Source organism: Canis lupus, chromosome 17 (genome assembly GCF_048164855.1).
Source record: "Canis lupus baileyi chromosome 17, mCanLup2.hap1, whole genome shotgun sequence".
Lineage (NCBI taxonomy): Eukaryota > Metazoa > Chordata > Mammalia > Carnivora > Canidae > Canis > Canis lupus.
In genome coordinates this window covers 16,109,014-16,181,102 of record NC_132854.1, presented here as the reverse complement: position 1 = coordinate 16,181,102, position 72,089 = coordinate 16,109,014, and the positions used below count along the sequence as shown (strand labels likewise).

The following is a 72,089-nucleotide window of genomic DNA, read 5'->3' as shown; positions in this document are numbered from 1 at the left end:
CAAAGTTCTGCCTGCTGTTGTGCAGGAGCAGAAAGGAATGAGGGAGGCTACCTTCTGGAAATAATGATGGCGGGGCAGGGGGGTGGGGGAGTGGTCCATTGCAGGCAAAGTATGTGAAAAATTGTCAACCATCATCTCATTTCCATAGATGCTTTTACTCTGCCAAGATTTTAAAAATTGTGTTTCCTGCATGTACCCTGGGGTCTGGGGAAAATGCGTACATAGCTCTGGGAGGAGATACTTAAAGCCATATGTACATGTATATAAATATATATGGTTTAGAATAATTGATCATATGGAGATCTGGGTTTTCTCCCTCAATTCCCTATACTCCACAGAAACAAACAAGGCAAGATATTGAGTAGCAAAGTTCTCATTCAATCTTAAAGTCTCGGTGACATCAAGATAAACCACAGTGGCTTTGAGCTCGCTGTTTGTGAGATCATCTAACCTCCTGACTGAATTATAGCTTTATAATCCTACCCCCTCTATTTATTACCCTATGTACAGCACTCCATTATCTAGAGGGCTGTCAGAAAAAAACAAAAACAAAAACAAAAACATAAAAAACCTTCCCAGCTGCTGAATTACCCTAATCACAATTCTTTTCTTACCTTGCCTACTCTGGGCTGTGGAGTAGAGGAAGGAGCAGGAGGCTGGGGGGAAAGGAGAGATCTGATGTCTCATTGACAAGTAGAAGAAGGTGCTTGACATTTCTTCCCTGCTCTCAATTCACTCTCCACTTCACCCAAGCCTCTATTAACCCGCTGTGGAATATGGCAATTTCCTAAGCCAGGGTCTTTAAGTAAATACCATTTCTCTCCATAAGGCTCCTTTTAGCTGCTGTGTTCCTTGTGCTTGTTTAGCTCATGATATTTCATGCCAGATACGTTAGAGACAGTGCTCAAGTGCAAACGGCCAAGCAGCTAGATTGTGAAACGCGGTGCTCTCATCCATCAGGGGAAGAGTACGCTGCGGGGATGTTGTGTTTTGTATCTGTTTTACATTTATTATGTGTTTCTTGCTGAGCCTGCCTTTCCCACCAATATTGACGACTGAGCTAATGACTCTCTATTAACACCAACTCATGTGGGTGATTATGCATCTTTGGAAAGTACTTAATAAACACTATTAAAAGATTCTGCTTTACAGTGATGGCAATCCTGCCAGATGTGCTATTGTGTTGTTAGACAAAGGCAGTCTTGAAAAGGGTTCAAGGTAACGTTTAAAAAGTCATCTTTTATTAGGCTGCCTAGCAAGATGCCCCATAAGCGCTGAAAACACATAAGAGGTTTGAGTTCAGATAAAGAATGTGTTACCAGATGGCAACAGTAATTACCCTGTCCCCAAACTCATATTGTATTTACCCTGCCTTTTGCCTACAAAGTTGCCAAACAACATCCAGTTTTTCCACTGGAATACACCATGTCATATTCCCTGCTGGCACATATATTAATGAGTGGGTGCTTTTATTAACAGTGTAAGACAAGAATATTTCAATCTTGTTGTTACACCTGCTGCCTGATATAGATCATAAAGGACAGGGATAAAATTTAATTTGCAATAACTCTTTGGAGCCAGAGTAATGCTTGCCCAGGAGTTCCTTGTCAGAGCATCTTGGCTTTTCATTAAGTACTCAGCCACTAAATTCTTTTCAACTCTGGCAGAAGCAGCCAGGGAACACTTTGGGAGCTCTATAAAAGGCATTCTCCTAATCTTCAAACCATTGGAAAGACTCTTTAGCATCTGTTAAAATATTTTTCCCTTCTAATCTGCCTGAAACTAATAGGGAGAAAATTCTGAGATGTTTCTTAATTAAGCAATAAGAAATGGTGGAGGGTGGTCTGTGCTGAGTTAATCACAGTTGTAAAGCATGAAAAAAGGAAAAGAGTTAAATACTCCTAAATCCTTAGGCATCTCATTTCCTCCTGAATGTACCTTATTGCTGTTATTAAGAAATCTTTTTGTATTTCAGGATAGGAAGATCCAAATGTGGAAAAGCCCAAGTGCAAGGGAGGGTCACGGCAGTGAGTGATGCAGAAAGAAACCTGCCAAATCCTTAGCTTTAGCCCAGAGAGGGGAGGAAAGGGGACAGGGGCTGGGCAGTGCTTCACTCTGCTATCTTTTAGCCTCTTGGATTCTGGGAGTGACCTGCAGAACTTCCTCCTCCACCAAGAAGGAAATATAATTGTGAGAACTGCAAGATGCCAGGCAACAGGGTCCGTGCTGACTTATGCTAAGGAGCCAGAGCCAGCCTCACCTGAACGAATTCGTTGTGTGATTCTGAGGTGGCCTTCATCAGCATGCAGCTGGTGAAGAAGGCGGCGTGACAGCAGAAATCACTCTCCCCAAAACCAAGTCCGCAAACCTCTCTTTAAATTCAGCAAAAAAGGGGAGCACCTAAACACTTAAACCTACTTCCTAGTCTCTATTTTCAAACTAGGATTCTGAATCTCCACAAACTCCTTACCAGAAAATCCAGAGCTTATCAGAGAAGAGTCGGTAACTCAAACTTGCTTTCTCTTCAGGCCATTAAACCAGAAGTCCTTCCTCCTACTTGTTGGACCCAGAGATCAACCCTGGGAAATAACTCTGGAACAGTCTTTTGCATTCTTGCATGCGCTTCTCCTCTCTGTGAAAAATCTCCCAAGGCCTAGTTAGACCTAATTCTATGGAGTGAGTGGCTCGTTGACAGTGACAAGGACAAGTGAGCACGGCCACCTTCATCTGCTCTGCCGTCCTATTTGGGAAAACTTCATCATCACAAGAACTGCATAGAACAGGTGCACCACACCTCCCTCACACTGCATGTTGTTCATCTTTTCACTTTTACTTGAGATTTTATTGTGTGAAGACAGCAAAATCTGTCAGCTTGAAATTCTATATTACATACTAGAATTAAGCACCTAACTGCTGTTTTCGCACTTTCTCCTCTGCGCAGTTGACCCTCACAATTTGCAGGTTGCATATTTGCAAATATGCCTGCTTGCTAAAATGTATTGTAATCCCCAAATTCACACTGAAGTGCTTCCATGGTTGTTTACAGACAGGTATATGCACAAAGCAGTGAGAACACTGAGTTGCTGATACACGCATCCCAGATGAGGTCGAACAAGGTGATGCTCTGCTTTTTCACATCAGCTCTCCTACTAAAAAACAAGTGTCCTTTTCACAGTCTATTTAGTGTTGTGTTTTTCACATTTTTGTGCTCTTTGTTGGTGATTTTGCTGTTTAATGGCTCTGATGCATTAGTGCTAATGTGCATGTAGTGTTCCTACACTCAAGGAGTCTTTGATGTGTCTTACAGAGAAAATACATCTGTTAGGTAAGCTTCATTCAGTCATGTTGTAGTGTTCTTGAATGAGAGTTCAACGTTAATGAATCAACAATTTATATTGAATAAGATGGGAATCCCTGGGTGGCTCAGTGGTTTAGTGCCTGCCTTTGGCCCAAGGCGTGATCCTGGAGTCCCGGGATCGAGTCCCACATCGGGCTCCCTGCACGGAGCCTGCTTCTCCCTCTGCCTGTGTCTCTGCCTCTCTCTCCCTCTCTGTGTGTCTCATGAATGAATAAATAAAAAATCTTTTAAAAAATATTTGAATAAGATGTCTCTACACAGAAACACATATAAAACAAAATTGCATATTGATCAGTTGATGGAAATGTTGTGGCCAGGGGGCCTGTAGGAATCTAACCTTGTATTCCCCAGAGGCAATAATTCAATTCTTGCTAATTCAGGGCTTGATGCAACTTTGTAGAACATAACTACCATGAATAACAGAATCAACTGTATCATCAAAATTGCTTACTTCAGTTCGGGACTAAATGGTCTCCCTGGTGAATTTTATTAAAATTTAAAGAAAAAAGAACATCAATCCTTCTCAAACTCTTCCAAAAAAATCAAAGAGGATGGAAGGCTCCCAAACTCATTTTATGAAGTATCATTATCCTGATACCAAAACTAGAAAAATACACTACTAGAAAGGAAAACTATAGGCCAAAATTCCTGATGAATACAGATGCAAAAATTCTCAACCAAATACTAGCACACCAAACTCAGCAGCACATTAAAAGGCTCATTCACCATGACCAAATGAAATGAATCTATCCCTGGGATGCAACATATGCAAATCAACCAATATGATATATCACATTAATAGAATGAAAGAAAGGAATCATAGGATAATCTCAAAAGATGCAAAAAAAAAAAAAAATTTCACAAAATCCAAACATCCATTCATCCATTCATAATAAAAACTCTTCACAAATTTGGTATAAAAGGAATGCATCTCAACAAAAGAACACTCACTAACAATAACAGTTAATAACAATGGTGACAAGTCCACAGCTAACATCGTACTCAATGATAAAAGGATGAAACTTTCCTCTAAGATCAGGAATAAAACAAGGGTGCCCACTCTCACTGCTCCTATTCAACTAAGTACTGGAAGTCTTAGCTGGAGCAATCAGGCAAGAAAAAGAAGTAAAAGGTATTAGAATTGGAAAGGAAGAAGTAAAACTGTCTTTAAAATAATGACATGATTTTAGATATAGAAACTTCTTTTTTTTCCAAAAAAAGCTATGTACTTTAATATTTATTTGTAATATTACAATTCTTAAACATTATCTTTAAAATTCTGTATCTTTTACCAAATATGTTGGGGGTGAATTTATCTTATGGGCCCCAGTTTGTGACCTCTCCAATGCTTAGATCAAATTGGCTATTATCATTGGAATTGTCCAAGCAAGAATGGCAGGCCATGTATCAGGCACACCATACAGAATAAAATTGAATTAAATAATGTCCACTTGATTTTTCACATCAGAGCCCTTATGCCTGAAATTTGATTTAAAAAAAAAATGTAGTTCTTGTGGATTAATTGTGCTTCTTGTAGGATACCCAGTTTCTAGTTTTCCTTCTTGCCTCTTACTCTTTTTGATTATTTAACATCACTGTATAAACCACATGTAAACTGTGCCATTCATATGTGGCCATTTATATGTGACTCTTTTAAAATAAGTGTCTAGGAATGAGGCACAACCGTAGGCTACATTGTTATGATCTACATAGCTACGATGACCCAAAGTTGTGTTCATTGAATTATTCAACAGAAAAAAATAACATATGCATCATGGATTTATGCTAACTGTAACTTAAAGGTTGGGATAGTATATTTGAGATCATAATCCATTCCTCTAGTTTACATTTGAGGGGTTGAGACCTAGAGAAGTTAAATGACTTGTCAGGTTTGTGCCTGATACATAGTACATGGTGTTGGGGAGTTAGAGAAGACATGACCTTATGCTCAGTAAGTTTACAATCTCAAAGAAAAAGACAGGACACCATACAAACATATCTATCAGAAGCAATTGAAGGTATAGAGAATCCAAAATCAAGTAGTTATGCTTCATTACAATTATTCCTCACAGCTTAGAAATTCACTAAAAACAAAAAGGGAAAAAAATATGATAGTATGAAACTTGAATACTGGACAATCTCCATGTTGTGTGGCTTCCCCATCTTTGGCTCGTGATCTTCCATCTCCTATCAGTACTTTATGCTGGAAACTTTCATTATCAAATAACTGCCTCCACCTTCTGCTGCTTCTCAATTTTCTCCAGGCACCCTAGCAAGGAGTCAATTTTCATTTTGATCGGGGTTAATTCTTTCTTGATTGTCTGGAGCTCATCTGATTTCAACTTAGAGCCTGATGAAGATGACCCACTGACGGTAGATCTCGATCCCCCTTTCATGGAAAAGTCTCCTTTTCCCCTGCAAGTCGTTGTGACAGCCACTCTGGGACACTTCAGTAGAATCACTGCATGGGGGGGGGGGGGCACACGCCCGTGGTAATCAAATAACCAATTGTAGAAATCTTTTCTGTAGTAATCATAGTCAAAGACATAACCACCAACAGACAGGAAAGTCTCCTTTGACTCGAGTCTATAAAGTGCAGAAAGGGGTCTTTTGTTTCCTGGTTTGGGTCTGTATGGTTTGGGTTCTCCTGCCATGTTGATATCAAGCGGTTGGCCAGCAATGATCCTGGCATTTTCTCCAGCCACTGCAGCTCTTGCGTGTCATTCACTCATGTACTGTACAAATGCATAGCCTTTGTGAACTGAGCATCCAACTATTTTCCATACTTTGAGAAAATGGTTTCAATGTCAACTTTCTTGAAAATGGCTGTATTTAGATTGCCGATGAAAACACAGGAGTTGATGGACTTGGGGTCATTCTTATTGGTGACATCGCTGGTCTGTGTTTTGCCAGTCATGGTTGGCTCACCTTGTTTTAATCATGGCCCACGGAGCTGACCTGGGCGCAGCCTGGGGACCAGCCGTGTTTGGCACACATCCAAAAACGATCCCCAGATATAGAAACTTCTAATGACTCACCCAAGAAACTGCTAGATCTAATCAATGGATTCAGCAAAGTTGCAGGATACAAAATTAACATGCAAAAATCAGTAGCATTTTTACACACTAACAATGAAGTTTATGAGAAAGAAATCAATCTCATTTACAGTGATACAAAAACCAATAAAATACGTAGAAATAAATTTAACCTAGGAGGTGAAAGATCCAGACACTGAAAACTACAAGACATTGATGAAAGAAATCAAAGAAAACAAAACAAATGGAAAAGTATCCCGTGTTTATGAGTTAGAAGAATTAATATTATTAAAATGCCAATGCTACTGAAAGCTATCTGTGGATTCAATGCAATCCCTATCAAGATTCCAATGGCATTTTTTACAGAAGTAGAAAAAAACACTCCTAATATGTATATAGAACTTAAAAAGACCCCAAGTAGCCAAAGAAATCCTGAAAAAGAAGAACAAAGCAGAAGGCATCACAATTCCTGATTTCAAGCTTTTCTATAAAGCTATAGTCATCAAAACAGTATGTTACTGACATAAAAAACAGGCAAATAGATCAACGGAACACTACTGAGAGCCCAGAAATAAATCCAAGCATATATGGTCAACTGATATTTTTAAAGGCAGACAAGAATACAAAATGGAGAAAAGATAGTCTCTTCTTCAATAAACAGTGGTCGGATAATTGAATATCTACATGTAAAAGAATGAAACTGTACCCATAACTTGCACCACTCACAAAAATTAACTCAAAATGGATTAAAGACTTAATGTGAAATGTGAAACCATGAAACACTTAGAAGAGAACATGGGGGAAAAACTCCTTGACATGGGTCTTGACAATGATTTTTTTGGATATGTAAACTAAAACACAAGCAACAAGATAAAAAATGAACAAGTGAGACTATGTCAAACTAAAAAGATTTTCTGCACAGCAAAAGAAACCATTGACAAAATAAAAAGACAACCTAACCCCACAAAATGGAGAAAAATACTTGCAAACCATGTATCCGATAAGGGATCAATATCTAAAATATAAAGAACTCAATAGCAAAACAAAACAAAACCACAACCCCCCCAAAAAAAACAAAAAATTCAATTTAAAATTGGCAAAAGACCTGTTTCTTTAAAGAGGAGACACAAAAAGCCAATAGGTACATGAAAAGATGCTCAACGTAGCTAGTCATTAGGCAAATGTAAATTAAAAGCACAATGAGACATCACCTCCTACTTGCCAGAATGACTATCATCAAAAAGACAAAAGGTTACAGATGCTGGTGTGGATGTGGAAAGAAGGGAGCCCTTGCACGCTGTGGGTGTGACTATAAATTAGTGCGGCCACTATGAAAAACAGTACAAAGCAGCCTCAAAAAGTGAAAAATAGGGCAGCCCGGGTGGCTCAGCGGTTTAGTGCCGCCTTCGGCCCAGGGCCTGATCCTGGAGACCAGGGATGGAGTCCCACGTTGGGCTTCTCCCTCTGCTTCTCCCTCTGCCTGTGTCTCTGCCTCTCTCTCTGTGCCTCTCATTACTAAATAAATAAAATCTTAAAAAAAAAAAAAAGAGAGAGAGAGAGACAGAAAGAAAAAAGTGAAAAATAAAACCACCCCATCATCCAGCAATTCCACTTCTGGGAATATATGCAAAGGCAAAAGACGCAGTAACTCCAAGAGGTATCTGCATCCACATGTTCTTAGCAGCATTCCCTACAATAGCCAAGACATAGAAACAACCCAAGTGTCCATTGGTGGATAAATGCATAAAGAAGTTGTGGTATATCTATATCATGGGATATAATTCAGCCACACACACGAAAAACAGGGAAATCCTACTGTCTGTGACAGCATGGATGGCTCTCAAAGGCATGATGCTAAGTGAAATAAATCAGACGGAGAAAGACATACTGTATGATCTCACTTATATGTGGAATCTAAAAGAACCAAAAAACTAAAGGCAAAAAATCAAACTCATAGAAACAGATCTCAGACTTGTGGTTAACAGAGAGGAAGGGTAGGAGGGAAAATTGGAAAAGGCAGTCAGAGGTTGAAACCTCCAGTTGTAAGATAAATAAGTTCTAGGGATGGAAGGTACAACTTGACTCTAGCTAACACGGTGGCATGGTACATAGCAACGTTGTGAAGAGAGGAAAGCCTGAGAGTTCTCATCACAAGGAGAAAAAAACAACCATTTCCTTTATTTTCCTTTTAATTGTGTCTAGATGACCAGGTGGACAATAGCTATACCTATTGTGTAGTCACTTCACAATACGTGTAAATCAAACCAAAAAAGAATTCCTCGCTTTGCATTTTTCCCCTCTCAGCTGGTTTGAACCAAAGCTGATAACATTGCCATGGTTCTGAGGTCAGGTCGCATCCATTTTCTAGAAGGGTTTTCTTCTGGCCTCCTCTCTAACATCTGAGATTATATAGGTTTTTAAAAAGTCTTTTGATCTGGCCCACAACTGGACTTCTCTTAGGCAACTCTCCCTCCTTCCGTGTGGCATTCTGATGTCCCCACCAGAGACCACTTGTGTGCGGAGGGGCCCTGCCTGGGGCTTTTGACAAGCTTTGGTCAGTCCCACAGCCCTGAGGCCTGGGAAAGTCGGCGACTTGGCCTGCCTGTAACCGCTCTGAGGCCTAGGAGAGACAGAAGGGAGCTATCATAAGCAGTATTTGAATATTCTTCTAGGGTCTTGCTGGCCTGCAGACTCCACTGATGCCCTGCATGCCTTTGAGGAATACAGGGACTCGTCTCTGACCTCAGCCGGCACCCCCAGGGGCACAGCTGCCGAATGTGCCGCCCCCACCCCACCCCCAGCAGAAACCCACCATGCCTCCTGCACCAAGAAGGTACGGGTGGAGCTGCTAAACTATAAACCGCTTCCCTCCCTTCCATGATCTCTCTCCCAACGTGTTGTGGTGGTTTTTTTTTTTTTCTTTTTTAATTTGCTGTTTAATGCTGTTTGAAGTTTTAAAAGAGTTAAAATACAGCATGAGTTTTATTGGTCATTTTTATGCTGTATGTTGACAGTTTTAAATGAAAATACAAGCGCACTTCACTCTCGTGCGGAAACCACTGAAATTGCACCATCTGTACTTCTTAGCTGGTGCATATGTATTTTGTTCTCACCAGGACAGTGAAAACACTGCACCAAATGAACTAGACTGTTTTCATTTCACTTCTTGATACTCACATCTTCTATCAACACTCTCTACCTGCTGCTTATCGCAGAGGAAGGAAGGCCAAGAGGAAAAGGAGCTATGGGTTGCTCTGGTTTTCTCTTTCCTTCGGTGTTGTACTGTGAGGGTGAGTCCTTGCCTAAAAGAGAAGTAACACAGCAAGAAACACTGTGATGAGGTCTGCTGGCCACTCGTGTTACTTAGAACACCATCACCCACTTTCTGCATCCCAAGCAAGTTCTCATCCCAATGAAGGCATGGCCCTTGGGGGTCATCAGTGCTCCTACTTCCTAGTCTGGGTGCAACATGCCTGCTGGTACCCATTTTATATCTTGCTGAACTCCCTCACACACTGTGGGTGCCCTGGAAGTTTGGGTTCATGGGGCATCTGCAAGGCTATATGTGAAAGCAGGGGCAGCAGGCACACAGAGCATGCATATTGCTGTCACACAACAGTGTTAGAGTGAGCAGGGGACCCTTCCAACCACAAGACCCCTGGGATGGTGCAGTCACACACCCAAGACACTGGACCTGGCACCCAGCCTGGGCTGGGCCATAGGCCTGGAGCCACGTGTGGCTTCTGGAGTCATGTATGGAAAGCATTCACTACCCAGACAGGGGTGTCTTGAAAATAAAGATCCATTTCCCAGAGAATAACGAACCCTTGAAATAGTGTATGTGGTCATTCAGCCTGGATGGGTGTGGGTTTTCAAAAAGGAAGCTCTGGGGGATCCCTGGGTGGCTCAGCGGTTTAACGCCTGCCTTCGACCCAGGGTATGATCCTAGAGTCCTGGAATCTAGTCCCACATCAGGCTCTCTGCATGAAGCCTGCTTCTCCCTCTGCCTGTGTCTCTGCCCCCACCCTCTCTCTCTCTCTCTCTCTCTCTCTCACACACACACACATACACAAATAAATAAAATCTTAAAAAAAAAAAAAAAGAAGAAGAAGAAGGAAGCTCTGGGCCTTAGAGTTCATTGAGCATATTGCAGGAAGTCACTTTAAAAGGTGCTGAGATGATCCTTTATATATATATATATATATATATATATATATATATATATATATATATATATATTTTAATCTAAGAGAAAATCCGAGGTCTGAGTCAGAGTGAGGAGCTCAGGGAGCTCAGTGCTGGAAATACTTTAGAAATAGATGAACCGGAGCAAGTTTTTCAAGATCCGTGGTGCCTACGGACAGTGGTTTAAAGAAAAGGGGGTGTCCAGTCTGGACAGTGGAAAACAGCTCAGACCTTCAGACTAAGGTGACGGCGGGCTGGTACACAGTCAAGAAAAGGAAGAAAGGAGGAAGAGATCCTGTTCTGGAAGCAGCCATGCAAGTCCCTTTGGAAAGCAGAGAAGATAGACTATCTGTGAGGTGCTGTGGTTTGAACTCTGAAGGTGGGAATCAGAGTTCAAACTTCAGAAATCCAGAGGAAGCGATTGCCAGAAGCAGTGAAATGCAGGGAGTGAAGGAGAGGAGTGGGAAGCGGGGAGCATGTTGGCAGGGGCCTCTGAGGCCTGCATGCCAGGGAGAGAGGAGGCAGGGGCCACAAATGGCTACTGATTGATGGTTGGCTTTGCAGATTTGGATTGTCACTCGACTCTATTCGAAACTGACTGGCATGCACTGTTGTGTATCATGGTGTGCAGACTGCGATGGCTGAGCCCGGGGTGCCCAGGTCCTGGTTTCATGCTGCCACGTCTTCTCTTTCCTGTGGGCATGGGATACCGGTGACATGTTTCTAACCACTAGAAAACCACAGAAGTGACAGGAAGTCCATGGCCATGTACGTGAGATTACATTTCGCTAGCCTGAAATGTCCATCGTGCTGAAAGTGTCTCTCCCTCGGTGGCTTTAGGAAGCAGGCAGCCTGCTGGTGAGGCCCAGGGAGCAAGGAACCAAGCCAGCCTTTCCCCAGTCCAGTGGCAACATAAGCTTTATGACCTGTAAAAGTCAAGGCAAGCCTTCTAAAGTTCCATACCCGTGTACTGGTTATCCATTGCTGTGTAACAAATGAACACAAACATGAATGCTTAAAACAACATACCTCATCATCGCAGAGCTTCTGTGGGTATAGCTCACACCTCGATGGCAGTCTTGTGAGCACCAGAGCAGGAGTCCCAGCAATGCTGTGCCTCTCTCCAGGCTCACAGGAACTAGGAGATAAGTGTGTGCCTCTCTGGTGGTTTAATCCTTCCAGTCATCCTAACCTCAGGGCCAAACCATGTTGCACCTTTACTTCAATGGTTTGGTGGTCACCTCCTACAGAGGAGTTCCCAAACCAGTAGTTACAGCTCTGAACTTCCTCCCAAGTGCCAACTTGCATCTTTAATTTCCTAAAGTCGCTAATCCAAATAGTTGAACTGTTATTATCTATCATTCGAGTATCTAACCAATGTTTGCTAAGTGACTTCTCTGTGTCAGGCACTATCCTGGGCACTGGAAAGGAACAGACATCCCTGCCTTTGTGACACTTACTTTCTACTAAGTGGAAAGAGACAGACAGTGAATGTATGTTAGATAACGTTAAGAGCTAATGAGAATAAATAAATGAGAGAGGTGGATAAAAAGTGCCAATGTGGGAAGCTGAAATTTTATATGAGGTGGACAGGGAAGGCCTCACCAAGAAGGCGACCTTGGCATGAAAATATGCAAGTAAGAGGGCAAGCCATGCATGTGTCAAGGAAGAAAGTAGTCCCAAGAGAAGGAACAGAAAGTACAAAGGCCCATAGGCAGAATGTGCTATTTGAGGAAGAGCTAGGAAACCAGTGTGGCTTACATAGAATGACCAAGACAGGGAGAGTGATAGGAGTAGAATTCAAAGAGGGAAAGAAAGGGACAGATCTTATGGGTCTCATAAGTCATCATAAGGTTTTGACTCGCAGTGAGATGGGTGTGATTGGAGGATTTTGAATGGGGGTTTGCTGCTATAATAGACAGGATGGAAATAGACTGGAGCAGGATGAGGGCAGAAGTAAGACTTGCTTACTCACTTCTAGAACAGCATCAGACACACATATGTATTGGTCAAAAAATAAATGCTTAACACTTGAATGTTGTCAATCTATTGAGCATTTACAATTTTCTAAATTAATGCTAAGTCTTAAAAATACTTTCTAAATTTGGTGTGGTAATTAGAAATGGCCTTCCCTGCCATTATTTTATAAAGATAATTAACTTACATTTTCTTCTATTACTCTCAGTCTCATTTCTTAAATTTGAATTTTCATCTAGCTATAATCTATTTCGGTAAAAGGAATAACATTAGGAAGCCAGCTTTAAAATTTTCCAAATAGCTAGTCATTTATCCAAGCTCAATTTGTTGTATAACCCAACTTTGTCCTACTGAAAATCTGGTGAGATTTAGTTCTGATTCTGACATAATATGAACTATTGATAAAAACCATTCCTTCTGCCTACTTTGTCATGACACCTATACCGTCAACACAGGTATCTAGGTACCATGTAAGGCGGTGGACTGATGATCACTACCTAAGTTACCTACAAACACAGTGACTAACAGTTACATCTCTTATGTTTCATCGCCAAAAACTGCTCCCTGTGATTAAAAAATCAGAAAGAAACAGATAAAGACAGAAACAGAAAAAAATCACAAAATTTCCTCCAGTCTATGTGGTAACAGACTTGAATGTTTAGTATGACTCTGCCTCAGCACAGGATGAAAAGCAAAGAAATTAAGCTACTAGGAAAACCTTCTTCTTTCCCTCCATCTTCCAATCCTGTGAAATATTTCCATTTTAATTGAAAATGAGAGATGGGGAAAATTATGTAAAGAACTCACCAGGGAAGAAAGCCTATTATAGTAGTAGTCATCAAAGAAATTTTGTTAGAAAGTCAATAACCATCATGAACAAAGCGGGGATGGCTGTGGCAATCCTGGGAGACCCCAACATTTGGGTTGAGTTATGTAACCCGATATTCCACTAGAGATTCAATCTGTCTTTCCGCGTTGGGTTGATTTCATGTTCTCTGCTTCAAAGAAAGGGATGCCTGAATATGAGCTGGGTGTCTTAGGGAAGGTGAGTCATTGAATGTGGGCCTCTATAGCAGTGGATGTGGGACTCCATGGAAGCCTCCAAGATTAGCTTCTTTTGGAAATAAGAGCAGGTGGCACCATTGTCCCAGGAAAGAAGTGTGATCAGCCATCTGGACCTCCAGGTCCCGAGGGGAAACACTGTCCTTCCTCTGCAGGGACAGAGACAGGGAGATCAGAAACAACACTAATCTGATGTCAAACCCCATGGTCCTGGGGCAGCCGGTACCCAGGGTGAGGAGAGTATGTGTCATTGAGTGAGCTGCATCCAACTGCAGCTCAAGCAAAGAAAAAGAAACAGGACCCTTCAAAGGGCAGCCAAAGATAAGGGAGTACAGAACTTCTCAGTAAAGAGTGGGCCAGGATGTGGTTGAAGGGTATAAGTTCCCAGTTATAAGATAAATAGGTGGTGGGGATATAAGGTACGGCATGATCGCTGTAGTTAACGCTGCTGTATGCTGTATTTCAAAGTTGCTAAGATAGCAAATACTAAAAGTTTTCATTACAAGGGAAAAAACATTTTTTCTTTTTTTAGATATCTACATGAGAGAATGGATGTTAAGAAAACTTGCAACCATTTCATAATATATGTAAGTCGAGCCATTGCACTATACACCTTAAACTTAACATGGTGCTCTCTGTCAGTAATATCTCCATAAACTGAGAGGGGGAAAAAAGAGCCAGAAAGAAGGGAAAAAGGATGTCAAGAGTCACAACAGAAACTGTCCAACCCACATGCCTAAAATAACCATTTGGCTCTTGACACAAAAAGTTTGCAAACTGCTGAGGTTTGCAAAACCTCAAATACAACAAATGCAGCTTTATTACTGCAAAGTTGAAAAATATGTGTAAATCTGTGGTTTTATATAATTGAAAGTAAATGAAATATTAAAGACAACTAAATTCAATTATTATTTCAAATGATTGGTCTTGTGTCGTAGCCAGCAAGATTTGGATGAGTAATAAGATAAAGACGTAATAAAACTATAGATTTATTTTATAAATATTCCTTCATATGTTCCATAAAATTAAGCTTTGTCTTAATGTTAGCAAATTCAATATGTTTTCTCTCTAAATTTTACATAATTTATGCTATGCTAATAGCAAAGATTGGAGGATTAGAAATACAATATAAATGTACTTAAAGCATTCAATATTTTAATAAATTTTCATGAAACTGCAAAGTAAATGTAAATTTTAAATTACTTTTCATATTGTGGTTCAAAAACGTTTTGCTCTAGAATACTCAAAATGTATTAGGTTTTTACAAATAAGCAAGCTATTAATTAATTTCCAATTGAAATCAAAACTATAAAAAAGTCGAATTTGTATTTACTTTAAAAAAATTTTTTGAAACATTACAAAAAAGTGAACCAAGGTGATTGGCTGAACTGTTTATAGCCAGTTTTCAAAATCCACACAAGGAATCATGAGAAGCAATATAAAGAATGATTAATAATTAATTAAAAGCCAGTGCTTTTTCCCTCAGGGATGGAGTCAGACTAAAGATTATGCAACCCCTGGGAGTGTTGAGCAGGTCAGGAAGGGGAGAGCCCTGAGATGGAAATCCTAAATTTCTTACTATTGGGTCCAATATCATATAACTGGAAAAAAAAAAAGAAATATAATTCTTTCTGGACCTTGAGGTTGTGACTTCAGTTATGCCTACTACTTTTGAAAGAGCCTTTTTAATTAGGGTTAGGAATATAATTACTATTTGTTAATTGAATTGTAACAGTGATGAGTGATAAAAGAGCCAAGTTACATTTGCTTAGTTTCTTTAAGCTTGTTCAGTAAGTATATAATTTGGAGAGAGGGGGAATGAAATTCATTTTGCTCAGATTTAGCACTTTAAATACACAGACATTACTTTTACATGCTTAATAGCCTAATGAAACAGAATAGTCCAGGGTTAGGATTGCAAATTAAAATTAGCCTTAGCTAGGGGCATATGGGTGGTTCAGTTGGTAAAGTCATGGTCATGACTTTGGGGTCATGAGATTGGACTCTACACTCAGCCAAGGAGTCTGCTTGAGATTCTCTTTCTCCTTCCCCTTCTGTCCCTACCACTTCACACTCCCTCTCTCTCGATTCTCTCAAATAATTAAATCTTTATAAATAGATTAGATAGATGATAGATGATAGATAGATAAATAGATAGATGATAGATAGATAGATGATAGATAGATAGATAGATAGATAGATAGATAGATAGATAGATAAAACTAACCTTGGCCAAATACCGTTTACCGGACAGCAGCCAAATCTAATTCTAATGATGGTAAATATCCAAAGACGTTGAGGTTGAATGACCAGCAGCAAAAATATATTCTAAGGGAGTGAAACTATATTCTAAACATTTCGAGTACACTTCACCATTTCCACATAATCTCTGATGATGCACTTTTAGGGTTTTTATTACTCTTTCTATTCTTTCCTTTTGCAACTACACCCACAGTTAACCAGGTAACATCCTGGGAGTGTTAAGTCTATCCCCACTTAATCACCATCTTCCATCCAGGGGTATTACATTTGTGAAACTTACCACTAGGGTTACTTTCTTATGTTAGTTTGTTTCCCACTCACCTTTCTAAAATAGTAAGGATTAAAATGAAATTAAATATTCAAATAAGTATGCAAACTGTGCAGGAAGAAAACCCTAAGAACTCTGGAAACTGAGCCGGCCTCTGGCAGGCAGCCCTGCTGTGGGGTGTAGCACACAATCTTCATTGGTGCAATGATATATGCAAATCCCATGTGCAATGTGTAAGGCAGTCTAAAGGTATCAATGCATGATTTGGGGAAGAATATGTTGTCCAGCACTCAACTATGTGAAAGACAACAGACACAATATGAAAAGACCAAAAATGACCTCTGGAAGTTTGAAATTATAAATTGAAATCTTTGGGGTGATTGGATAGCTTAGTGGTAGAGCATCTACCTTTAGCTCAGGTCGTGATCCTGAGGTCCTGGGATCGAGTTCCCCAGCGGGCTCCCTACGGGGAGTTTGCTTCTCCCTCTGCCTGTGTCTCTGCCTCTCTCTGTGTCTCTCATGAATAAATAAATAATCTTTTTAAAAAGCAATAAAAAAATAAATTGAAACCTCCAAATATTTAGGTGTGTGCTAAGGGGCAGGTGGCTTAGCAGGGGGCATCTCTTCATTTTTCCTGCCAGTAAATGGCTCACACTCCAGACAGAGATGGAGAGTTAGTCAACCCTTCCTTCCCAACTGTTCAGTTTCCTGTTTATCTCCCACCTCCAAGCCAAACCAAAGGAGCAAACTAAGGAAAGCGCAGTGTCTGAGGATCCCAGTATATCTGTGGTGAATCCAACTTGAGCCTGCCAGTAAAGTTCAATTCTTAGGAAGGATAGGAAACTAGGAGCATTTGCTCTGGCTTCACTGGAAAAAAAAAAAAAAAGGAAAGAAGAAAGAAAGAAAGAAAGAAAGAAAGAAAGAAAGAAAGAAAGAAAGAAAGAAAGAAAGAAAGAAAGAAAGAAGAAAGAAAGAAAGAAGGAAAGAAAGAAAGAAAGAAAAAGAAAGAAAGAAAGAAAGAAAGAAAGAAAGAAGAAAGAAAGAAAGAAAGAAAGAAAGAAAGAAAGAAAGAAAGAAAGAAAGAAAAAGAAAGAAAGGAAGGAAGGAAGAAAGGAAGAAAGGAAGAAAAAATGAAATTGGTAATGAAGCAGAAGTACCATGTCAGTTGCTTAAAGTTCACTCACATTTAACATTTCACACACCATTTACACTCCTGTTCTCTCTCCACCAAGTGAAAAAGGCAGTGGTGCCCTTTGGGGCTTCGCAGGCTGGTTGGCCTCCTTGAAGTGTCTCTCTCCCTGTCACTTTCTCCCTTCCCCTTTTTCCTGACTCGGTAGTGAGAGATCTTCATGCCAGTTGAGACCATCTGTGGCTCAGTGACACTCCGCCCCCAGCGGAGCACCAAGAAATCACACAGGCCCTTCGGGCGTGAAAGAGCAATGATCCTCCAGCAGAATCATGCTTAGTTTTGCAGATAACTCTACAGACCCCATAGAGCCTGCTTTTGCGTTTCGGAGCTCTGATGGCTTGGCTTGATCAATGAGATTTCACCTGCAGCACTAATTTCACACATTGGGCGTTCCAAAGAGATCTGACAGGTAACTTCAACATTTACTGAGCGGCTTTTCTGTTCCAGGCTGCTATAGGCTGAATTATATCCCGGTCCCACTTTATATGTTGAAATCCCAACCTGCATGCAGTATCTCCGAGTATTGCCATATGTGGAGATAGGGCTTTAAAGGGGGTGATTAAGTTTCAATGAAGCAATTAGGCAGCCCAAATCCAATCTGGCTGGAGTCCTTAGAAAAGAAGACATTTGAACACACACAGGGAGACACCAGTGGGGGCATGTGCATCGAAGAGAGACCATGTGAAGAGGCAGCAGGAGGGTGGCTGTCTGCAACCAAGGAATCATCAGAGGAAACCAACTCTGCGGGCACCTTGATCTTGTATTTCCAGCCTCCAGCACTGTGAGGGAATAAATTTCTCTTGTTTAGACCACCCAGTTTCATACATAGGCAGTGTTCTGAAGAACTTACGTATATGAACTCAATTCATTCCTACAACGACCTGTGTGTGGACAGAGTGGGAGGAGCATCTTGCAGACCAGGAAACTAAAGCCCAGAACAGTGAAAAAAGAAAAAGCCCTTCTTATGCACCAGTGTTTTTCTTGCAATTTTTAAGGAACAAAGAAAATATGTTTCAATAAAGGCATAGATTATGGTGTCTGAAAATAAAGAAACCAGCTCCTCTGCTTTCTCACTTTATTTTTAAATTCCTTGAAGATGAGGGTGGCTCAGTCGGTTAAGTATCTGACTCTGAGTTTCAGCTCAGGTTATGATCTCACAGTTGTGGATCAAGCCCAGAGTCGGGCTCCGTATTCATTGCAGATTCTGCTTTAGAGTCTCTCTCTTTCTCCCTCCCACACACACACACGCTCTCTCTCTCAAAAAGAAATAAAATATTTTTTAATTCCCTGAAGATGATTTATCTTCATATCGTAAGAGAAATCCCAGCTCAAACGTCTTAAAAGAAAGAAAAAAATTGCCCCCTTCACTATCAAAGTTTCCCTCAAGGAGACAAAATGGTTGCTGTGATTCCAGACTTCATGTCTCCATACCATAACACTCAAGGGTAAGACCTCATCTTTTGGCTTTACCTCCCAGAAACCTCAGAAAGATTTCTTTCCGAGGTTAAGTCCTTCCATTTTGAATTCATGACTGAAACCCTACAGCCAAGGGGATGGAATGGAGTAATTGATTTAAGACAATAAGGTTCCCATCCAAAACACAGAGCTTGGGCAGCCCAGGTGGCTCAGCGGTCTAGCGCCACCTTCAGCCCAGGGGGGGATCCTGGAAACCCAGGATGGAGTCCCACATCAGGTTCCCTGCATGGGACCTGCTTCTCTGCCTGTCTCTCTCTCTCTCTCTCTGTGTGTCTCTCATGAATAAATAAAATCTTTAAAAAGCAAAAACAAACAAAAAACACACAGAGCTGAGGGTCTCAGGATGGAGATGGGAGAGACTCCTGAATACCTTGTTAAATAAAGGTATCCAGGGGCACCTGGGTGGCTCAGTGGTATCTGCCTTGAGCTCAGGTCATGATCCCGGGTTCCTGGGATCGAGGCCCACATGGGGCTCTCCGCAGGGAGCCTGCTTCTCCCTCTGCCTATGTCTCTGCCTCTTTCTCTGTGTCTCTCATGAATAAATAAATAAAATCTTTAAATAAATAAAAATAAAGATTTCCAAGGCCAGTGGAGAGGGAGAGAATGTTTAACGGGCACAGAGTTTCTGTTTGGGATGACCAAAGAGGTCTGGAAATAGATGGTGGTGACAGTGCACAACACTGTGAATGTACTTAATGCTGAACTATACACTTAAAAATGGTTGAAATGGCAAACTACGTTACGTATATTTTGCCACAAAAAAATTAATTTAAAAAATAAAATTAAAAAGACTCTTAACACATTTCACTTGCATGCCAGCTGAAGCCAGTTGGTATTTCATCCGCAAAGTGCCCCTTTGCCATTGAAAATAGCCCTTGGGGACCCTCCCTAACCACTGAACCAGCGCCAAGGCCAACGGGCATAAAAAGAAACCTGCCAAATGTCAACACAGAAAATTATGCTCAGATTGTATTGAACACTGGCCTGTGACAGGGCTCAGGAAATACCATGCTATTCATGAGAGCAGAGAACCCTTATCTTAGACTGCCAGATATTTCATACAGGGAGATAATTAAGGTCAAGTCTCTTACTGGTGGCTTGAATGGGGAAAAATAGTGGGCTTTTTTAACAGATATCTTCTAGTGGCTTTTTTTTTTTAGTGTAGAGAGGAAAGGAACAAGCTCCAGTGGGGTAAGTGACAGCTATAAATGGGAAACGGGCTGCAGCATCTGTCTTGTCCTGCGTCTATCTATAGTGAGGTACATATGCAGAAGTCTCAGCCAAACCTTCCGGAGAGCAGAGTTCTTGCCTTCTGACAGCTACAACAGAGGTGAGCAGATTGCTCTGTGATAAAAGCCCGCATGCCACTGCATCCTGTCGCCAGCAAGTGGAAAACCAGGTCCGAGGCAGCCATCTAGCTGCAAGGTGAGTTCACAGTAACCTGCCGCTCGGAGTAGCTGCTGTTCAAAACCAAGGAATTTACATCCACTGCGCCCTCTGTCAATTTCCGAATGATTTTATCAAGCCTGCTCTTGTGCCGCTAAGCTGGAAAATGTGGACTGTGACATCCTGAAGCAGAAAAGGAACAAATTTGCATGTTACTGGGCTGGAAGAGCCCTTTGATTGTCGGAGACACACGATGATGCTGTCAAGCGCGGGCAGACAGGGCACCCGGGACGCAGCAGATCTCCACTCCCGGCGGCTGACAGCAAACGATTTAGAGTCAGCACAAGATCAAAGAGTGGGGACTATCTCAAGTAAAAGTGTTAAAAACACAAAGAAGCCAACATCTTGATAAGAGGACATCGAGAGGAGAGAAATGCACGGAGAGAAAGAAAACGACCTTGAATGCATAATACGTTACAAGCCTCGGAATTGTAAAATGCCTGAAATGAAAAGAAAATGTGCAGCTGGGATGAGAGCTGCAGAGCTGAAAAGGTTGGAAGTTGTATGCTTGTCACAATGGAAGAAGAGACTATTGGGGGAACAATAGGCTACTGCAGGATTATGACTGAGATTACATGTCTGTGTTCAAGGTTGATCACTTGCCTGCAGAAGTAGGTCTGTGACTTCGAGCCCCAACACATATGCATTTTAGCCGAGTGTGCCTCCTTGGTATCAAACACAAGACTTTTGAAATACAAGTATTCTTCTAAGAAGAAAAGGCCGATCCCTGGCAACAGTCGAGTCAAAGCTTGCTATTTAAAGAAGCACATAAAAATATTGGAAGTGAGACTTTGGGTAGAAATATTAATAATAAATTTGCTGCTTTGGGAATTAGCTTTTCAGCAAAGTGTGCCATATAATAACATATTTATCAATGGGGAATATATTAATGATTTCCTTCAAGAGAAGGCTTCATCTTCTGGAAGCATTCTAAGTGTTTCAAATCCGACTCCCCAATATTTTTTTGCCTTTTTCCTACTCTCCATAAAAACAGCTACCATCACTGTGTCTGGAATTGCCATTTGAGAGAACCACCAGAGAAGGAGAGTGACAGGTATATTGAGGTGCAAAATTTTGAGACTCCATTTTTCTCATGTACACACAACTTCTCAAAATAAGTGAAGAAGAAGAAGAAGAAGAAGAAGAAGAAGAAGAAGAAGAAGAAGAAGAAAGAAGAAGAAGAAGAAAAGAAGGGAAAGAAAGAGAGAAGAGAAAGGAGACAAGAGGAGAGGAGTGAAGAGAGGAGCTGTGCCCTGTATTTCCTCCTTTAATCCTTGCCTGGGTATAGATATTAGAAATGGAAACTTTATAAAAACTACAGATAAAGCATGCTTTCTTTACTATTTGAGTCCTTTTTTCAGTCACCTAATATCAGATAAACCCCCTGTGGGCACCCAAATAAAATACTTGCTTTTGGTACCATCATACCAGTTGTGTAGTCTTGAAAAGTGAGTTTTCCACAGTGAAGGATGTTGCCTGACACTATTCACACCCTCACCTGAACTCAGACACTTATTTATGCCTGGTTTCAACTCACCAATCCAGTAGTTTTTCTGAACACTTCTCAAAACTTTAAAATTTACCAGCTTCTCAATAATAGATTTTAATTGAAAAAAAATTTCCCCAACCTCCAGCTATGGTGTGATCTTATTAATAATATTGTATGATAAATTATCCCCTGCGTATATTTGACAAGCATAAAAGAGTTTTGCCCAGCAGCTGAAATGTTCCCCCAAATTTTTTATGGTTTGCATTTAACATTTCAAAATATATTAAAAGAGAAATTCTAAGAGCCTTAATAACTACTACCTTGCTTGCACAGGAAATCATTTCCTCCCAAATAGTGTGCTTTATCTGTTCTGATTTCTGAACTGACAAATCTTGCAACATTTTTTTCCCCCAATCTAGGTGATTAACCACAGTAAAGCTATGAGAACTTTAACACGTGGTGCAAATTTTTTTTTTTGCCATGGTGCAATTTTCTAATAAAACACAAGAGGGCAGGTTTTGCTTTAGTGTAGGCCTAATTTCACTCTGCTGTTCTTCAAGGTGGTCATTGTGCTAATTACGAATTCAGAAATGCTTAATAACAAAGTGAATGAGTAATCAGAGTTTGTGCTCTGGCAGTGAAAGCTTTGCTGCTTTAATAAATGACAAGTCTTTCTATGAGACATTATTTATGACACAGAGCACAATTACACTTGGGGGGACATGGGGGTAGCTTTACCAGAGAATGGCTTGAAGAAGAAAGAACCACATTCATATTGCATCCATGAAGTCTGACTTGAGTCAATGAGGCAAATTACACAAATGGATTTAGGGTTTTTACCAAAGAGATACAGTCTTGATGAAAATAAATAAAGCATACATGCTTTGAATAGAAATGTTGGGTTTTATTTTTTTTAGAAAACTTCAACTTATCCAATTGCTCACAATTTTCTTTCATGTTGTTTTCAAGATTTCATTAAACTACCACCAAAGCATAATTCCTGTTGCAGGAGTATTTTCATCTGGAATTACCCTTGTAACTAAAGCCAAAGTCTCATGTCATAGGTGGACAGTTTCTGAAGCAATCCTTGAGTCCATCTGCATAAGAAAGGCACCGGCTTGCCTGCCTTCATTATTTGGCCACTGAAACAAAGTTTTTAAGACATCAGATAGTGGAGATCCCTAAAATGATAACATGAAGTCTTCACTTTCTATCCTAGTCCCTACAAATGGTACGAATGAAGGCCTACTGATGGTGGGAAGAATATAGCTGAAAGTGCCCCCTTGCATTAGGGTGCACAGAGTAAACGTCCAGGTAGCGTATATACAATTCAGAATCCAAAAAAGAGGTTGTTACTAATCTCATGTCAGGGATTCAAGACCTCACTACCTTCTGCTTTATCCAGCACATGTTAAAACAGATGCCAGAGGCCCTGAATGAAAAGTTCTACTTTGAGTTCAGTTTATTCAGTAAATAATATTTATAAAGGACTCAGGATGAGCAAGGCTCTGTAGAAATAGGAAGAGTTCCACCTTGGGTTTTGCCATTGCATTGAGGAGAGTAACTATCTCCCCACTGGGGAATGAAGTGGCTCTTTTATGTGCCTGTCTGATTAACCACCACCATTTTCTGGGTACTGAAAGTGCTTTGATACAACGGCATTGAACCTATACAGACAGGTGTCCAATCTGATCTCTAGAAGCTTCAATTCTAAATATGGAAGCCAACTCCATATAACCTCATTGACTCTACCTTCTTTCTTCTGGGGTCTCCAACAAAATGTTTGAATTGGCAGGCTTTCCAGGAGGATCAGCAAGCTAGCTGCTGTGGGGCCTTGGCTTCCTGGTCAGTGACTTGAAGTAGCCACCCTATCCCATCCCCAACCTCAAGACCAGTCTTTAGACTGTGGGGAAGTCAAAAGTAACTCAACACCTGGGGAGAGACGAGTGTCTTGTTTTTCTGCCTGTATAATTGAGAGCCAGGAAGTAGCAATTACTGAGAAACTCAAAAGAAGGTAGAAACATCAATTTATCTAAGAACTTATTTTCAAAAGTGAAGTAGTAAGTATGTATTATATATACATATACATGTATACATATTCTATTATATGCATGCTGAGTACAAAAAAAATGGGAATGGGTGTTCACAAATTAAAAAATAATAGCTCCAACAGATGAACAATATAATCTGCAAAACATTTATTTTTATTTTCCTCTTTAATAAATTTTTTATTTCTTGTTAATATGAAATTAAAATTATTCATTAGGATTACTATAATTAACAATGTTAAATCCTAAGCAAGACAGAAATTAGTATCAAAGAATTTTAAAATTAGAAGGGAATTTAATTCACAAAGGAAAGAGGCTATTAGATTTAATTTCACTTCTGAATGTTAACTTTATAAGCATTTCTTTTGAAACAGTAATTCATATACATACAATTTTCTAATTCTGAGGATATAAGCATGTAAAGTGATCTATTCATTTTCTTTAAGGTTAGAGTTTTCCTCCATCATTGAGAAATATAACCAACCCTACAATGCTTCGAGGTATTTTATGAGTTTATTTGCATAATATTCATGTAGGTAAATACTAATTTTTTCATTCTAACAGGTTTGTTCTACCTTTAAATTTCTTAAAAGGTATTCATCATTGACTGACTGTAATGTCAGGAAATGTTAGAAAATTTTATTTCTCTTCTATGAACTACAAAATTAGGAAATCGTTTCTCTTAGGAAGACATTATAAAACATAGTATTTATAAGAAGTTGCATCTGCTACGGATAAAAGTAGCTAAGTATAAATGATTACCCTCTATTTCTACCTCAGATCTTGCTTTAAATAAATCACGTGGGAATACAGTGAATGAAAATTCTGATGTACTGGAAAGGGAAGAGAGAGGTGGTTATTTGCTTTATAGAATTATTCATATGGCTCATCTATAAAAAGTCATTTTTCCTGCTACTTTTATTTTTTATCTTATTTTTTTAAGATGTATTTTATTTATTTTAGAGAGAGAGAGAGAGAGCACACAAGTGGGGGGGGGGGGGGGGCAGAGGGAAGGGAGAATTTGAAGCAGACTCCCAGGGGAGGCCTGAGCCAAAGGCGGCCTCTGTCTTACTACCTTGAGATCAAGACCTGAGGGGAAACAAAGAGTCCCTCCCTCAACTGACTGAGCCACCCAGGTGCCCCTCCCCTACTATTTTTAACATGTAATTAATTTAAAGATAACTTTTTAGAAACACACCTACCATGAAAAGTTATGTCTTCATTTCAACATTTCTCTTTTGGCTTAAAAACAAGATGTAAAACCGCGTTCCCCAACAACCCTGCGTTCAGAGCATAAAACTTCCAGAATGAGTATGTTCATGAAACTTTGCAGTATTTTCCATAGATGCTGTTAAATGCAGGGATTAAGATCTACTTGTGGTGGTGGCTACAAAGGCCCATGCAGGGCTTCAGCCCATGAAGAACTCTAGGCTATCTTGATTCTCATCTGCTGAGCCCACTCTCAGATATGCCTGTAGCTTTATGAGGCTCACTCAGACTCAAATTCGGTTCAGATTGGGCTTTGTCCAGTTCTCTGACTGTCACAGTGTCATTCTGAGGAGATAACACACCTTCTAGTCCCCTCCTCCATATGTAGAAGGCAGCTAGCCCCAGGGTCCTCTTCCCATCCATTCTTTACACACATCCATTCCAGTAGAGAGGAGGTAAAATGAATGGACAGACAGGCTACCTTCTAGAACTTTGGCCTCACCCCTGAAGCCCTATCCTACCAGATAGGAGCAGATGAGATTTACCTTGACATCTCAGTAACTGCTAACTTCTCAGAAGTAGGGATCATCTTGGTAAGTCTGAGCATATTAGTAAAGATGGCTTCATTCTTATCTCTCGTGATATGATGATTACGTAGTGGAATATAACCATTTAATTCTGAAATGTTATGTTTTGTATGGATGGTTTGCTTTTAAATGATAGGAGTTAGTTGATGAGCATCCCTAAATAACTGTCAGTACAGTGCAGCATTAGTAAAGTCTGAGGTCAACTCTTAAAAATAAACCAACTGCATTATACGTGAATAATTTTTCATCTGAGGTTACCTGCTAAAGAAATTGGTTTGGGACCAGCCAAATGAGACCTCAGAGCAATGGAACTCTAATCAAATTGTTAGGATTCTAGCCTCACAGCCTTTCCTAGCCAGGCTTTCCTGGAAGAAGTGGTTCTATAAGTGTTAGTAGATTTAAAACAGTGTTTAATTAACTAGAAAACTCTGTAATTTAATCTCTCATCTATTTATCACTACAGGATCAATGTTTACCCAGCTATTGAATCTCATGATATGTCTACTGTTAAGAACTACAGATTTGGATAAATTCTGGAAAGTCTAATGTACAAAAGAGAACCAAACTGATCATTCATTCATTCATTTATTTACTTTCCATCCTATTTGGAAAATAAGGCCTATTTTCATCTTCAAGTCCATTTTACAGGCTGGAGAAGACAAAAAAAGAAAGGAGAAAAATAATCCACAGAAAGATGATCAGGAAGGCACCTAAAAGCATAGATGTTTATAGCTAAACTCATGGAGACTCAAGGAGTACCTGCCACCCCCGGCCCCCACCCCATTACAAAAGGAAGACACTTGGGCTAAGAAAAAAATGAACATGAACCATGTCCAGGTCTCAAATTACACTGACCTGCAAATTAAAATGAATGCTTCTCTTTCAGTTGTGTGTGTGTGTTTCAGAACAAGGAGGCTTGATCAAAATGGGGAATTATTATCAGATACCACAAATTGTCAGCTTTACCTTCGTTTGATGGTAGAGATAGCCTCAAATATCCTAGTCTGTGTTTGTTAAACAACAAGTAAACTAGAAACTTGAGCTAAGCATCCTGTGTATTTGGGATAATCCCTGCAGTGGGGGACTATATGGAACATCTTCAGCTAAAGGAAGAACACTGAGTAATTGTTCATCAGCAAGGTCAGAACTCCAGCTTGGCTCATGCCTCTCTAGAGGAAGGCACGAGATCTCTAGGCTTCTTCTGTGTACTTCTTGTCGCTTAAATGTGTCTCCATTAGGGGTGTATAGCCTTTTCGGAGTCTTCGGTACTGAAGGAAAAACAGCACCACAAAAACACCAACCAAAGCCACCAGCATTCCCATGACCGCCAAGAGGGTTGTGGTCCAAGCTGGAGTTTCTTCAACTGGAATCAAAGCAGAAGAAAAGGTTCTATGATTGGGAGTTTCATCAGCTGAATAGTCTCAGAGAAGAAAAGAATGAACCAATTTGCTTTTCATATGCATTTTTGTTGAAAAAGCAAAACTATACTGGCTAGAATAAAATTTATCTTCTTCCCCACCAACAATGTGTCATATCCACAATTGTTTGTCTTGAGGAAACGGCATTTCATTATTTAAATACAGCTGATTGCATTTTTTAAATTTCTTACAATAAACACTTATACAGAATAAACCCTCCAAGGAAGTATATAACTACTTTTGTGAGTTAGAAACTCATTTGTTAAAGTGGATGTAAAGTAGTATCTGGGGAACTGCAAAATACACAACCCTCAGGTGGAGAAATTCTGCTATTGTCTCTACCTTTTTATAGGGTGATAAATGTGTAAGACAGATCAGATTAGCTATTGTAATAGGAGACATTCAATAGCAGGGCAGATGAAATTTGTATCCATTTAAATAGTTGTGAATAAAATCTGAATTTTCCACCTGATAAAGCTAATACTAGGCCCAAATATATTTTATAAGAACTCTCTACAAAATTAATGGGTTTCATTTTAATATATTTATGCCTATTTGTTGTTTCTTTAAAAATTCTCTTATTCTTGGCCAGCTATTCTGGCCAAATTAAAATTTTTTTAATTTTTTAAAAGATATTATTTATTTGAGAGAGAGCGCGCGCGCGCATGCACAAGCAGGGGGAGGGGCAGCGGGAGAGGGAGAAGCAGATTCCCTACTAAGCAAGAAGCTGGGCTTGATCCCAGAACCCTGAGATCATGACCTGAGCCAAAGGCAGATGCTCAACCAACTGAGCCACCCAGGTTCCCCTTGGCCAGCTATTCTTAAATTCAATTTCTCTGACCTGGGTTCTTATTCTAAACCCTGCATAAGCCTAAATGTAAAAATCTTCCATCTAGTTTTTTCCTCCATTTCGCAGAGGGCCCTTACTCATCCTGAAGGGATTTCTCCAAGATTCTAATTTTTCTCCTCCAGCAATCCAGCATCTGTTGCCAGAACCATCTTCTTAAAACGCAGATGTTTATTCTGACATTTCTTTGTTCAGGAACCAAAATGACTATTCTTTTAATTGTGGAAAAATACATATGATGTAGATTTAACCATCGTAATCATTTTTAAATGCTCAGTTCTGTGGCATTAGCGCATTCACACTGTTGTGCAACCATCACTGCCATCTACCCAACAGGACTTTTTTCAGCTTGCAAAACAGACATAATACCTCCCCAGTGCCCCAGCCCACCAGCCCTCCAGCCCCTGCAACCCCCATTCTACTTTCTGTCTCTATAGGTTTGACTACTCTAGAAAACTCATATAAGTGGAATCATACGGTTTTTACTGTTTTGTGACTGGCATTTTCAGTTAACATAATAGCTTCAAGATTCACACACATTGTAGCATACAGCAGGATTTCCTTCTTTTTTAAGGCTACATAACATTCCATTGTGTGCATACACCACACTTTGTTTATCCATTCATCCATCAATGGATATTGAGTTCTTTCTTTTGTCTATTGTGAATAATGCTACTATAAACAGAGGTTCACAAATAATCTGTTTGAGTACTTGCTTTTAATCCTTTGCTGGCTCGTATGGTAATCTGATGTTTAATTTTTTGAGGAGCTACCATATTGCTTTCCACAGAGGCTAAATACCACTCTACACTCCCACCAGCAGTTCACAAGGGCTCCAATTACTCCACAGCCTCATTGGCACTTGTTATCTACTGCTTTGTCAGTAATAGTCATCCTAATGACGGGAAAGTGGCATCTCATTATGGTTTCTGCCTAGCTTCTAAAGCCCTCCATAATCAGGCTCTTCTCACAGATCCAGACTTAATTCAGGTAATCTTCCCAAGCCTTCTTCTCCAGCCAGGCTTCTTCACGCAGTTCTCTAAACAGACTACACCTTTCAGAACTCTGTCCCCTACCTCTTTTCAATCTAAAATGCTCCCTTCTTTCTGCTTCACCAACAGAAGATCCACTATCTCTTTGAGTTGTTCAAAGACCCATCCCTTTCAAGAAGCTTGTCCCAAATGTCCTACTCCCTTCACCAATCTTCAGCTATCGTTGTCTCCCCAGATAGGATTGTGAATTTCTTTGTCAGACCAATAAATGAAATGTGAATTTGTGTCTTCCCATGTGTCTTCCCACATTCTGGGCATATTTAGACTCTCAGTCTATGCCTGTTAATTGGCTGATGTCAGAGGGACAAAGGCACATCCTAAACTTTGTGATTGTTACTCTATTCAATTCCAGAGAAACAAGAATGAAGTTTCAAAAAGATATCTCAGTTGTCCAAAGAAAGGAAACTTCAAATCAGTAAGGAGAACAGGCAGTCAAGGTTGCAGGACTAGAAGGAAAAGCAAGGGACAGATTCCTGGGTCTGGAAGACTCTGAAGTCAGAGAAAGAGAGAGAGAGAGAGAGAGAGAGATGAGCTCACAAGTCACTATGATGACACCACAGGCAGAGGTTTAGGGAAAATGGGATAGACACAAATGGGGAAGACTCACCAGTAGATGGACTCTGTGTTTTTTTGGGGTTCTGGACAAAATAAGATATTTTTAATCACATTAGCTTTTCTTTCTCAATCTGTCCTAACATTGCCTAAGTGGCCCATGGAGCTATATTGGGCCCTGGGCCAATAGAAAAATATGTGCCCATATAGACACTTATCAAAACATCTTCCCATATTTTCAACCAAGTGGAAAAAGCCAATAAAAAACCTACAGTGAAAAAACATGACTTAAAGAACTTTAATTAAGAACACATATACATGAATCCCCATGTAGCCCAATCTGTTTGCAGGCCAAGGTCAACCTCATAAACCGACCCAGCAGGGCTTGAAGGGGCTAATTGGAAACAACAGGTCTCATTACAAAACAAACAATAACAGCAGCCTGTCTTTATTTAAAATTTTGAGAGTGTATTCATCTTTTTTGCATTAATTTTGATTTTTCAAAAATAGTGCCTTACATTATTATTTATTTCAATTACTAAAGTTTTTGGTCCCCCCTCCAACTTTGTGCTCAGGGCCAGTGCTGCACTTGCCTTACCCCAAACCCAGCCCTGCCATCAAGTAACGATTCTCCAAGTCGCAATGATCCCCATCCACATGTGGCTAAAGCATTTTGATTTTATTGATTAGACATTTCAAACCACAGCTGGTTTTTTTATTAATTCAGATTATTTACTATATATTTATTATATATTATTATTTATTAATTCAGTCACCAAATCAGTCCCTCTTCTGATGTTTAATTGGTAGTGTAAAGGCTCTTTTGCCTAACCTATATTCTAGAAAACTGCTAATAAAATTAACTAAACCTGAGTACTTGAATTCTAGACCTTGGTTTGCATTTTTAAAAAGAAAGAAAGGTCCTTCAGAAGATGAATGAATTACCCACTTCAAAGTTGTATTTGTTACCTGGTAGATCGATGGCATAGCTGTAGCCAAGTTGGTCTGCAGTTAAAAAGAGTTCTTCATTAGTCACCGGAGGGAAGAAAGGAACCATGTTATACATCCGATTGTGACCGATGGGTGCCAGCTCCTGAGGCCAGGCATCCACAGAAGGATTGGATCTTTTCATCCACTCATCAAAAATGGCATCGGTAAAGGAATGAAGTACCTGCAAGACAATTGAACGTGGCATTGACATTGATCTATCTATTCCAATCAGGCCAGTCTGACTGGAGCTTTCTCTAAAGGGGAATGGGGTTCTTCCTGACATGAGGAGCTTCTCTATACCCAACCTTGTCATAGTGACATACCCACTGACATTTTTAGTTAAGTTTTCAAGGCTGCTTGACATCTCCCCAAACAGGATCATAAACCCCTTTGTCAAGCGAACAAATGAAAGAAAGTTCATTTGCAGATTTAACACTGGTTTGGAAACATCTGATGCTTTCAATAAGTGAGTGTTAATTATTAAGTTGAGGAGAGATGCAAATATGATTAGATATATGTCTTTGGTTTTGGTTTTAATAGAAGAGAAAGAAGAGGCTGTGTATTTTAACAGTATTAAAATACAATGAACAGGAATACAATGAACAGGAAAGAAAGAAAGAAAGAAAGAAAGAAAGAAAGAAAGAAAGAAAGAAGGAAGGAAGGAAGGAAGGAAGGAAGGAAGGAAGGAAGGAAGGAAGGAAGGAAGGAAGGAAGGAAGGAAGGAAGGAAGGAAGGAAGGAAGGAAAGAAAGAAAGAAAGAAAGAAAGAAAGAAAGAAAGAAAGAAAGAAAGAAAGAAAGAAAGAAGGAAGAAAGGAAGGAAGGAAGGAAGGAAGGAAGGAAGGAAGGAAGGAAGGAAGGAAGGAAGAAGGAAGGAAGGAAGGAAGGAAGGAAGGAAGGAAGGAAGGAAGGAAAGAAGGAAGGAAGGAAGGAAGGAAGGAAGGAAAGAAAGAAAGAAAGAAAGAAAGAAAGAAAGAAAGAAAGAAAGAAAGAAAGAAAGAAAGAAAGATCTCCAAAATGAGTTTTCAATTTTTCTTCAAGAGGATGGCTCTTCTATGTACTCATTTTATAACCCTCTCATTTAAATTTTCAGTGTTAACGCCAGCAAAACTAAGTCTAAAAAATGTGATGTGCATAGCGCTCATTTTTATTTTCTCAAGGAAGCTATTAAAGTCCTTCTCAAATATAGCAATTATTACATGTCTTAAAATAATTAACAGCAAAAGTTCCACATTTATAGCCCCAATTTTGCAACACGATGTAAATGGGAAAGTTAGCCTTTCTGCTGGGTTCCTCTTTTGTTCCTAGACTGTAAGTTCGAGGACCTAAGGACACTTCTCTTCTCACCCCTGGGTCCTATGTGCTGTCATCCCAGAGCCTGTCACATGGGGGCAGGAGGGTACTGATTCCAATAAATAAATGCTTATGAAATGAATTCATTCACCTAATCAATCACCACTATTCCTTGTACTCCAATTAGAGCACTGACCAAAGTATACTATAACTTGTTACTTATTTATCTATTTTCCTTAACAACACCCCTAACTCATAAAGGTCAGAGATCAGGTCTTTTCACCTGTGAAGCATCGGTTTAGCATTCAACCCAGACAGAATCAATGTTTAATAAGGATTTGTTGCCTGAAGACAGTGTCACGCAAAGCAGTTTTATCTTTTGTACAGTTCAACTAAAGAGGCTCCTTTCTAACTGGTGCTGTTTCCTCAGCTTGCAATACCATTTCTTCTGTTTTCTGGTATCAGTCTATCAAAGACCAATGCAATGGTCCCTGCCCTGAAGCATTTTCCCTGATTGCTCCCAGCCTGGATTCATAACTTCTTGTACTTCTCAAACACTTAAGTGCATTGCCCTGCTGGCTTGTGTTGCTGTTGTTTACTTATGAAATAATATTTTCAAATCTTACCCGAGGGTCCTTGTAGTTACTTCCCCTATCAGGCAACAGCGAGAACTTTCTACCTGCATTATCTCACATGACTACATACAGGATAGTTAAAGGAATCAAGTGATTTACTCAAGGGATTCTTTTTTCCAAATGGATTTTTACAGTTCATGGCAGAGACAATCCTCTTAAAAACAAAAACATCAAATTTTAAGAACTGGGCTTTTGCAGAGATAAAAGATTTTTCTAAATTCTAAAAATCTTAGCTTTGAATAACAAAACTGAAGCTCCAAAGAAATAAAGGTATAATGTTTATTGTATAAGCATCGACTTTGGAAGACACGTGCTAATGCAAGTGATCAATGTTTCCTACAAGGAGAGTTTAGAAAAAGTCACCAGCCCTGGTAAAAGAGCTAAATGTTAGTTGTTGGTGTAGGTTGCTGAAAAGGTACCTTATGTCCTGAATCCTGGGAACTCCAGATAAGGTTAGAAGTTTCCCACACAGAAAAGTTATGCTTCATCTTACAGCTGCAGCCTGGGGAGCCTGCCAGCTTCAAATAGAACTTTTGCCATGAGCATGGAGCCCAAGAAAGATGGAATGCCTAAGGATAACAAGCACTAAGAGTTGCTTACCAAATTTCCACTCTCCTCTTTTTCCTCTGTAACCTCCTTTGAATTCTGAGTGAAGCAATGTATCAAACTATGTCTGAGACTGAACTAGGAGTCACTAGACATGACTTCTAAGAAAGGTCTTTAAAGGTAGTGGTCTCAGCTTAAAAATGGCCCTCTTTCCCTTTCCATTTATCCTTGCTGTTTCCTGGAACATGGATGTGATGGTTGGTGCTGCAGCAGTCATCTTAATTACCAGTGAACAAAGTTAGGAAAAGAAGCCACTCACCCAAGGTGGTAGAGCAAAGATACAGAAGGGGCCATCATGACTATAGAGGTACTATACCAGCCCTGGACTGCCTGCCACTGGGGATCTTTTACATTAGGAGAAAAATAAACCTCTTTTTTGCTTGGGTTTCTATAACAGGTTTTCTGTTCTAAGCAGCTGAACCAAATCCTAAGTGATAGGCAGGAAAAGTGTCTAGGGGTGTACCAGAGTATATTTGCCAAAGAAGGTCACACGGTATCTCCTGAGCTTTTAGATACTGAGTTCAAGTCAGAGATCAAATTGTGGTTAGAAGAAGAGACAAGGAACTCTCAGGACATAGAAAGGTCCAGATTCAGTGCTGCAAGAGGCAAATAACTTTTGGAAAACACCAGAATTCACCCAGTGTAAAATTTAAATAATTAAGGAGGGGACAAGACTCTGCAGCAATTCATAATTTGGAGAGATAAAAGATCAGGGAAAAATAATGAGAGATTATAGGTCTCGGAAGGGCTATAAAATATTTTACAATAAATGCTCTGGTAGGAACTATATACAGAGCACCCAATTTATAGAAGGTAGTAAAAGAGGCTAGTGTGTGCCAAGAAGATGCAAAGAATGCAATAAACAAAATGCTGCAAGCAATAACGTATCCACAGCCATAAAGAGAAGTAAGTAGTGCAACCTGTAGAATAGGCATTTTTGTTAGAGTTGTCAACATTGTTCCTAAACAAGATACCTTGAATTGCTCTTGAGAAACTAATAGTATCTTTGTTTGACATAAGTTAAAAATGAGCTCAGTTAAAGTCTCTGTAAGGCTAAGTACAATTTGAGGGTAATAAATAAAAGCCAAAGTAAAGTAACAGTATACCGTTGTTGCCTTATATCTGCTATAGAGGTACATAGTTATATTTTGATATTAAATATTGAGTGCTTCAGATATGAGGTTACAATTTTGGTTTACAAACCCATTCTATCTTGCTCCAACAACATAAGGATAGGTACAGGAAGAAACAAACTTTCACCTTGGAGGCAGTATTGAAGAAAATGTGGGGCAGCCTGGGTGGCTCAGCGATTTAGCACCTCCCTCAGCCCAGGGCGTGATCCTGGAGACCTGGGATCAAGTCCCACAGTCAGGTTCCCTGCATGGAGCCTGCTTCTCCCTCTGCCTGTGTCTCTGCCTCTCTCTCTCTCTCTCTCTCTCTGTGTGTGTGTGTGTGTGTGTGTGTGTGTGTGTCTCATGAATAAATGAATAAATAAAATCTTTAAAAAAAAAAAAAGGAAAATGTGATTCCATGGGCTTTCAAGGTAAAAATTTTTTTAAATGCAACCCTTGTAGAAAAAAAGTAATCAATCAATGGCTATTGTGTTTGCAGGCATAAAAGTACTTGAATAAAATACAAGGAAAGCATGCATATATTTTTCAGGATCACTGGAAGATAAAGTTACTATCAGACTCAACCTTAACTTAGATGTCTGCATCTGCACATTCGGATTCTTGCCACAATGACTGACACCAGTATGTCGCCAAAGACCAGAACATTGTGATTTTCACCACTTGTGTTCATGCATTACTATCCAGAAGACATCATTCATAGTCAGAGTGACTCTTATTGTAGTAATGTCTTGCTCCTCTGAGAACTCATATGTGATAGACACCCATTTAAAACTTAAGGTAGGGGTGTCTGGTTGGCTCAGTCAGTTCAGCATCCAACTCTTGATTTTGGCTCAGGTCATGATCTCAGGGTCACGGGATCGAGCCCTGCAGCAGGCTCCACACTCAACATGAAATCTCCTTGTCCCTCTCCCTCTGTTCCTCCTCTCTCTCTCTCTCTCTCTCTTTCTCTCTCTCTCTTTCAAATAAATAAAGTCTTTAAAAAAAAAACACTTAAGGTAGAAAGCATAAATAAAAAGTCAAGACAAAAGTTGTAAATAAAAGAATCCGTAATTGTAATTCCCAAAACCTCTCTCATCACACTTACTATTTCATGATGATATTTATTTACTCTTGCCTTGTTCTACCAAGAATTTGAGGCAATGTACTATCAGAATATTGGCTTTACATTCCTTAAAGTAGCCATATGTAATAAGGCATGAAATAGTTCAACACCCCCGCTCCCCGCCCTATTTAGCTGACTCAGCTGGGACACAGGGAGGTGGATATGCCATAGATAGCACATTCAGTGAGAGACTTAAGCAATCTGAAAAAAGGATATTTGAGCAATAATAGTCCTCCAGGCAGTGCTCTGCCAGGATAGTGTGTGTTTTCCATTTTGCCAATATTTTTTCTCCCTAGCCTTTCCTACCTTCTTTCTCACTGCATCCTGAACAGACAAAATTGAAGACATTTTTCAGGCATTTTGGAGGAGTCACGCTGAAAAAGCACCTTTTCGGGTGCATGGGTGGCTCAGCTGGTTAGGCGTCTGCCTTCGGTCCTGGGATGGAGCTGCTACATTGGGCTCCCTGCTCAGTGGAGAGTCTACTTCTCCTTCTGCCTCTGCCCTGCCCCACCACCGCTCACGCTCTCTCTTTCTCTCTCAAATAAATAAATAAAATCTTAAAAAAAAAAAAAAAAGAAAAAGAGCATCCTTTCTACACATATGAATATAATGGCATTGTATACAAAATACACATAAGTATACATAAAATGTATGCAATATATGTTGTATGTAAGATACATTAGCATGTATATAAAAAGAAATATCAATTATGTGTGGTGACAGATGAAAACTGTATGAATTGTGATGACTGTTTTTATGAGATATACAAATATTGAGTAATTATGTTGTACACCTGCAACTAACTTAATTTTATATGTCAGTTATATTTCAATTTAAAAAAGAAATGCTAGTTGAGCCTTTGAGGAAGAAAGCTTATACTTTAAGAATTAAATTTTGAACACATACAAACAGAGGACTACAAGAAGTTCTGCTATTAGTAGAACATCCTCAGAAGAAGTCACTGATTCAGTCATTAGCACATGGGAGGGAGAGAACCAAGGTGATGTTAGCAGAGATTCTAGAGAAGAACTGAGATACTTCCAGGCCATTCATGTCTAAGGAATTACCAAAGCTCTAGGAGAAAGGAATCCAAATCAATGCTATAACCACTTTAAATTTGTATATAAATGTGGTTTGTCATTATACTACTTAATTTCATCAATGATGAAGAGTATGTAGTTCACCTCAGTATAGGTTTCATTTTTCTCAATACAGCATGGGTCTATCCTTATAAAGTTAAGAGCTGAAAAGAATTTCTTCAGGCGTCATTTAGCCCCTGCCAAGTTAAAAAACCAAATTATCTCCTAGACCAAGCATATAGCAATCGTGCCACCTTGGGATTCTCTGCCCAAGCAGCCCAACCTTATCCAATACCTCAGGTCTTATAAAATTCACCAAGGTGTCACACTCCTTAGGAACTGGTGACTTTATCTCAATTGTTTAAAAATACATACATTAATTAAACAAATGTAGAATTATTTAACCTTCTGGAGGGCAATTTGTCAGTATTCACTGATATTTCAGATGCATTTATTTAATCTTTGACCTATTCTCCTGACTTATGCTATATGTTCATGCACTGTAATGTTGTTTGCAAAGTGAGAGATTAGAAACCACCTACACGACCATCAAAAGACAACTGGTTAAAAATTTCAGGATAAAGCCATCCTATAGAGGGATCCCTGGGTGGCGCAGCGGTTTGGCGCCTGCCTTTGGCCCAGGGTGCGATCCTGGAGACCCGGGATCGAATCCCACGTCGGGCTCCCGGTGCATGGAGCCTGCTTCTCCCTCTGCCTATGTCTCCGCCTCTCTCTATCTCTCTGTGACTATCATAAATAAATAAAAATTTAAAAAAATAAATTTAAAAAAAAAAAAAAAAAAAAAAAGCCATCCTATAGAATACCATACAGCTATACAAAAGGAACTGGAATGGCCTTTATGAACTGAAATGGAATGATTTAGAATAATGAAAAAATACAAATAGAAACAATGAAGTCACAGAAGTGTCTAAGTATGCTACAATTCAGATAACATATTTGCTTGTATATTTATAAAATAAATCTGGAAGAATAGGGAAAAATGATAATGGCCAGCTGGGAGATGGTAGTGATACAGAGACTTCATTTTACATCTTTTATATTTGAACTCCTTCTGTGCATTATCTATTTTAAAATTTCAAAAAGAAAATATTTAGGAAACTAAGTAACAGCCTAAAATGTGTACATTATAAGTACAATTGTATGAACATAGAATATAAGAGGAAATAAGCAGAAAATTGAGACTAAATTACAGACAGTTAAAAACCTTTTTGCCAATATTTCTGAAACTCTCAATTATTAAAAATTGTTAAACTATTTAAAAATTAACATAAAAGGTAGGCAATGTTAAATACTCAAGTTATTAGCTTAAGTATGCTTTTTTAAAAAGATTCATTTACTTTTTTTGAGGGGGTGGGGGAAGAGGCAGAGGAAGAGAGAGAAAATCTCCAGCAGATTCCCCAGTGAGCAAGGAGCCTGATGTGGGGCTTGATCTCATAACCCTGAGATTCTGACTTAAGCCAAAATCAAGAGTCAGATGCTTAACCGACTGATATGCTTTTTCTTTTGTAAGAAAGAGAAACAAAATGGATCCATTTGAAGTGCTTCACTCCTAGAGAGAGAAAAGCAATGTCCTATATACTTCTCTTTAAAAATTTTAACTAAACTCAAACTAATTCACAAGTATTTTGTATGTTATTATGACCTATTCATTTTACTAATTTTATTACAGCCTAGAACAGTAGAGTCAGAAAGGGATTAACTTCACATAGTCCATTAGATTCTTATTTTTAGAAACTCATTTTCACTTTTCTTGCTTTTTTTCCCTAAATTAATGGAGCTATTTTATCCAACTATTAGTCATAGTCAAGAAATATAAACAATGATAAGACTCTGTGTACATCTTATCCCATGTAGAATTTCAGTGTAGGAGGTGACAAACACATGAACTATGCAGTGAGTATTAGCCATGCAACCTATGACGTCCCCAATCACTTAGGAATGGAAAGAATTAGAACTTGCCAGATGTACCTTTCTAAAAGACTAACATCCAAATGCAGCCCGAAGAAGAATTGCTTTGAAACAGAGGAAAATATTTAGTCTCTAACATAGTTTCTTTCTTGGCAGTTAACTCAACTATTTAACTTGAGGGTCTATTGGTCTTTCTCTCCCCCGCCACTGCTAGATTATGCCTAGATTCAATATTGAAGACAGCACTATTTAGCATTTCTGTGACCTAATCTTACTTTCCATGATAAATATGTGCATTTCCTTCAATTACCTTATGAATTATTAGGACTTCAGAGACTGGTTTCAGAGTTTTTCCTGTATTTTAACATTGTATCTTTTACTCATTATTGTGATCACATACAACTTTGTACCTCTCTTGCTTGAAGAGATTTCACTAAAATAATTTTAATAAAAGTTGTATGTAATATATTTGCATAAATTGCCCTGTGAATTTGAAATTCCAGAAGCTGTCACTCTTTTAATTGAAATGATTTAACCTGGATCTCAATATGTGCAAAAGTCATTTAAGCTTGAAATGGTCTCAACATGAAACTATATAAATAGCCTAAAGTAATTGTGAGTTCTGGAACTAGTGCTGAAACACTGCACGCCTGCAACAACAGCAAAAAAAAAAAAAGGCTGTGGCTTTTTGTCTATTTATATGCATAGGACAACTTATATCAAAGAAAAACAGAATTTTAAATATTCAAGGTATTAAAAGTAATGAAGATGAGGATGATTAAACGTCTAGTATGTTGCATTACATGTAAGTCACAGAATTCCTCATCCATAAAATCATAATGTGGGTTCTCCTAGAACAGGAAGAGAAATATGATAGAGAGAAAATACTGCAGAGAGGGAACATTGATTCCTTAGAGCAGGATTTGGCAAACTAAAACCTGTGGACTAGGCTCTCTTTTGAGAGAGAGAGAGAGGGAATGGAGTGGGGGGCAGAGGGAAGGGAGGAGAATCCCAAGCAGGCTCCACACTCAGATCAAGCCCAATGCAGGACTCAGTCTCATAACCCTGAGGTCATGATCCAAGCCAAAATCAAGAGTCAGATGCTTAACCAACTGAGCCACCCAGGTGCCCTTCACCACCTGTTTTTTAAATAAAGTTTTATTAGACCACCACACTGATTCATTCATGTATTGTCTATTCAAGTATTGGCTGCTTTCACGCCACAGTGGCAGCTTTCAGTAGTTGCGACAGAGAGCATTTGGCCTGCATTCACGGAAAAGTGGTGCCTAGCCCTACACACTTACTGAGCAGCCTCCTAATAAGGAGATAAGATGTAACAATCCTTGAAACTTAAGGTGTTGAAAAGCAAGTTACTGGCATCACCCTTGTTTCCTTTAGTAGGAGAGAAAGGTTGTATGTGGACATATAATCCTCAATTTGTCAGAAGATTGTGCTGTTCTATTTATAATATTTTGAAGTACTGGATAAAGAGTACTGTGACTTTTTTTCTCATGAATATAGACTGTGTATAAATTATATAGTTGAAAATATGTTTTATAAACTTAGAGAAATACAGTATAGATAAGCAGATTTAAAGATATAGAGCAGAAGGAAGACACAAGTACTGCATGGCATAACTGACGGCTGAGATAAGAGCCAGAAAAATGATGTGAAATAACAGGTTAGAACCAATAAATAAGGCAAGCATCCTCCAGAAGAAACTAAGATGGCTGTGGAGAACTTGCACACAAGCCCCTGCCTTGCTGGAGGTTGGGATCAAGAATTCACATTTCTGATAACTCCTTCATGTTTTGCTACACACAAATATGAGGGAAGAAACACTTTTTTAAAAAATTTTTTATTTATTTATGATAGTCACAGAGAGAGAGAGAGAGAGAGAGAGAAAGAGAGGCAGAGACACAGGAGGAGGGAGAAGCAGGCTCCATGCACCGGGAGCCCGACGTAGGATTCGATCCCGGGTCTCCAGGATCGTGCCCTGGGCCAAAGGCAGGCGCCAAACCGCTGCGCCACCCGGGATCCCAAGAAACACTTTTTAGAAAGAAAGAACAATTCCATCAACTGCTCTGTTTTTGCATTTCCCACAGCTCACCCTTCCCAGGCATTCACCTATCTGGGAATCCAGAAAGCTACCTAGACCTTCACACCACCAAGGCAAGCCTAGAGCATTGTGAGCTATACCTTTACCCTCCCTCTTCATATCTCCTTTTTTGTACCCTGGGTGGAGTAAAAATAATAAATCATCTTTGAAATACCTAAGTATTTCTTGTCAGTAAAATTGCCTTAGGGCACAACAGTCTGTTATGGAGAACAAGATAAAGAAATCTTAATTAAGGCTTGGAAATTCAGAGCCAACATACAGTTCTCTAATTCTTTCCCAGCGACTACGGTAAGAACACATTATTGTTTTATAATTTTTGTATTGTATTTGGCAGTTTCTGAGGCAGTCTCATATTATTCTAATCTATTAAGTGTTGCCTTAATGAGCACACCTCTCTCCTCTAACACCACATCAAGCCCTGTGACCTGCCCTTTGCAGCATAGGAAACAGAGCCTCCACACAGTTCAGTGAGACTCCCAAAATTACACAATTCAGGACTAAATAAAAAACTTATTTAATTTTTAATCCAGGGCTCTTTTGACGTGGCCTCCCTGGAGTCCAAAAAACAAACTGCTGTAAACTGATGGTTTCAGGAAACATTATGATATGGACTGAATTATGGCCCTCTCAAAATCAAATGTTGAAGCCCTAACCCCCAATGAGACTGTATTCAGAGATGGGACCTACAAGGAGGTTATTGGGTTAAACACAGTCATGTGTGTGGGGCCCTGAGATTATAGGACTAGTGTTCTTGTAAGAAGAAACACCCACGAGAAAACTCATTACCTCTCTCTCCACTATGTAAGAACACAGCACCAAGGAGGCAGTGGTCTGTAAGCTAGGAAGAGGGCTTTCACCAGGAACTATGGCATTCAGTGCCTTGCTCCTGGACTTTCAGCCTCCAGAACTGTGAGATATAAATTTCTGTTGTTTAACAGTCTATTTTATTTTTGTCATGGCAACCCAAGCAGACTAAGATACATTGATAAAATTAACATTACGGTTAGGAAAACTCTGGAAAAAGTGCTTATTACTATACAATCTATACTAATAACAATTCATCAAAATACTCTCAAAAAAAAAAAAAGGACCAGTGGTGCAATTTCTTCTTCTAATTGCTCAGAAACCATCAATCCAAGACACACAACCCTGAAAACAGACCATGTTAAAATAGTGGGTAATGAGTTAAGTATCTGTAAAGTGGAGATGGTTGGAGGGGGTTAGCAGCTAGAATACAAATTTTTAAGATATCTAAAGGTTCTAAGCCAACTCTGGGGAGCTGTATTTAAGGGGTGAAAAAAGCAACCCCAGACATTCTGGAGCTGGCCTGGCACTGTCTGGGAGGCCCTTGGTAAACACATTTTTAAAACTAACAAAACTTGGATTCTTTACAATCCCAGTGTCAAGTTTCTTTCTGTTTTTCCTTTTGTTCTAAAGTGAGACAGAAATCAGACTCAAGCATGGGGGGGGGAGGGGGGTCATCACACTTTGAATTTTAAAGAACTATGAGATTTCACCCTAGTCAACAGCACCCCACTGTCCTGGCTGTATTTACTCTCAGGGATATGAAGCCAATTAAGAAATTAAGAAGCATCAGGGGTTTTTATTAGCTCAATGGTTGAGCATCTGCTTTCGGCTCAGGGTGTGATACTGGGGTCCTGGAATCGAGTCCTGCATCGGGCTCCCTGCATGGAGCCTGCTTCTCCCTCTGCCTGTGTCTCTGCCTCTCTCTGTGTCTCCCATGAATAAATAAATAAATAAATAAATAAATAAATAAATAAATACAATTTTTTAAAAGATTTTATTTATTTATTCATGAGAGGCAGAGAGAGAGAGAGGCAGAGACACAGGCAGAGGAAGAAGCAGGCTCCATGCAGGGAGCCTGACATGGGACCCGATCTGGGGTCTCCAGGATCACACCCCGGGCCGAAGGCAGGCACTAAACCGCTGAGCCACCCAGGGATCCCTCTTTTTTTTTTTTTTTTTTTTTTTTAATTAAGAAACACCAAATGTGGTTTTTAACTAAAGGCATGTGTCATTTTTTCTATCCAGCCCTCCTTCCTCACTCTCCACCCCTCTGCTGACTAACACAAACTTTCTTTCCTGCAGGGAGCTCCCTAGAGTGGAGTGTGTAGGGGTTCACACACCTGCCCAGACAGAGGGGATAAACATGTGACCTTGCTCTGGCCAATCAGAATACCTCATTCCCCTTGCCACACTGGTTCACAGAAGGCGGATCATCCAGGCCTGGCCAATCCTGAGACTGTTCTCCGTTACTATGGTAACATGGCTGCTCCCCCACTTGCTAAGCTGGTTGCATGCAGGTTCGTGGCTGCTGTTGGCTAGCTCAATTCCACGTGGGAAGAGGTTGCTTATGAAGACAGGGACAGAGCTGACATCATTTGAGCCCACAGATTCAGCAATACCTGAAACCAGCAGCACTCGTCAGTTTCCCAGTTATTTAAGTCAATAAATTAATTTTTCTCCTAAATTAGTTTGAGTAGAATCTGTTCATTTGCAAGAAAAAAAGAAATGGCTGAATATACCTGCAACTTTGCAAACTGACCCAAATCAATTTTTCTGTTCACGAGCGGGTGTTCATAGTGGGTGTGTATTGCCATAGTCCTCACCATCTCGAATAAACTTGTTACTAGGTGACATATAATCATGAAAGCAAGACCAGATTCTGGTAAACCTACATTGATCAACAAGTAGACACCGAATGAGTAAAAGAACCTGTTCTTGTACACCCAGGGAGGTTCACACTCTCTTCTGACAAGTGTCTTACATGGAAGGTTCAGTCCAAACTGGGACACAATGATATTATGACCCCAGGAGTAGCTCATTTTTAGGCATAATGCTTTGTGAAGAGAGGGGGCCAGGGCCAAACACCAAACAGAGCTGTGGACTTCGTGTGCTGCTCCAAAGGTGCCAGGTGGCTGGGCTTCGTGCAAGAGTCATGGTGGTTCTACACTCATCTTCAGCATCACTCATTTTATCACTGAAAAATTATTGTCATTATACTAACTTGTTATATAAATTATGCTAAATTGTGATATAATATCATTATGCTAACTTATGAATCCACCTCTCAACTATAAACTCCTGTCTGGTGTCATTCCAAAACTAAACATCTCTAAAGCATGGGTGTGTGAAAAGGGGAGTTTAAATACTATCTAACCACCTCTAGGGTGGAGAATAAATAAATTTACATATGAATATGTCCCTTTGTTCACAAAGAGAATAAAACACACACCAAACCTTAATCTTACTGAAAAGCAAATAAATCCAACATCAAATGTAGAAAATTTTTCATCTATTCTGAGCCTTTGAACATACCACAAAAACAGGATCATTGGCAGCAGAATGTGGCAAAGCGCTTGTCCCATTCAAGAAGGAATGAACCAAGTTGTGTAGGCTCATCACTTGAGAGTCCAGGATTCCATTTGCTTTATCAAATCCTTCCAGGGCATTCCTGAGAGAAAATCAGTTTGTCAATGACAACAGTTACAATTGACAAAGGTCTCTTTTTATTGTTTCTAACCTAAATAATAGTCTTCTAACTTGATATGGGGTAGGGAAATGGGCAGCTCTGTCATAGCTAATTAACTACAAATTAACCCCAACTTTTAATGATGATCTTCTATACGGGGCGGAAACTCTTAATCAATGCTACTTTTGCACCTGCTCAGTTGGATTAAACCTCTTTTATGTACTGTATGACAATTCTTCATATCTTTCTTCTGTGCCAGACTATGATCTCCTAGAGCACACAGACTGTTTTTTTCAGATTTTCATTGCCAGAGCTCAGTACCATGCCCAGCATAGGCTCTGTGATCAGAAATATTTTTTGAATTAACATATAATCTTATATTCCCATTTTTCAACTAAGTAAACCTCTAGCTTGACTATAATATATTCAGCATTCTAAATTCAGCTCAACCAAATTCCTCCTATCCTTGTCTTTTCCTCCTCCTCATTTTTAGGAAATTCAAATTGTCCTTATCCTAACTCAGTGATCCTCAAATTTAAGCATATATGGGAATCACTGGAAAAAAACACATATTTCATGCCCCACTTTCAGAATTTCTGATTCAGTAGGTGTGAGCTGGGTCTTCATATTTATATTTCTAACTAGCTCCCAAGTGATGCCATTTATGGTGGTCTAGGCACCGTATTTTGATAATCACTCCCTTAACTCAAATCTATAAAGATTGCACTCCATTCCAATAGCATTTTTACTACTGTGAAAAACGAATGCATTTCCAAACAATCTTAAATGTCAGCCTTTATATGACCTTTGACACTACTCTGAGAGCCATGTCCAACCCCCACACAGACTGTGAGCTCTGCTGCACTTAGCACACCTTTGCATTTTTCAGTTTGCCCCACCCCATCCCCATATAACCCATCAGCTGTATAATTCACACACAGTTAAGAGAGAGAGAATTTGGTTTGGGGGAAGACCATGAATCTATTCACCATGCCTTTTGGGAGCCCCATTCATCTTTGCTTAAAATCTTATTTATATCCATACATATTTCTCACAATTCTTAAAGTCTTTTTAGAGGGAGAGAATTATTAGTTGGCCTTTGAATTTCAAGTATTGTAATGTCATTGCTGTGCTATAACTTGAGTTGCATTTGGCTTACAATACTCCTCTGAGATCTCAGATTTCAATCTTAGGTCTATGGCTGGCAAACTTAAAAGAAAAGAAAAAGAGCATGAGCAAATTTTTTTAAATACTATATTTAGTGAAGTACCCTGATTCTGAAGACTGTACCTATATATGTGAAATTAGAAATATAAATGATGGGTTTGAATAGCTAAGTTAGAAAAAATTAAAACTACACTATTCATTATAGTGGGTGGATGATGACTTTCCTAACACTGGTTCCTTGTCCTCACATGTCAAGGCCTTCTGCTTACTTAGCTTTGTACATGGCTCCCAAAAACTGGATTTCCTTCCAGTTCATGACAACCAGCGGCATGAAAATCTTAAAAGTATTTTTAAAATGCCAAAAAATAAAATAAAAAATAAAAAATAAAAGATAAAATAAAATGCCAATCTAACAGAGCTTAGAGCACCAACCTGAAACTGAAGGTAGAGTTCTGGAAGAAAGGGGGGCTGTCAAACTTCTTGAGAGACAGACAATCTTGTATGTCTTTTAAAGTTGGCAATTTCTCACTGTTTAGTCCCACTTGATTTCTTCTTAACAGGCCTTCATAGGTCCCATTACACAGGGTGACCCGGCGGTTATAATCATCTAGGCTATGGGTTGTAAGGAGAGTAAAAATAATAAGTTTTAATTTGTGAATAGTATCATAACTTTGGGCTAACCAAACCAATCAAGATCTTAGTTGTGATTAAATCTTATTAGAGTTACCTTAAGAAGGTCAAAAATACATGGTAAAAGTACTACCTCCAAAAGTAATTATGGATTAAGAAGTTTCAAAAACCCAGATGCACAAAATATGAATATATGCATAACTATGAAGACAAAGTGCCATTTTACTGGAAAGTAAGAAGATCTCCAGAGCAAGATGCTGACTCCTAGGAGGTGCCTTTGAATGTTGTTGAGTAACTGAGCAGAGTGACCTGTTTTATACGGAGCTAAGCCAGTTTTGGCAGAAGTGTCTGTGTAAAGCTAGGAGAACATTTTGGGCAAAATGAAGGCAAACGCAGGGTACAAGAGTAAAAAGCAGATGAAACTAGGTAGAGAAAAAAAAAAAAAGAAACTAGGTAGAGGACAAATGTCAAGAGAAACGCTGTGTCAGAAAATGTTCCAAGGCAATGGGGATGAATATGGGGTAAACAAGGAGGCCAAAAAGGTTCCACACCCATTAAAGAGTATACCTGCTACAGTCTGGAATTCTACCAGTAGCACATTACTTCGTTGTGGGATATAAAATATTGAAGATGTTTCTGTGTGTGTGTGTGTGTGTGTGTGTGTGTGTGTTTTAAGATTTTATTTATTCATGACAGATACACACAGAGAGGCAGAGACATAGGCAGACAAAAAAGCAAGCTCCTTGCAGGGAGCCTGATGCAGAACTCAATCCCAGGACCCTGGGATCACGACCTGAGCCAAAGGCAGACACTCAACCACTGAGCCACCCAGGTGCCCCTCTGTGTGTGTTTTAATGGGGATAGTCATGGGTATGTGAGAATAGAATCAGCACACATGTGAGAATGAAAGAGGCCAGTCCCTAACAAGAAGGCAAAAAAAGGCCTCGAAGGCAGCATTTCTTAAACATGTGCCAGTGACATGGTCTGTGAATTAAAGGTGCCAGAGTCAGGTAAGTTTAGGCAACCTCTAATAATAGACTTCCATAGGAAAAGTTCTGAGATAGTTTCAAATTTAAAACCTTTTTAACTCAATATTCCCTAAATTTGATCATAGGAATCTCTCTTTGCATACCACCTACTAATACCCCAAGGCAGTATGAGAAATGGTGCTTTATGGAATTACACCACCACATTAAAGAGCACTTATTACATCCCTACATGTTGTGGAGCATTATCCAGCAGGCTGTAGGAAAAGCTTAGGATGTAGGAGAGGGGATCCCTGCTAGGTTGGCCTACACCCCTGCAAACATGCATATGCCCAGACTGAAGGAAGGCGTTGACAAAGAAGCTCAGTGACATGGAGCAGGAGAAAGACACAGGGCAGGGGAGCTAGGTAGCAATAGGGTTAAAAAACAGAGGATTTGAAGGAAACAGATAAATAAAGGAAGGCAGAGGAGCCTCTTGGGGAATCTTTTTCTGAGATGTGTGTCAAGAAAAAAAACAAAGTAAGGTATCACTGAGGACAGGATTTTCCATGGGCTGCAGGTTTTTCAATTTGCTTATGATGTGTTCTTCAATACTTCAGAGATCATTCTGCCCTGCTCCATCCCCTGTCCCTTTCCGCTCACTCTCGCCTTATGGTCCAGCCATCCCAGGGTGTTACCAGAGACTTTTCCAGCTTTAGACATGATGTTCCCTCTACCTAGGACAGACTTACCACACTCCCCTACATCTGCTTGAGGTCTGTGCCTCTGCCTCTTAGAGACTTTCCCTCTCTTCCTAGCTTTGCTCTTACATCAATCATGATACTTTTCACACTGTACTATAATTTGTTTACAAGCAATCTGCCTTGGTAAATATAAAACAATATGCAAAAGGGAAGCTCGATTTTATTCATCCTTGTATTGTCATACGATTACACTGCTTGAGAAAAAAAACAAAAAAAATGATTACACTGCTTGGAATATGATCAGTACTTAAGAAATGTTTGGCTGAATGCAGAAACTACTTCTAATTTTATTTTTTTATTTTTTTTTAAGATTTATTTATTTATGATAGACATAGAGAGAGAGAGAGAGGCAGAGACACAGGAGGAGGGAGAAACAGGCTCCATGCCGGGAGCCCAATGTGGGACTCGATCCCGGGACTCCAGGATCACGCCCTGGGCCAAAGGCAGGCGCCAAACCGCTGAGCCACCCAGGGATCCCCTACTTCTAATTTTAAAACAGTTGATCTAGAAATGATAACCAAGCACATTCAATTCACAAGTGTGATTTCTATACCTCAATTTTTTTGAATAAAAGGGCTTAGAATTTCTTTTAAATCCCACTTCCCTCAGGAAAATCATTTTCGGAAACATGTAAAAAGAACCCAGCATGCATTCAAAACTGAAATATAAAGTGCCTCTCCATCTCTAATGCATAAGAAAATATGGTCTCTGGATTTTTATTGCAGGTACATGTGACTTTACCTATCACAGACAATTTCCCAGTTGGAGAATCTTGAGTTCTCACTAATTAGAGTTGGATCATCTTGTCTCGCTGCCCCAAGAAGCTGGTCTGTGCACACATCACAATCATTCCTCCCAGTAGCAAAGTTCCAGTAGGGCAAAGCAAAGGATTCGTTGCCGATAAGTTGCTAAAAGCAAAATGCACAGCCAGTTATTTAACTCATAATATCAAATGCAATAAGAAAGCATATAAAGCAAACACTAACATGGGTCTTGACCAAATGCAAAATTAAAAATACCAAATGCTTAGTTTTGACCAACCTGGAGATCCCTTTCCAGCCACAACAAATGGTACCGGTGCCAGGTAACAAAGGCAGGACCTTGGTGTGAGAAGTCTATGGCCTTGTATGGGCGCCCTGGTCCTAAAACAGTTGGGAAACATTAAAGATCATGGAATTTTAAATGTGAAATCTTATGCCAGTGGGATGTGCCTGCAGAGCCAATAAGTCCATGCTGTTTTAATAGAAAAAAAAATTGTTTTTTTTAATTTATCTCTCTGAAAGCAACAACAACAATAAAACAATTTCAGAAGCAACTAACACTTCTAGGATAAATTCTCCATCTCTCAAAAGTTTGATTGTCAACAGAGATCTAGAAACATTCAGGTCACTTTTAGCTTTGAGAGTCCCTGCCAAATATTTAATTTTTTAAGTAACATTACAGCAAGATGAAATAAGCATATCCGAAGGATTCGATCATCAAGACCTCAGTGAATTATATTTCCAAAGACATTTTCTAACTTATTCCTTACAAATGCACACATTTATAAGAGAGGGATTAATTAATAATAAAGCAACTTCAACTACATTTCATCCTAATTCAGGCATTTATGTCACCAAAAAGAACTTCTATGGATTTAGCCTCAGCCATCAATCAGTTACAACCACTAGCTGACAAGCATGGTCGCCAAGACTAGAAGAGAGAAAAATATATTCAAACCAATTTGGCTGGCCACTGGAACTGCCAGTTTTAGTGAAAAGCTTTGGGCAATTTAATGACCCCCTTACTGCCTGTTCCATCCTTCTTCCGCTTTCATAACAGTTTTTGATGGTTATGTAGAAACTTTCGCTAACTTTAGTTCTTTTTCAAAGTACCTATAATAACTTCAGAGAGCTGAACAGACACGAATATAAATTTAATTCCTAGGTATGACCAGAAACTATAGTCTTCTTTCTCTCTTGAGATACTATCCTCTCATAAAGCAAAAATTTCTCCAAGTGATGACAGGAAAGCTATAAAGGTTTATAGCCAGAAGAGCCTCCTTATCTATTGATAAAGAAAGACAGATGCTTACCTGAGAGGCAAGATTTTAAAGGACTCACACTGAGGAAAGAAATGCTATTGCTGCTCATGGCTATGTAGTCTGTCCTTTTTAAATGTTTTAATTCAGAACAAAGCTTAATATTCCAAAACAAACTAATGAGGTGACATCAAGCGACGGGGAACCAGTGATAAACTCAAGGACAGATAATTCTAGTGAGAATCTGACTATTCAAAGGGAGCTGGATGCCTCAATTCACCCTGACCCCAACAAGGGGCCCCAAAGGTGGAGATAATAGGTACAGCCAAAGCTTCAGAACTGCACCAAGAAAAGAAAGAAAGAAAGAAGAAAGAAAGAAAGAAGAAAGAAAGAAAGAAAGAAAGAAAGAAAGAAAGAAAGAAAAGAAAAGAAAAGAAAAGAAAAGAAAAGAAAAGAAAAGAAAAGAAAAGAAAAGAAAAGAAAAGAAAAGAAAAGAAAAAGGAAGGTATGCCTCGGTGGCTCAGTGGTTGAGTGTCTAACTTTGGCTCAGGTCATGATCCTGCAGTCCTGGGATCGTCCCCCATCAGGCTGCCCATTGGGAGCCTGCTTCTCCCTCTACCTATGTCTCTGCCTCTCTGTGTGTGTCTCTCATGAATAAATAAATAAAATCTTTTTAAAATTTAAGAAAAAAAGAACTGCACCAAGCAGAACCAGGAATGGATTCACATCTCCCTGGAGTGAAGCAGCATCTGTGGCATCCACTGACTAAGAAATATCTGAGGGCATAACTGGTCCTACTAGATTAATGAAGTTCCTAACAAACATCCCCCCCATTCCAAGTCTTACACAGGCCCCCAATTTCTAGGATCTAGAAAGGCAGGGCACCATGCTCCCGAGTATTCCCTCTAACAGTCCAAGGGGCTAATTCAGGAGGAACTCTACATTGCCTCTCCATTGCTGGAGTAGTTTTTTATTTTTATTTTATTTTATTTTATTTTATTTTTTATTTATGATAGGCACACAGTGAGAGAGAGAGAGAGGCAGAAACACAGGCAGAGGGAGAAGCAGGCTCCATGCACCGGGAGCCCGACGTGGGACTCGATCCCGGGTCTCCAGGATCGCGCCCTGGGCCAAAGGCAGGCGCCAAACCGCCGCGCCACCCAGGGATCCCGCTGGAGTAGTTTATGCTCTTCCTTGACAGTACAACTCCAAAAAAAACCCGAGGATCCCAGCAGCGATGCACCATATTATGGACACCATAAATGACTCAAAAGTCTAAAGACCAACACACGTGAGTTTAATAAAATGCACTTTCTACACAAACACTCTAATTCTGCTCAAAGAAGCTTCATGTGCTTTAGCGCATGTCCAGTTAATTCCTCTAATCTGAGGACTAATGTCAGAGAAGGCTTCTGTGGCCAGATTTTGACATGTTTTCTTCTAGAATCAAAAGGAATTTGCCTCTGCTTCACCAACTCTTGCCTTTGAGGATTAACAGCTTCATAAAGGAGAGTTTAGACTTTGAACCCAAAACACAAACTACCGGAGAAAACATTTTCCCAAAAGTCAGCCAACATACTGGTAGAAAGTGTTTCATTGTAGCTTCAGGCAGCATTTGATCATCCTGTGACTTTCATAAGCCTAACCCTCCCTGAGGTTGCTCTCTTGTTAATTAACCTGCCTGAAATTACTTCCCCACCCATTCCCCCGCAGCCCCAAATGATAATAATATACCCTCGGCTAAGGAAAAAACCTACCTAATAAAGTATCCCTAACAGAGTAATAATGGAGCCATACAAAGAAATCATAAATGCTGCAGTTGGCGATCTGTGGCTGGGTCCCGTTGGGCCCAAGCAGGCCGAGCCAGTGTTGTGTGGTGATCACGTAGTCCGGGTGTGTCGTGTTCTTTGCAAGGTCTAAGGCCTCCAAGAATTGCTCCCTCTCCTCAGGAGTCAAGGAATGGATATTCTTCCGAATAACCCGAGCTTTCCTCTGATTGCAGTCATGGCCGGTCCAGCCAAACTTGCAAACTCCACAGTTGTAGCCACCATAATGTCCTAGTTCATTTTTAAAAGAAAAAAAAGGAGAGATGGAAGAGGGAGTCAGTTTATGTAGTTGGAAGAAATTTCTGAATTTGTGCTCTGGGAAAGAAAAGAGAAGATAAAGGTGTTTACAAGAGGGCAAAGAAAGCCAATTTCCTTCCTTTACTCTTCTCTTGAAATGGTTGCATCTTCAAGTGAACTGAGTACTGGAGTTCCTTAGAAATACTCCCAGCAAAGAGGGGCACCCTGGTGACTCAGTCAGTTAAGCCCCTGCCTTGGGCTCAAGACATGATCCCAGAGTCCTGGGATAGAGCCCCATGTAGGGCTTCCTGCTCAGTGAGGAGCCTGCTTCTCCCTCTGCTCTGTCCCTCCTCCTCCCTCCTCTCCCCATCCTCTCATCCTCTCTCATGCTCTCTATCTCTCTTTCTCTCTCAAATAAATAAAATCCCTAAAAGAAGGAGGATGAAAGGTTTCACATGCTGTTATGGGTGGACCATGTCACTGTGTCCCTTCAAAATTTGTACATTGAAGTTCTAACCCCTAGTTCCTCAGCATATAACTATATCTGGAGCTAGGGTCTTCAAAGGCTTAATAAAGTTAAAAAATGAGGTCATTAGGTGGCCCCAAATCCAATACAACCGATGTCCTTATAAGAAGAGGAAATTTGGACAAAGCAGGAGCGAGGCCCCAGAAGAATCTAACCCTGCTGACACCTCTATCTGGGACCTCAGTCCTCCAGAACTGTGGGACAATGAGTTTCTCTTTTCCACCCAGTGTGTAGCACTCTGTTACAGCAGCCCTAGCAAACCAATCCACGTGCCACTTTCCCAGATCTCCCTCCTCTCATGGCTCATGCAGGTGTCCCTGCCCACACCATGTCACCCCACACACACAATGTCCTCCCCACATCCCCCCCTCCCCCGGGCTGCACAGCACTCTTGGGTGTCCACGCGGCTGAGCCCTGCTATCCTGTGGCACACACCAAAGGGCCAACACAGAGTGATTCCATGGATTTAGAGAAGGAAGAGAACAAACACCAAGCTCAAGGTGGAACCAAAATAAATAAGCTGATTTCCAGGAATTTAGGTGAAATCTAACATTACAAAAGCTGGTTTATTTCACAAAGGAGACAGAGTTAAGACAAAAGTGATGGAGACTAGCAGGTCATAAAGGTAAATTAGCCACTATGGTATCAAGAAGTGCAAATCACTGCAGGGCTCCCCATCCACAGCACAAATGTCTCTGCTGTATCAACCTGGGAATGGGTACTAGTCATGTGAACTAAGCATCTTTCTGATTAGCATCTATAGTGGAAATCCTTTCAACTTGTCCTTGACTTTTCCCTTTTCAGTCTTAATTACTGCTTTTGGTTTAACCAGCACCTCATCCCTTAGGTGGTGATCAATTAGGGAGTAAACATTTAAGTATGATTGGAGCAAAATGTCGAAACCAAAGGGGATGGCAATGCTTATCTCCCAAGGGATTAGAAGGGCTACATAAAGGGGCACCTGGGTGGCTCAGTGGTTGAGCGTCTGCCTTTAGCTCAGGTTGTGATCCCAGGGTCCTGGGATTGAGTCCCGCATCGGTCTCCCCTCAGAGAGCCTGCTTCTCCCTCTACCTCTCTCTCTCTCTCTCTCTGTGTGTGTCTCATGAATAAATACATTTAAAAAATATTTTTTAAAAAAGAAGGGTTACATAAAGCATTAATGTGGAGACCAATTCTGCTCTCCTCCTCCTCTTCCTCCCCTTATTCCCCTTTCCAGACCTCTTTACTTGCTCTTACTTCAGTCCACAGCATTTTCCCCTCATCTCCTTAAATTCCTCTTTGCCTGGGTTGCCTACACCTGCTTGCAGCCTCACAGTGGGTGGTCTACAAGGTCATCCTTGACTCTACGTGTCCGGGTCAGATGTTCTTGCCCTGGATTCCCTGGAACCTCCTATGCCCCTTCCATTAGATTGATCACACCAACAGTAATTATCTACTTGTCTCAGATACAGGCAACTGGAAGACAGTTTCTCCACTGTCTAGGTCTGTGCTTAGCCTTGTACAAAATGAATATTTGTTGAATGAATAAAAGAAACATAAAGCCAAATTACCACGATGTGCACTTTAAAAATCGTGCACTTTTATTTATAGCCATATCGCAATAAAGCTGAATTTTTTTTGAAAAATTAACTAAAAACAAAAAAGTATAAATCATGTGGTAGATAATCCAATATACATAATATTTCTTCTCTTAAAATAAAAATTTCTTCTTTTTCTCCCTATCCTTATGGATTAGAGGAAAAGCAGGCCTTGCAAATAATTTTGATAGACTGTAAATAGCAAAGCAGAGGTAAGCAAAAAATGCTATGACCATAGCAGAGAGAGGATCATTTGAATTTCTAAAGACAAAGAAAATTGTACAATAGCATGAAACAAAACAATTAGCATTTGTATTATGTAAACAAAAATACACAGTCCTCCTTTTCTACTAACCCAATAGATTTTTATATGGTTAAAGAGAATGTCATTAAAAATATCATGAGTAGGAAGAATTTTTCTTAAGGTAATTTATTTGGGTTCTACCCTCCTTGTAACATACAAAATATCCTATGTATCCTCACAGAGCTCAGTTAGCTGTAGTTTTTTATATTGTAACATCATATGAGAACATAAATAAAAAATTATTAAAAGGAAAAAATTCTACCAGTCCCAAGACTGAAACATGTTTTTTTAATATTTTTGGTTAAACATTAAAATTTACATTACTAGAGTGAAGCTATTACGTACAAATTATTTATAAATATTTATTGAACAACTACTACAGTACCAGCTGCTATACATCAAGCTCTAGGGTTATTTTCCCCCCCAGGAAACCTACTAAAATTGTATATCTGTTTCAAAACACCTTTGATTAAAATGTATCACCTTCTCTGGCAACTTTTACAGCAATATTTTTGAGGAGTGAGTGAAAAAAATACATCCAAAAAATACTAAATGCCCAAGCTTCCAGCTATTTACCTACCGCCAGATGACTGGAGATGAATAAATAGCCACGCTTTACAATAGAAGAGTGAGTCTCTCCTTCAAAATGCTAAGGAATAGCTCCCCCTAATTTTTATAATAATCAATTCAATACATTTCTACATTTAAATGCATAAAACTTGTCTTTAAATTTTGCTGAAATTGAGTAATTTATAACTTATGCTATGAGTTTTAATATTCAGTCACTTCCTTTTCTACAATGATTTTTGGTTGCTGGAAACAAAATTATCAATAGATAATTATCTCCCTCATTTATTTATTCAACAGATCATTCATTAACACCTGCCACCTAAAGGCCAGTCAAAACTCAGCATGCCTCTCTCTGTGTTCCCACTCGGTGTGTTCCCACTTGGAGTTACATGCTTTGTAACTTTGAACTTCACTTCTCCAAACCTGTCATATTAGGATGAGAGCACTACCTAATAAAGTCCTTGTGGAAAACAAGCAGATTAACATATTAAGCACTTAGAACAGTGTCTGGAATAGTAAGTTCTATATTAAGTGTTATTATTATTACTAGATGCCACTTACAAGCAGTATGGTAAAAAATATTTTCATGTCTGTCTTCCTCATCAACTACACTGTGGACATCTTAAAAAAATCATGTTTTTCCCCTCTTTATACCTGAAGGGCCTAGCATAACTGGGGCTACATAACCATTGGTTGGGTGGGTGATAAATGAATCAATGAATAATTGAATAAAAGGCATTAGTTACTAGAAGATACAGATAGAAATAAAGCACAATGGGGACCCCTGGGTGGCTCAATGGTTGAGCATCTGCCTTTGGCTCAGGAGTGATCCTGGGGTCCTGGGATCAAGTCTAGCATCAGGATCCCCGCAGGGAACCTGCTTCTCTTTCCTCCTATGTCTTTGCTTCTCTCTGTGTCTCTCATGAATAAATAAATGCAATCTTTAAAAAAGAAGAAGAAGAAGAAGAAGAAGAAGAAGAAGAAGAAGAAGAAGAAGAAGAAGAAGAAGAAGAAGAAGAAGGAGAAGAAGGCACAATGCCTTCATCCAGGAGATGAAGGGCACATGTGCAATAGGACCACCAACACAAGTCTAACTGTGGGAAAAGTGAAAACAGAAGAATAAACCAAACACCACAGAAGACAAAAGACAAAATGATTAATTCTGACTCAGAAGACCAGAGCTGCCTTACAATTATATTGAGCAAAGATGTTTCTTTTTACAAAACCATCCTTGCCTCTGAAAAGCAACGTAGAAGGAATAATGAGAAAGAATTGAAGTGGGGAAGGAGGCAAAAGTGGGTGAAGGGGATTAAGAAGAACAAACATCAAGTGACAAAATAAAGAAGTCATGGGGATGTAACGTACAGTATGAGGAATATAGTCAACATCACTAGGTATTAACTTTCACTGAACAGTGTATAAAAGTGTCAGGTCACTGTATTTGCATCTGAAAATAATATCATATATCAATTACACCCCAATAAATTTTAAAAAGAAAGAAAGAAAGCATTTGTCTGAATGTGAGCTGACCTGTGCCCTAGAAAGGTAAAAAATTCCTTTTCCAGCATCTCTCCAAAAGTTCTGTAGTCAGGCCTCTCTTATGTTTTTTGGTTTTTTTGGTGTTTTTTTTTTGAAGATTTTATTTATTTATTCATGAGAGACACAGAGAGAAAGAGAGACAGAGACACAAGCAGAGGGAGGAGCAGGCTCCTCGCAGGGAGCCTGACGTGGGACTCGATTCCAGGTCTCCAGGGTCACACCCTGGGCTGAAGGTGGTGCTAAACCACTGAGCCACCCGGGCTGCCCCTCTCTTATGTTTTGAGCTTCTAAATGTGACCTAAAGACTTCATTAAAATGCTGTAGACAACTGAAAAGTGTCTTCACTTGGAAGTCCCGTGCACAAAATGTTTATTTCTCTAATTTAGATTCCCTAGTGGTTCCCTACATCAACTTAAGCTCAGTTCATTTATTCCCTTAATCTACCAGTAGCAGCAGCAAAAAATACAAGGAGACAGGCCTTTTAGAAAAGATTGCATTATCTTACTGGAAAATGGAGTGAGAAACAAAACCAAAGGATCCCTAGATACCAATCTATCTACCATTGAGTATGTCCTTGGCAAAAATTAAATTTAAAAAGACAAAGTCCTAAACCTACTTAGGACGGGGATAGAAATGGAAAAAAGTGAGAACAACCAAACTGTGCATGTTCCTACATGAACTGTATCAGCTCACCTCAGAAGGCTATTAGACTAAATATGCTTAAAGACCACCGATTAGTGAATTTACAAGGAGCTCTAAATAGCCTATTCCTTTTAATTAGAGATTCTATTATTTTAATAACAATACTTTATACTCACATAAAGCCTTTCATCTACAGAGCTCAAAAAGGTTTTACAAGTGTGGTTCATCATCATTCCCATTTCAGAGATTGGATAAACAGAGGCACTTGGTCACTGTACAAACAAGAAGTTCAACAACCGTTCAAAAACTATTCAGTGTGCACATTTTCCAAAAGTCCAAAAACAACTGCAACTGATATGTTCTCAGAAATGCCAGCTGGCAAGTGAGACATATAAGGTGAGGAGCCAATGCCAAAGTCTCCTGAAATTCGTCTCTTCCTGACAATTAAGTTCTGTAAGCTTCTGGTTTCAATTTATCCCTCCAGAGAACAGAGAAATTCTCTCTAGAGGATGTGAGCATATAATTTAGGGGATTTTTCCCCTTCAGAGTTTGTTTTTATTTCTCTTTGTTAGGCTATATCTTTTACCAGCTTGAAGCTGGTGAAGACTATGGAGTAGCTTTTTAAATTTTATTTTATTGTGGTAAAAACATTTCACATGAGATCTACCCCCTTAAGGCATTTTTTAAGGGTACAATATGTTACTGTTGACACTGGGTGCAATGTTCTAAAGTAGCTCTCTTGAGGTGAATCATCTTGCTTAACTGAAACTTTATGTGTACTGATTACTAACTCTATGTCTCACTCTCCAGCCCCTGGTAACTACCATTCCACTATTGGATTCTATAAATTTGAGAACCTCATAAGTAGGATTATATCCTATTTATCTTTTTGTGACTGACTTATTTCCTTCGTATAATGCCTCTTACATTCATCCATGTTGTCACATACTACATGACTTCCCTTTTTTTTTTTTTAATATACATCCATTATACCACTTAACTAAAATGTGGAGAAGTGGAATCCTTGTGCACTGTTGGTGGGAACACAAAATGGTGCAGCCACTATGGAAAAAAAAAACTGTAGAGCTTCCTCAAAAATTAAAAACAGGGGATCCCTGGGTGGCTGGCGGTTTAGCGTGTTGCCTTCGGCCCAAGGCATGATCCTGGAGTCCTTAGATCAAGTCTCATGTTGGGCTCCCTGCATGGAGCCTGTTTCTCCCTCTGCCTCAGTCTCTGCCTCTCTCTCTCTCTCTTTCTCTCTCTCTCTCCCTCTCTCTCTCTCTCTCTCTCTGTCTCTCATGAATAAATAAACTCTTTTTTTAAAAAATGTCCCTTGATGGATAAATGGTCTGTTTGTTTTTCCATTGCATTAACAAAGTTCAGGACATCAATAATGTGGGTTCCAGAAGCTAACCTATATCTCTTGCTTAATAAATATTGGGTGTCCTAGAAGAATCCTAGGGCCCTATTTGCAAAAAAATTATGAAGATACCAGAGAGGAGAGCTTTTGGAGGTTCAAGGTCAGTTTTAAATTCTGAAGACTGCATCCCCAACCATGAAGAGCTACTGCTGGAGGGCAAGCAACTCACTCTTTAGGGGAGAATAAGCTGAATGAAGGTCCTAGGTCTTGCTTTGGGACATGTGGCCCATCACAGAATGATCATTACTATTTATAATAAATTGGTTCCCAGCTCATCCACTAGGACTTGGTCTGATGCTCTGAGACTCAAAGAATAAGACAAGCTAGCCAACATAAGTGGAGCCATCCAGAATTGGTATGGAAAGAACTATGGTCCTGAATGAGTCTACACAGATCAAATCATAGAAGAGGGGTGGGGAGCTATAGCCTAGTAGTTGGTCTCAAGAGCAGCCATGCCCTTGATAACAGCTGTAAAAAACCATACACGCCGAGGGAACTCTGCTTCCTTGGACTGGCCTACAGATATGTGATGTCCTTAACAGTCTGGACTCACAGGACAAATCCTGTTTCTGACCCACTGCCTCCTAGGTATATGTTTATCCTCCTCAGAACAGAGGATCCCTTTTTATGTTAGGAAGAAGGCCACTGTGACCCTAACTTCCTGCCACTTCTAGAAGAATATTTATAGGTCTTCCTTCTGGAAAGGGAGATTATAATTACCCCTTCTATTCTGTTATTCTCTATTCTCTCCATCCCCGTTTTTAGAAGACAAAACAAAACAAAACAAACTTGATAGACAGGTCAGAAATATAAAGCAGATGATGGTAAGAAGAGGTAAGAATCATATCTGATTTCTTAATATCTTCTGCCCCAGGATTTCATAAATGGAGATGGAACCATTGTAAGTTGTGGCACTCTATCATTGATTGGCCCAGAAATAAGGGTTCTAGAAGAATTTTTGAGTCATAGACAAAGAAGTTACTATATAATGTGGTTTAGATCACACAGGCAATATGAAACCTGCTGCTTCTCAGACAAAAGCCATGGGAATCCATGAGATACTGTCTATAGAAGACAGTGCTCAATTAGCTTAGAAAAAAATGGATAGAATATGCTCAATATACTTTTGTCACAATGAATACCCAACACAAAACTAATGGTTCCTTTGAATCACAGAATTAACAATATGACTACAAAAGGATTATACAGCCAGAATTTTTGCAAGTTAAAAAAACTAACATCATTCCTACACCAACATCCAAGTCCTTTGTAGTTTTCCTTAGTTTACCTTTTTGGTTTTTTTTTTTTTTTTTAGTTTACCTTTTTGTATCCTTCCATAGCCCAATTATCTGTATTCCCTACCATGTGTGAATGTAAGTAATAATAATAATAATAATTTTAAAAGGAGAACTTGTTGTGCAGCTAGATGCTGTAGAACAATGGCCAAGTGCTTTGCTAAAGTTGTTGCTTGCGCTGTGTGTCAAATGCCCTGCCAGCCTTTGAGTGTTTATCACTGCAGTGCATGGCTCCTGAACACAGACAGACTCCACTGAGGATTTGGGAAGGCTCAGAAGAGCTGGAGGCATAAGAAATGCACAGAGATTTCAAAGAAATGAGTAGTAAGAGAGACCAAGGTCTGAAAGAAGGACACTGAGCAAATTTCGAATGGCCCACATCCAATTGAGGTAAGAGCAGGAAAAGCCATTGTTATCTTATGACTCTTCTTCCCCAGTTCACTGAAGCCCTGTCCTACCACATCCCTCTGACTTTGGCAGAGTGACAACCCAGACAGAACCTTAACTAGCAAGATGTACTCTACCTGAGACCTGTTCAAAACGTTAGAAAGGCTGAGGCTGGGACCACGGAACACCTGCCTTTGACGCCTGCCTGTCTTCTAGATGCCAAGGCTACCCACCCCCCTCTTCTACAAGTGCAAACCCATTTCAGAAGGGGAGGCCACTGAATCCATCTTGAAAGGACTTGCTCTGAGGTTCAAAGCTGACTCTGGAGCTCGTTAGCTTCCCCTTCCAACAAACAAGCCAATGGCATGTTGGCATGAGTTCACATAACCAGGCTTGGCCCATGTTATATTCATTTGGTTTCCATAACTAGATATCCTAGAGGGTGTGAGAAATATAACCAAGACATCAGCCTTACTCAGTTCACTGCCTGTGAAAAACAAACTTGGTTGGCCATTTAAAGCCTAGTCTAACAATTTTAAGAGTCTCATCTCTTCCTGAGAAGGGGCTCCTTGCCCAGTGGGGGCCTCCCCACCTGGCTCAGGTCATGCCCAGCTCTGCCCACCTCCCTCACCTGTGCATTGGCAGGTCCGGTGGAAGAATTTCCTTGGCCACCCTTCTCGGTCATCCTGGTTCCGCAGGACATAGGGGCCACTCCAGGGCCTGGCGTCAGTTTGCACCTCCATGCACTGGCCCCGGCCCTCCTGAGAGCCGCAGATGTTGGCTGGCTCCAGACCCAGCGGCGGGCAGCACTCCTTGGCCATCAGGTTGTCCACGGTCATGCAGACCCGGGGAAACTGTGCCCAGGCTCCAGGTAGGAGTCCACCACCCAGACAACAGAGCACAAGCCCCCACCCAAGAGGGCTCATGGCTTTATCAGCAGGAGAGCTCCCTCTTGCTTTCCACTCCCTGATCCTATCCTGCCCTTCTCCTCTTCCACTCTTGAGCTCTTGAGCCTGCATTCAGTCGATTTTTGGTTTAGGGGGGTGGGGGAGTTGATAAAGTTCTGTTTTGCAGTTCTATTTCTCTCCTCCTTAAAAAATACCTACAAAAATCGCAGAGCCTACGTGTGTGCACATGTGTATGTGCACACGCACAGACTATTTTATATGATTCAAACAACTAAAACAAATTTAATACCATTAGAAGCACCTCTAACAGCCAGATTTAATGAGGGTAACGCTTCTCACCATCTTTCCCCCGTTAAATCAGGCTTTGTCTAATTGAGTTAATTTACGGGGTACTGCAGTCATACTACTTATTATACTGGTATTTCTAAACCCCTCCTTCCCTCCTTACCCATAACTTTAATTGCCTTGAACTCAGTTCAAAAGCCAAACACCGTGCTGCCTTTATTCTGTCTGGCGTGCCAAACCACGGGGCCTGGTGGGGTTTGTGTAAGGGCTGGGAGAAGCCATCATTAGGGGGATTAGTATTAGAGAAACCCTCATTGTTAGCACATGACCCAAAGTGTATAATGAAGTGCATACAGTTGCTGGCTTTGTTTCAAAAGGGCAAAACCATCTTCATTATCTGGGCTCATGTGCCCCAGCCAAGCTTGTGACCTCAGACTTCCCGGGGAGTCAATAGATGCAGTGAGCTCCTCGTTGTCGTTAAAAGGCCTTTACAGACAAGCGTGCATTGCTAACCACAATTCACTCCTGACTGCTCCCTGACGTGGTAGAAAGACCACGACAGGAGGTCACACAACTTGAGAAATAAAGAAACATTTATTTAGGGCTGACGTACAAGGAATTGCTTTGTTCCACAATTAAGGGCCCTCTTCCCTCCAGATAAGCGTGTACTATTCTCCTATTCAGCACATCTAGGCAGTAGATGTTTTTTAATCACACAAAGTAGCATGCCATCAGAAATTCAAAATTATAATTATCTGGTTGTAAGGATGGCAGTGGGACAGTTGGGAGCAAGGGCTTGCAAGTCACATCTTTTGATTTATGTTGAAGTTAAGCGTTGCCAAGCTTCAGTTTAGAACATAATGCCTCCCCCAGTTCTTCTGGGGCAGCGAAGGGAGGGTCCCGATCAATAATGACGGCTACCGTGAGAGCATCCGTTTATCCCTTCGTGGGGGAAACAGGACTGACTTCGTGCCATTAGAATCTGTGTAGACAGCCTATGTGACACTGCTTCAGATGGTTTCCAAGAATATATCTAGGCATAAAGACACAGAATATTTCAAAGAAAATTCCTAAGGTTAAAAAAAATGTTTATATAGATGCTCCTCTCTCGGGCACTTCTGTCATCCCCATGATATTAAGTTGTTATGACTTAATTATTATTTATTTATTTATTTATTTATTTATTTATTTATTTAATTTAAATTCAATTTGCCAACATATAACACCCAGTGCTCATCCCATCAAGTGCCCGCCTCAGTGCCCGTCACCCAGTCACCCCACCCCCCACCCACCTCCCCTTCTGCAACCCTTTGTTTCCCAGAGTTAGGAGTCTCTCATGGTTTGTCTTCCTGTCTAATTTTTTCCCTCTCAGTTCCCCTCCTTTCCCTTATAATCCCTTTCACTATTTCTTATATTCCACATATGAGTGAAACCACATCATGATTATCCTTCTCTGACTGACTTATTTCATTCAGCATAATACCCTCCAGTTCCATCCATGTTGAAGCAAGTGATAGGTGTTCGTGTTGTGACTTAGTTAAATGGCTGTCCTCATCTCTGCCTGTACTCCCATGCCAGCCGATACCCAAGCCCAGAGAAACAAAATCTCTGAAGGTGTGGCCAGGCCAGTGTTTGTTAGAAGTTCTCTAAGCCGTGGTATTGTGGGTATTGTGCAGCCACAGTTGAGAAGCAAGGGGTTAGAATAAAGCATAGTTCCCAAAGAAATGTTGGAATAGAGTCAGCTACAAAAATTGGATGTGTGTTTGTTTCCTGGAGCTGCCTTAGAGAATCACCATAAACTGAGTGACTTAAAATAGAAATATTTTCTCTCATAATTCTGAGGGCAGAAGTTCAAAGTCAGTGTGTCGATACGGCTGCCCTCCCTTTGAAGGCTCTAGCAGAGAGTCTTTCTTGCCTCTTCCAACTTCTGGTGGCTGGAAGCTCCATTCCCCTGGTTGGGAGCAGCATCATTCCAATCTCCGCCATAGTCACATGGCCTCTCCTTTCTGTCTCTCTTCTCTGTGTGTCTCCTATTAGGACACTTATCATCAAATTTAGAGCCCACCTTGATAATCCAGAATGGTCTCATCTTCATATTCTTAAGTTAATTGCATCTGTAAAGACCCTCTTATCAAATAAAGTCACATTCATAAGTTCTAGGGTATGGGCATAATTTCTCGGTAGCCACCATTCAACCCTCTATTTCATGGATATGAAAGTTGAGTAATACCAGAATTGCCATATCTCAAAGTGGAAGGGTTTTCGGAGCCCATTCATCCATTCCATATGTACCTACTAATCCAGTTCATGCCAACATTTTGCCACTATGTATTTCCACTCTGTGTTGTGATGCTCTGGTTCCGTAAATATCAGATTCAAAGTTCTTAGATGACGCCACTGACACAAACACCTCTCAGAATGCCCCCAGGCCTAGTCCTAGGATCACTTTTCTTTTATAACAACACTTGCTAGATAACTCATCTAGTCTGTGGCTTTAAATGCAGGCTATCATGATTCCCCCAAATTACAACTCTGGTCCTGACCTCAGCTGTGAGCCCCAGACTTATATATCTAACTACCTGCTTGACCTCTCACTTGGAGATCTAGACATGTCTCACTTAACATTTCAAAGTAAAGTTTTTCTCTCTCCACCCAATTTTCTTCTCCATTAGTCTTCGTCTTAGTAAACAGCAGCACCACAATCCCATTAGTGGTCCTCAATTCTTCTTTTTCCCACCTCCTCTGTATATGCTTTCCAGTGCACTTAGAGTAAAATCCAAGGTCCGTTCCATGCACTAATCAACGTGAAGGCCACAGATCCACAAGCATGTGATCCTGGTCTGCATCAAAATAAATACAATAAGTAGAGAAATGGAGAGTCAGCATTTAGAAACTATCATGGCAATTTGGCATTGCGATATTGTTCAGGCACATGATCAATGGACACATCTCATTGAAGAGGAAATCTACTTAGAGGATTGTCAAACTTGCATGGACATGATCTTGTAGCACAACCTATAGACTAGTCACATTTGATTACATGTTGGCCTATAGCTGAAAGAAAATTTTAATTATTTTTTAAGCTCTTTGCCATGGACAGTTTGAGAAGAACTGGTATGTAAGGTCCTCCATGGTCTGTGCCTTGCCCATCTCTCTTTCCTTCTTGTTCGGCCGTCACAGAGCACACCCATCTCTCTAGTACTCAAATACACGTTCATTTCCAAGTTGGTCTTTCTTTTGCCATTCCCACTGCCTGGAATGTTCTTCTTCAGAACCCTCCTTGTCACTCAGGTGTCAGCTCAAATGATAGCTCCTGAGAGAGGTCATCCCAGACCAATCACTCTACTGTGACTACACCAGGTAGCTAGTCTCCACCGATTGCATTATTTTTCTTCAGAGCACTTATGACTATCTAAAATTATCCTTCTTGTTGGTTTAGTTTCTGATAATCTGTGTCTTCTATCCTGGTATAAATTCCAGGGAAGCAAGAGACCTAACCATGTTGTTTTCCCTAGCACTAAAAACAGTATGTGGCAAAGAGACTGCTTGATAACAGCTGGTGAGTAAATATCCTCAGTTCAATTTTTTATGTTCATCAGAAGAGTCTCACCATTAAAGGGATTGACTTTATACAAATTAAATGTTATTAATTTAACTAAATAAAGTAAATTTAGACTACTAAATACCACTATTGTATTAAGGGTTCCTCATAAGATTTGTTATGTTTGAAAACCACTGGTCTGGTCCAACACTCCACACTTGGCTCCCACCACATCACCACCACCAACAAATTCCCTCCTCAATATTTCTTTTTTTAAAATTTTATTTATTTATTCATAGAAACACAGAGAGAGAGAGAAAGAGGGGGAAAAAAAAAGAAAGAGGGGGAGAGAGAGAGAGAGAGAGAGAGGCAGAGACACAGGCAGAGGGAAAAGCGGGCTCCATGCAGGGAGCCTGACATGGGACTCCATCCCGGGATTCCAGAATCATGCCCTGGGCTGCAGGCGGCGCTAAACCACTAAACCACCGGGACTGCCCCCTCCTCAATATTTCTAACAAGATATCAGCAGTGTCTGGTTAAACGCCTCTAGTAAGGAGATTCCTTTAAGAAATAGTTCTAAAGGTCAGTAAATCCTTCCTTTTTAGTAAGTATTTAATATTTAATATAATTTGAATTTAAATATAAATAGTGAAAATTTCCTTTGCCAATGTTTCCAGCAAACGCCCTTGGGAACTTGCCCACCCCAGCTCCCTAGAATGGATACAGTCCACTTTTTATAGAATTCTCTTCCTTATCTTCTTTTTTCCGATGAAATTTCCTCAGTTGCTTACATTTTTCCTTCATATGACCTAATTTTAAATCCTCCCATTAGCCTATACTCTCCTTTTCTGGAAAATTCAGCTTGCCTTTTGACCCCTTGATGCACGTTTCCCATAAGTTAATTCAATGTTCCTTATACAACCTAAGATGACTAAAAAATTAGCTTGTGAGCTTTGCTTAGTAGCCACATCACTCAACAATTTTGCATCTGTAAGCTCAAGCTAAGTCATGTGGCAGTAAAGACCTCAAAATCTCATTGGCTTGTGAAACAATGTTTACTACTCATCAGCTCTAGTTATGCTCCACACTGCCTTCACCCCAGGACTCAGGGTGAAGGAGCATTGTTTCCTTACTCTCCTGATGCTGCTCATCTTGTAACGAAGAAGTCAGTGATGGGCCACTGCTTGTAAGTAGTCTACCTCGCTCATTTCTGCTCATTCTACTGGCAAATGCAAGCCTCATGGGCAAGACTGCTGTTCTCAAAGACAGGGACTCTGTAAAGAGAACTCCTACAGGGAGGGTCAGCAAGTAGTTTACTGCATTTAAAATCATCTTAAATCCCTACTCTTCTTTCATATAGCTTTCATGAAACTTCTTCAAAGTCAAGTGTCTCTCCTATCTCCATCCCCTATTCTTTTCTTATGGACTTGCCTTTGGGGTCTGTATTACTTTGCTGGGGTTGCCATAATAAAATGGCACAATAAACAGAAATTTATTTCTCACAGTCCGGAGGCCGGGAGGTCCAAGACCAAGGTGCCAGCAGGATTGGTTTCATCTGAAGCCCTTCTCCCTGGCTGGCAAATGGCTGTCCCTCTCATGGTCTCTCCCTTGCGCGCACGGGCCCTGATGCCTCCTTGTGTGTCCAGACGTCCTCTTCTTGTACGGACACCAGTCAGATTGGATTAGGGCCCCCCCCAAAAAAACCTTGTTTTAACTTCACCTCTTTAAAGGCCCCATCTCCATGTACAGTCACATTCTGTGGTAGTGAGGATTAGGGTTTCAACGTGTTAATTTTGAGGAAACACCATTCAGTCCATAACAGGGTCAAAATGCAAGAGTTTACTTTTGTCTCTATTAAATTAGAATTACCTTTTGATATCAAGCCATCAGCCAACATGAAGGCGTGTTATGGGAAACCACTAGGTGGGACTTCTAAAGCATTTTTGATGTCATCTAATACACCTCTTGATGCCACTTTATGAGGATCCAGGGGAGGGATTTCTCACAGGGCTCAATATCCAGGAAAGCTGTGTTTCCACATAGCAACTAGCTTATCCTGGACTTTTAGACCACGTGGATCTTATAATGGTGTTTCTTTCTTTGCATTGACTAGTTATGAAACTTAGAGCCAATCTGCAGCCCTCATGTCAAGCAACTGATTCTCACAGTATTTATCTAGTTTGATATTTTCATTCCCATATGTTCCTGGATTCTGGGATTCTTATTTTATCCTTTTGCAAATTTATGCGTTTTTTTTTCCAGCCTATCTCAAATCTCTAAATATCACACATATACTGCTGTGAAGGTCCAAAGGTAAGAAGCCACCCAGCCAAGTAGTTGTTTATAAGTAAGCCAGGGGTTAGAGAAGAATTCAAGAATTCTTGGAGAAGTTGGTGCAAGTAACCAGAAATCTAAGAACCAAGCCAAGATAAGCTAAGAAGATGTCACATCATGAGCACAGCTGTCATTAAATATTGCCTTGTTTACAAAAGCAAAACTCTTTGCTAGAAACTGAAGACCAGGATCCAGGAGGAAATATCTCATGGGCAGATTGAGACTGTTTGCTACCAGTGGAAACCATAAAATCAAAGACTATTCTAAAGAATGTTCTGAAACGCAGTAGAGAGGAAGCTGTATATCACAGAGCTAAATAATCTGAGAGCAGAGAGTGCCTTATTAAAAAGCAATGTGTTTTAGAGTAGAGGGAAGCAGCTTAATAAAAAGAATGTTCTGCACACTTTCATTTTGCATCTCAGCACTTAGCATCTTCTTGCACATAAGAAGAATTCAATGGGTGTTTCTGGGAGTGAATTAAATCAGATACTTTAGGGAGTTTATGAGTGAATGGTGCAGGGTGGGCATGCAGAACTTTACAGTAGGATGCCAGCCTGTGCTTCCCTACATTCAAAGGAAGAAGACATGGCTCAAAGCCTGGTAAGCCAACCAATGGGGCAGTAAATGTTTTAGAGCTGTTGCTAAGGTTAATACAGAAAAAATGATTTACATCTTTCTTCTGCCTGACAGTGAGTTGCCTGCTCTTTTCTCTATGCCTCTGAATGTGAAAATCCTCCCTGTTTTTGTTCCCTGCTGGACTCCTCTGCCTGATGCTTTTTGATCTATTCTCTGCTGCCACATCATGGGGAAAAGAGATTATTTTTTTCCCCTGTGTCCAAATTGTTTCTTAAATGCTGGGCATCTGTCCTGATAAGGGTTTTGCTTTCTACATCTAAAAGCTTTTCTTTTCTTGGTGTTATAAATTGTTCTTCAGAGGAATTAAGGGTTAGGAATGTGCTGTGTGGTTTCTAGTATTTCAGTTGGATGTAGTTTCCCACTGTGTGCATTTTGGGATAGTCTGTCGTTAAGGCTGTATTGATACATCAAACACATTTTTTAATTTCAGACTTTGCATTGCTCATCTTTATGTTCATCTCAGCTCTTTGTTATACACACTGGTGCCCTCCAATTCTTATTTTTATCCCTTTGTTTTTTTATCCTCCACCCTAGTAACAGGTATCCAATTTAGATTTTTGTGTGTGTGTACCCCTATAATTTAATGACCCACTTGGATAGGTAATATAGCTTCTCCTCCTTCAAAATATGGATTTGTGGGAAAAAGGAAGGTAATCATTCCCCTTTCTGCCCACTTCTGATCAAACCCAGCAAGTTTGCAAGAAATCGTATGGGCTGAAAATGTAAACTCTTCTGGCCAATTCTAATACTAACAGATCCACCAGAGTTTACAAAGGTGTGACTAAAACTGTTTGGGATCTAGAAGGATCACCAAAATACCTTGTCAAGTGAAAAACATAAGGTATATGACTGTGAATTCATTATGGTCATGTTCATTATGCTGAGTTAGGGGAGGGAGAGAGGAAGAGGCTGTGCCTATCTAGCTGTGTGTAAATGTATAGGGCATACACAGGAAATAAGTTGCCTACCTCTGGGAAGCAAGCAAAGGGCTGGGAAATCAGAGAGGAAAAGAGACTTATTTTTTATTTATATTTTTGTACATTTTGAATTTTGAACCATGCATATACAGTACTTATTTTTTTTAATCAGACATCAAAAATTTTAAGTTAAAAAATGTAGAACAAGGAGCATTTGTGAGAATGACATTATGTAGAAGAACTTTTTCTGTAAGTCTAGGAAAAGCACCATGGCTTTGGCACAACCCAGATTGGTTTTATTGATTTGGACCCTGCTACTTCCTAGTTTGATGACCTTGGACAATGTGGTTACCTTCCGTTAGCCCCAGGTTCCTCATCTGTCAGCCCAAGATGATAATATCTACTAGGTTTAATTCTAAGGGTTAAATATAGCACTACATATAAATTGCCTAGCAGAACCTGGCATACAGTAGGTACTCAGCGAAGAGTGACTATAATTATTATTTTCAGAAAAGAATCCATTGAGACCACAATCAACTTTTTAAATTTCTGTACTGGCAAATCATTGGCCTGACCCATTATGCCATTTTTTATTTGTTTGGAGGGCCGTTATCCTCCTAATCAATAGCCTATAATGCCTCTATTTCAATGGACAACAAAGAAGGGGGAAAATCTCACCAGGATACTGAAAAATCCTCCCCACTGAATCTTTATCCCAGGATTTATCAATTAATACACACATATGCATGCACACACATGCATTCATACCTATACACATAAACACACCTAATCCAAGAACCTAACTATAAGTACTTCCTCTAATATGTTTCTCTCTGGAAACTAAATCAGTGCTTCTCACTTTGGCATATAGAAAATATTCTCATCCATAATGCAATGTTACTACCTAGAAATGAAAGGAATTGTTTTTGTTTTGTTTTGTTTTTGTTTTTGTTTTTGTTTTTTTGTATTTATTTAAGTAATCTCTACACCAACCTGGGACTCAAACTCATGACCCTGAAATCAAGAGTCACATGTTCCTCCAACTGAGTCAGCCAGGTGCTCTGGAATTGTTCTTTCTTAGATTCTGCAGGATTAATTAAATGATATGTGATGTTTATAGATATGGTATTCTCTTAGCCTTGGAACTTATGAATCTCCATCAATTATAACAAGGATATGTGTGAACAAAACTTAAATAAAGCCACAGAGACTATGGATAAACCAGATTTGAAACCATTCTTATTAATTTTAAGAGCTGACAAAAATGAATTCTATCATTAAAAATAAGAAAAATAAATCTTCTTCAAAAATGACTTGATCCGAATCTGGTGCTTTATATGAAGCACATTATTTTATAACTGCTGTCAAAAAGCATCTAATCATGGTGTCTGATATTCTCTTTGAAAATGACTCTTTCTCATTTAATCTCAGCTGCTCTAATTCAGTTACTTTTAATAAGCCAAGTGCACACACACACACACACACAGCCCAAAAGAATAACTCTAAACTTCCAATTCATTTCATAAGCTACAAAAAAGAATTATGTTCTTACAAATCATGGCAGACAGCTGCCTGCTAAATATAAATTTCCCTGTTATGAATTTTTCATTTCTAAAAAATGTTCTAGTATAAGAAGAAAAACAGACACAACAAGATAATTTCATGGGGGTTTTGGTTTAGCTTTAGTTATAAAAGAAGCTTATAATAATATATTTTTACAGTCACAAAATCTATTGGATTTATGCCATGGAAATGGATTCCGTCTTGAGCAGGGTAGTTGAAAGACCAGGTCAGAACTCAGCAGAAGATGCAGAAATGATGGAGGGGTGAACACTCTTCTCAGTGGAAACATGTTTATCCTCACAGAAGTCCTGGGCAAATAGAAAACTGTACTTGAACAAGCAAAGTCATGGTGTGTAAGGGGACCAGGAATCATGGAGGGTGAACAGTTAAAACAAAACAAAACCTCCCTATCTGTCTTCAATTTCCACTGAGAAAATTTGAGCTCAGAGAATTTGTGTGAGTTATCTAAGATTGCACAGATGGTCTATTAGTTTGCTATGGCTGTCATGAGGAGCCATTGAAAGATAAACTGAAGCATTTAAAATTTTTAAGAGTTTATTTGAGTAAACATCAATTCAAACCGGGTAACTCCAAACCGAAGTGATTAGGAGCACTCCCCCCAACAGGAGCTGGGCGCAAGGCTTTTCCACAGAAAATGGGAAAGCAAAGCAAGGAAATTATTGGATTGGCAATAGTTCACGTGGTTGCATTCTTTGGGAAAACTCCCTTGGCTGTTTGAGACTGGTTGTTCCTAATCTTTCACAAGAATTCACTCTGGCTTGGGTTTGGGTTTGCTTATATAGACTACCAACGCATTAGGGCCACCTTAGACCTACCGCCTCCTTGTTTGACTGCTTTAACACAAAGTACCACAGACTGAGGGACTTGAATAATAGGCATTTATTCTCTCACGGATCTGGAAGCTGAAAGTTGGAGCTCAGGGAGCTGGCCAGGCCAGGCTCACTCTGAAAGCAGCAGGGAAGGAAGGATCCATTCCAGGATTCATTCCCAGTTTCTGGTGGTTCCTTGGTTTGTGTCAACACAGCTCCAACCTTTTCCTCACGTGCCCGTATGTATCCAAATTTCCCCTACTTATCAGGACAGTGGTATATCAGTTTGGGCCCATTGTTCTCCAGCATGACTTCGTAGTATGTCTAATTAGACCTGCAAATGGCCCATTCACAAATAGGCTTGCATTCTGAGGTACTGGGGTTAGGACTTCAACATATAAATTTGTTGATGGGGCCACAATTGAGCCCATAACAGATGGTAAGAGGTAAACCTGGGCATCAAAGCTTACAAGCACATTCTCTTTTCACAACTAGGTCACCCTTACTACATTCTCAAAACTGTTGAATTTAGAAGGAGAGATGGAGTGGGTCCCATGGATGAGGAGGAGACTGAAGAGAAACCAGGGTGACACCATCATATAAGCCTTAGCTAATTTCCAGTGACATATTGAACTCTGCTTAATCTCATCAAAAATTCCAAACTGGGTGGAGGGGGACCCACTTCTGTAAAGGTTAGCCTGTGTCAGACAATACCAGGAGCTACCCATGGTCTCTGAACTCTATCACCTCACAAAATATAGATGTGGACAAGAAATCATTAAAAATAATTTAGATAGAACTCTCAGCTGAGAAAGCCAAGGCCCACCCAACTAGTCTAGCAACAAAGCCTCAGTCTCCTGATTCGTAGTGCAGTGCTCTTTCCTGACACCAGGCAATCGGGATAAGTAAAATATGAGATGTCTCTCTCCAATAAGGATACTTTTTCCCCCCTCTCATCTTCGCCTCAAGCATCTCATATTTAAAAGTCACTCTTAATTCTTGTCTCTGCCAATTCAACAGTGAGGGATGGACAGATAGCAAGTGCTCAATGCTATTTATTAAATGAATTTATGACTGAGGTCAAGGAAGTACTGTGCCTGTAAGGCTAAACTTCTGCTGAACATCAGGTGGCCTCCTGACTTCCTTGCATCTCCATCACATTGGAAAGACTGCGGGAGCTCCTTCACTGTCTTCTGAATTGGGAGGTGGGTTGGGCTCCTTCTGGAAACACTTTGCCTGTCTTCCCCTCCTAGATGTTTTCCTTGAACTGACTCTTTAGGGTTTCCAAGTGTGGCTGCTCCTCTTCTTATAGAAGAAAGAGAAGCCTCCTCGTGTCTGGCACCTTAGCTGGCTGTGGATGGAGACTGCA

At 40.0% G+C, this 72,089-nt stretch overlaps 1 protein-coding gene and 1 pseudogene across 1 annotated transcript; both read right to left on the bottom strand.

Moving 5' to 3' along the window:
• Positions 1-5,486: 5,486 nt before the first annotated feature.
• Positions 5,487-6,296, bottom strand: LOC140608313 (RNA-binding Raly-like protein pseudogene; annotated as a pseudogene).
• Positions 6,297-26,129: 19,833 nt separating this feature from the next.
• On the bottom strand, positions 26,130-61,074 carry DCT (dopachrome tautomerase). Its single transcript, XM_072783258.1, has 8 exons — positions 60,338-61,074; positions 51,141-51,440; positions 48,405-48,505; positions 48,105-48,271; positions 45,437-45,616; positions 43,684-43,819; positions 30,430-30,631; positions 26,130-26,954 (listed from the first exon to the last, which is right to left on the bottom strand). The coding sequence occupies exons 1-8, from the start codon at positions 60,723-60,725 to the stop codon at positions 26,782-26,784; spliced, it is 1,647 nt and encodes a 548-aa protein (XP_072639359.1). The 5' UTR covers positions 60,726-61,074; the 3' UTR covers positions 26,130-26,781.
• Positions 61,075-72,089: the final 11,015 nt, after the last annotated feature.

Excerpts from the sequence above, each read along its gene's own strand:
- DCT (XM_072783258.1), bottom strand. The coding sequence starts at position 60,725 with ATGCAGGCTCAAGAGCTCAAGAGTGGAAGAGGAGAAGGGCAGGATAGG. Across the intron at positions 48,272-48,404 it reads GGCTGGAAAGGGATCTCCAG|CAACTTATCGGCAACGAATC; the intron begins GTTGGTCAAAAC and ends TTTTGCTTTTAG. Across the intron at positions 45,617-48,104 it reads TGGGAAATTGTCTGTGATAG|CCTAGATGATTATAACCGCC; the intron begins GTAAAGTCACAT and ends TACAACCCATAG.